This window comes from Pteronotus mesoamericanus, unplaced genomic scaffold (genome assembly GCF_021234165.1).
Source record: "Pteronotus mesoamericanus isolate MK-2021 breed Mesoamerican mustached bat unplaced genomic scaffold, CSHL_Meso_final contig_657, whole genome shotgun sequence".
NCBI lineage: Eukaryota > Metazoa > Chordata > Mammalia > Chiroptera > Mormoopidae > Pteronotus > Pteronotus mesoamericanus.
This window is the reverse complement of record NW_026555229.1, coordinates 930,959-993,150: the sequence shown is the minus strand read 5'-3', so window position 1 is coordinate 993,150 and position 62,192 is coordinate 930,959. Positions and strand designations below refer to the sequence as shown.

At 43.8% G+C, this 62,192-nt stretch overlaps 2 protein-coding genes across 2 annotated transcripts in view; one reads left to right on the top strand and one right to left on the bottom strand.

The window, feature by feature from the left end:
• OPALIN (oligodendrocytic myelin paranodal and inner loop protein) overlaps positions 1-12,275 on the top strand; it is a 12,554-nt gene extending 279 nt beyond the window's left edge. The window contains exons 2-6 of the mRNA XM_054581703.1: positions 2,268-2,303; positions 6,541-6,576; positions 7,765-7,884; positions 9,241-9,297; positions 10,821-12,275. Of these exons, the coding sequence (XP_054437678.1) occupies positions 2,268-2,303; positions 6,541-6,576; positions 7,765-7,884; positions 9,241-9,297; positions 10,821-10,994 (423 nt within the window). The 3' untranslated portion in view covers positions 10,995-12,275. The remainder of the gene's footprint in view (positions 1-2,267; positions 2,304-6,540; positions 6,577-7,764; positions 7,885-9,240; positions 9,298-10,820) is intronic.
• Positions 12,276-15,432: 3,157 nt separating this feature from the next.
• On the bottom strand, positions 15,433-43,685 carry DNTT (DNA nucleotidylexotransferase). The gene is made up of 11 exons (XM_054581702.1): positions 43,483-43,685; positions 33,708-33,882; positions 32,860-32,985; positions 31,431-31,601; positions 30,280-30,351; positions 29,171-29,294; positions 23,634-23,766; positions 22,088-22,196; positions 17,759-18,004; positions 17,397-17,480; positions 15,433-15,519 (listed from the first exon to the last, which is right to left on the bottom strand). The coding sequence occupies exons 1-11, from the start codon at positions 43,683-43,685 to the stop codon at positions 15,433-15,435; spliced, it is 1,530 nt and encodes a 509-aa protein (XP_054437677.1).
• Positions 43,686-62,192: the final 18,507 nt, after the last annotated feature.

Here is a 62,192-nt window from a genome sequence, read left to right as displayed (position 1 = left end):
ACTAATTTTTGGTAAAATTCTCACCATTTGCCAATCTCATCTTTTATTTTAATATTTTGGCCTTGTTTGTAACACCCCCCCCCCCACACACACACAGCAAGGGTACAAAGGAGATGTTTCAGCTACATTCATTTCCCAGTTGAAGCAATGGGTCCGATCCATGCCTTTATCCTTTATTGTTCAGTCTGCCTTCTGCTACCTGCTCAGCAACATAGATATTCATCTGTTGCATCAGAAACTTTCCACCTTTTTTTTTTAATTGACTTGCAATACATATTTGGTTGTGACTCAATCAAATGAGGTTTGCTAAGGGGGAAAAGAGGAGAGGCTTCTGAGATTATTTATAAAAGAGATTATGAAAAGGAGTGGAGTTCAGGCTTTGGAGTTTGGAGGATATATAATCTAACCCAGCCTCTACCACTTAGCAGCTTGAATGCACGCCCTTCGCAGGTGTCTGACATGTAGCACATCCTCCATAGCAGTGAGTAATTGTCCCTCTTCCCCTGGAAAACAGCAAACTTACAACGAGTGCTACTCAGCTGCTGAGATCCTAAAGTGCCTTCAGAACCATCGTGTAGATATTATGTTATGCTTAGACTAACACTAAGTGTATTTGAGCTATAAGTATATTGTACCAAATTCCAGCACTTTGAATATTGTTAATCCATGTATGGGATTCCATCCAGAAAAGAACTTCCCACGTGGCTTTCTTGTGCCTTGCTCGGTGCAGGCCCGGCCCTGAAGAATATGGGCCCCCGTGACCCCTCGCACACCTAGAGTGGTCTACAGCTTGGACGGAGCTGCCCAGGTGTTATGTCCTTTGGACTTATCCTGTGAGGTGGGCAGGGCCAGTTAATCATCTCTCCGTTTTGAGGATGGAGTACCTGAACTTGGGAGAACAGATCTGTTGTGTGGAAACGGAGACCAGAGAGTTTGAGTCACTTTTCCAAGGCCACACAGCCACTAAGCAGCTGAGTCTAGACACAGATCCAGATGAGGTGACTCCAAACCCAGAGCTGCCTCACCCCACCCAGCTGCTTCTCTAAAGAACATATTCTTCTCCACCCAAATGTACGTGATGTTTTTCTCTCCGTGAGAGCACTGTAGTGTGTTTTTACAAAACATGAATGCCTCTCTGAAACTGGCCAAAACCTTCGTCATCCAAATATTGATGAAGAGCACATGCAATGGCTTGCTTGTTGCTGCTCCTCCCGTCTGCTGGGCCCCCAAAGGAAGCTTTGTCTTGGGCCTGCTGACGTCAGTGCCCGGCACTCACGGATGAGATAAGGCCCTGGGCAGCTGTGCTCAGTGCCGCGGCCAGCGTCCTTGCGGCATCTGTCGGCAGGGTTGGCGTTAGCAGCAATGGCAGTGTTTTGGTCCCTTGAGCAAGAAGACCCTGAAATCGATGGTGGCCCAGATGTCCCTCTTGCTCTAATGTCCTAGAATAATATCTATCTTGGTTTCGGGAAAGAGTAGCCTGGGAAGACTGGTATAGGTGAGCCCAAACTATGGGGACAGAAGGTGAAGACGAGAGGAGGAAGGGGCCAGCGGAGGCCCTTAGCAGGGCCTGACCCAGAGAGTGGGCACTGGGCAGGCTAACAGTTTGGTACCCTGTTGAGCCCATGAACTTTAAATATGGACTCCACGTTAGGGGGAGAGAGGGGAGGGTGGAGAAGGGTGAGCTTCTCTCTGTCGTCCTGACCAGCTCAGCTGCAGTCCGGAGACTATGCTTTGAACTCAGCAAAACTTGTCTTTCCCTCATTCTCTCACCTGGGGAAGGGGGTTTAAGGAGCAGGTGTTCTTGTTGGAACATGTCCCTGCGTGGGGGTCTTACTTCCTAACCCAAGCAGCAAGGACCAAGTGTTTCTAAATTCACACATTTCCCTCCCTGAGAAGAATTCTAGGCGGGGAGAAAACTAATTGTCAGCGCTTTGCTGAATGCCTAGCAATGCTTGTATTGCCCCTGTGGGTTGGGGTTCCTCAGGCAGCAGCCCTGCGGCCTGGCCCCTTAGTCTAGCCCTGGCCGAGGACCTGGGAGGCAAGGGGAAACAAGGCTGCCCCGATGCTGAGGGCGGAACCCGTGGCCTCAGGCTCGTCTGCTCATCTGCCCTCTTTTTGGGCCAAGGTTGGGAAGGCACATGGGCTGACTGAGAATAAGGGATCAGCAAGTGCTCTTAGAATCGGCCAGGGTCCGTGGCGTTGGGTGGAAAGGTCGAGAGCCTGGCTCACCATTCCCGGGAGCTTTAGAGTTTTGTTCTCCTTTGCAGAGTTTTCCACTGAACTTCACGTTGCCAGCCAACACGGTAAGTACAGCAGCCCCTGTTTGTTCCCCAAACACCAGTGCAGCGCCGACCGGGGCCCCCAGAGCCTGCCACAGGAACTCCAGGCACGGCGAGGAGTCCAGTTCTTCAAAGGCACTCGGGAGGAGCTGGGGGCTGCCGCGGGAAATGTTTTCAACACTGGAAATTATAAATACACAGTTTGAAAAGGAAAACAGCAAAGAAGAAAGAACCCTCACCTGTGATCCCATCAGCAGAATATGGCACTCCTTCCAGCCCTACTTGACTCTCGGGAAATGTTGACTTCTGTTGTCTTCATACTACTGTGTTCTTACTCTACATATAATTTTATATAAATGTTTTCCATCAGCCTTTATAACCATAACAGAGGGTGGCCACATAATATTTCTTCAAGAAAACTATTTCCTGAATTACTTAATCACAATTAAAAGTAGTTTTCTACTAAACATAGGTGTAGATAATTCCCCATCTGCACTTAAGATGACTTCTTTCATAGATAGTCTAGAAGGGGAATTTGGGGATCAACAAGTCTGAACATTTTATTGCTCTTGATCATGACATTGAGCTGCAAGTCAAAATAACAATTTCAGTGGGTGGTGGCGCACAGCTTCCACCCAGAGCTGATCTTCCGCTTCTGTTCTCATGCCATGTGGAGATAACCCGGCCAGGGCTGTCTTCCAAGCAGTAGTCCTGTTGTGACCGAGTGAGGCGTTTCTCTGGCCCAGTCATTAGTGGGTTTGGCTGTGCCAAATGTTTCTGGTAAGTCACATGGTTATTGGAAGAGAATAAACTGAATCTACCTGGTAAAAGGACACCGGAGCCAGGGCTCAGTCTCCTATAACATGAGGGCACCGGTCTGGACAGTCCCAGGAAGGCAGAGCCTTGTTGCTCACTGTGGGCCTCCTGGTGCCCCGCGCGGGCTGCTCTGGGGGTCTGTCCCCCACACCCCCGCCCCAGCACCTGCCGCACTCTCCGGCGGGGCCCTGCCTTCTGAGCCTCCCTGAGTTGCTCAGCTCCCTGCTTCAGCCTCTGCTTGTTGTTTGCTGTCAAAACCTTTTAATAGAGTCACCGCTGGACCTTTCCCCCTTGCTGCTTAAACTCAGCAGGTCTGTAGAAACCCCGGGATCTGTCTTACCCTGGAGTGGCCCACCCTAGGAAGGTAACTCAGGGAAGCAAGAAGCCATTGCGCAGGGTGGGAGAGGTGAGAGGTGAGAGGTGAGAGGGAGGTCCTTATGACACTTGTTGTCACCTTTTGGAGAGCCTTCTTGGTTAACAACCCATTTCTCTGAGAAGTGTTCCCTCCTCCCTTTGAACCTGTGTAAGGTGAGCAACCATCCTGGTTCACCTGGGTCCATCTGGTTTTAACACTGAATGTCCTATGACCTAGGCAACCTCTCTGGAAAACCAGGACAGTTGGTCACCCTGCCTGGCAGTTATGTCCGCCATGTGACCCTTCCTTTTTGGTGCAGCTGAGTGCCAGCGCCCTGGGAAGGGGGGAGAGGTAGATACCTGGCTCAGAAGAGCCTTTGCAGGGAGTTGGGAACAGGGCCACCTAGGCAAGTTGGTCCCGGTTGGGCCACACTGAACTGTCAAGTACAGAAAGTGAGTTGGGGCGCTGCAGCCGTGGTTGAGAGCTTGGACTGGGGCCAGACGACTCGGCGTCTGCCTCTCAGCGCTGTGTGACCTCACACAACTTACTTCATTTCTCTGTGTCTCACTCTTCTCCCCTGTAAAGCGGGGATCACCGTAGTCCTGCCTCACTGGCTGTCGTGAGGCACAAATGAGCAGATGCGGGAGCGGCAGGCGAACAGCCTGCCGCATAGTGAGTACTCCATAGGCCTCAGCTGGTGTGATTGGCAGGTGTTCGCCGGGGCAGGAAGGTTCATCTGCAGAGAGAAGAAGGAAGCAAACAGGGAAGAGCACGGGGAAAGGCCACATGCCCAGAGAGTGGAGAGGGCCACATGTCCAGGGGGAGGGACGGCGTTGGTCCTGACAAATTCCCAGTCCCTCAATCCCTGGAGAAGCCAGAATCCCACTGTTTTGGGGTTCCATGAAGTGCCCCTGACTCCTGAGAGTTAACTCCCTTGGAGGGACCAAAGCCAGCCCAAATGAATATCTGTAACCTGAAGATAGAATACCTACCGGAAATGGTATTTGACTCTTACCACAACCCAGAGAAATGGAATGCTTTGGGCAAATGCGGCATGAAGGTAATTTGGGGGTGAGTGGGAGCCTGTGTTTAGGTAAAGCTCTAAGCATGGAAGTACCAAACATCAATGCCTCCTTTATCACGTTCCTCTTTGGGTGGGAACTGTCTGGACCAGAGACCTAGGCATGGAACTCAAACACCCACGTTCAGGTTAGATTTACGGTTACCTGTGGTACCTTGGACAAAATCCCATAACTTCTCTGAGATCTAGTTCATTTTTTGTGAAATAGAGACAAAAATTGTCAAAGCCCCAACCTCAGGAACTCCAATGTATTCCTGAGGTTTGTGAGAATATTAAATAACAGGTCTGACCAGAGCTTTGCCGGTTTTAAAGAAATGATAAAACCTTACACTTCGGTGCCCATCACAACTCTAGAGGTAGGTCCTAACAGTCCTATTTCACAGAGGGAGAAAGGAGATCCCTTAGCCTGTGACCGGAGACATTGCCATTCCACTCCAGGCAGGGAGCTCAGGACCCACGCTCTTAACCCCACAGAGCACCACTTAGCATGCGGTACATGGGTCACGTTAATGTAGAGCTTGGTTCCCTGAGACTTGCTGATCCAGGTAAGACTATTACCTGAAATAACTCATAACAAAGTGAGATCCAGCGCCTCTCCTTGAATAGAGGTGTGAACTGACAACCTGCAAGGTATTCATTCAACGTGGAATTACCCCAGGAACATGGACCGTTCACACATTCAGATCCCCCCCAAGCCATTTGCTCCGTTGCATGTTTGAAAACAATAAGCCACCCTTAAAGAGCCTGTCTTCTACCAGACTTTATCATTTTACCTCTAGCAATGGGGACAGGTAAACCCAAAGTGGAAGGATATGGGGACTTGGGACAAGAGAAAGTCTTATTTTGAGTTGTAAAAGGGTGTTATGGCAAATCCATGTGAGTAAATAACAAAGAACTTACCTGAATTTCTGAATTCTCTCTCCTTGTAAAAGAATTCCATTTCTTCTACCTGGGAAGCAATCAAGTAAGGTTCTGTTTGGCAGCCATGGTATTACCAGAGAAACCCTGGTTCTTCTTGCCGATGCAGTAAAGAAGTACAGACCAACGAGCCTATTGGCGTGCATGTGAAGTTTATTAGTACTAAGTCCTAATGGGAAAGCAAAAGCAAGGGTGGCAAAAGCAGGGTCGCCAGAAGCCAGGTGGCCAGCACCTAGGTGACCAGGGACCCCCTGGCCAGAGGCCAAATGGCCAGGGTGCCACCACCGCTCCATGTGGCAAAAAGAGCCAAGAGAAGAGTGAGTCCTTTGTTCTGGCAACCTATATAGTTGGCGGGATGGGGGTGAGGGAGTTACATATTGATTGATGGGTGAAGGTGGTGCCAGCTTTCTGGGGGGCGGGTGTGACGCAGGTATTGTGTGGAGGTCTGTTAGCACGAATCCTTATCTGGCTCTAGACTCTGTTTGTTCATTCTGCATCTGGAAAAGGGGCCGGCAGTTAACCAAAGCTGTTTCATGGGCTTTTTCTCTGGACACTACATGCCCCTCTCCTCCCAGGTCTTGGAATGAATACACATCTCCAGGTTTCCTCTTTCCCAGCTAGCAGAGATGATACACGCAGACTTTCAGGGCTCCCCCTCCCTGCGCTACCATCGTTTGCTCATGTTGTTCGGAATGCCTGGCGGTCTTATCGAACCAGGCTCAGAACAACTGGGTCAATGGGTGAGACATGTCTTCCTTTGCTTTTGGCCTTCTGTATTAAGTTCTTTGTTAGATTGCAATGGTGAGAGCCCTGCCTTTAGTTCCCCCTCTGGCTGCTCACTCCTAGCTGCTACCTAAGTGCTAAAAGGTGTTGCCTGGTAACCAGGACGCTAGCCACTGGCCAGGAACAGCAGCGCAGCCTCAGAGCTCTTCCTATGCTATCTCCTGCAACAGTGTCATTTACTGTTTTTAATAGAATGTTTAGCAAAGGGTGAACTTTAGGCATTAGAGCTTCACCTTCGACAGACTGTCTTATATAGCATTCGTTCTGCAGATTTGTTTTCTTAAGCTATATGTTCTTTTCCCACACAGACTTCCTCTCCAGCTGTTACAGGTGGGAAAGAAGGAGTAAGTATGCCACCTAAATTTTGGAGGCTTGGTTTGGTCATTTATAAAACAGGGATATAATGCTCTCCCCATCTTGTGAATTTGTTTTGAGAAGTAGATAAATTTGATATGTGAACTATTACCAAGCACAGAATCTGGCTCGACTGTTATAATCAACTCAGCTCAGAAATGAGGGAGAGTGCGCAAATCACAGATGGATTTCACAATGCGTTGAGCAAAAGAAGTTAGGCACACAGGTTCTGGAATAACATTTGGTTCACAATAACACTGGTGAGATGCTGTAGAAACTTAACTCCTGTTTGTATTAATCAGTCCCTGATAAAATTGGTTTCATTGTACTTTGTTTCACCACCTTCCAAGAACCCATCCAGGATGTTACATGAGGACTTACTGTACATACTTTCTCTGTGCATCTAGATGATGTTGAAAAAAGACAAATCTAACCTATGGTGATAGATTTCGAAATAGTCTTATACATGGGCTGACTGGAAGGAAGCGTGAAGGGGCTTCTGGGGCATTGGTAATATTGTTTTTTTAGTCTGAATGTTGGTTACATGGGTGGGTTCATCATGTGAAAAGTCATCAAGCTATATATTTATGATTTATATACTTTCCTGTATTTATGTTATATATAAGAATCCTGTATTTATATAGATTCTGCAGATTATCTTTGATATTTCCAGATAATCTACAAATCTGAAAACTTATGCAGCTATTTCCACTTATATCAAAACAAAGTGGGAATTTGAAAATTAATTGGTTAATGAATTTAGTGTAAATAAATTTAAAACATTCATGTCAAATGGTGTGGGGTATAAGAAAAGCTTTCACTTTTTGCCAAACTGATAGGTAAAAATGGTATCTAATTGTTGCTTTGAGTTGTATCTCAGCTTTTTCCCATGTTGAGAAATCTGTATTTCTGTTCCTAGGAATGTCTTGTCTGTATTTGTTGCCCATTTTTCTACTGGATTATAACCCTTTTCTAATTGATGTAAATTATGTAAATTAAGTCCTATGAAAATGACTCATTTGTCATGCAGACTGCAAACATTTTTCACAATATTTCACTTCCCTTTGGATTTTGTATAACATGTAGGGTCCCTGAGGTTTTGGGGGTGGTTTCTTTTTCATCAACTGGCCTTTTCCTTGACTCCCGAGAAGCTGACCCTGCTTCTCTCTCCGTGCCAGGACTGCGGGCCTTCGCTCGGACTGGCCGCGGGCATCCCGTCGCTGGTGGCCTCGGCCCTGCTAGTGGCGCTCCTGTTTATGGTGATTCAGCGACGTAGAAGCAGCAGCAAATCCACCGAGGTGACGAGCAGCTTCCCGGGGCTGGGCATGTTGGCAGGAATAGGTATTTCAGTGAATGGCTTTTGGGCAAAGTGTGTCAGGACTTGTGTCTGTTTTCTGAGGACAAGATGGTGGATGTCCCTGCACCTCAATTTCTCAGAGTCTTGCCATTACGCCCCAGGCGGAGCTGGTTTGTCAGGCGGCCACAAGGATATTTGGAGTGGCAGAGAGTAGCAGTGAAGAGGGACGTTAGTGGCCATGGCAAACACATGTCTATATGGTGGATGTGTTTGCTCAGGCTGAGAAACAGAAGGGCACAAGCTTCGCAGAGAGGGCGGAGGTGATCTTGGGAAAGGCAGGAGACACACAGGTGCTGAGGTAGGTATATGTCCAGAGTATGTGGCTCTGCTTCTCTTTGCCCTTTTCCATATCTGAACACACATCAGTCACAAGGAATCTGCCAACCCCACCCCTTCCAAATGCCAGATGGCTCTGGGAACCACGTCAGGGTTCAAAGTCTGCCCAGACCCACATCCCACGAGGTTCCGGGAGTGTGCTGCACTCTGTCACGTGGGCTCTGGGTTCTGCTGCCGTCCTCTGCTTATGAACTTTCCTGGTGTGCTTACAGCAGTAAGCATCCCAGGAGGTAGCAAACCCGAGGCTCCAACCCTGGCCCTGCCACTTTATCCTTTACATGATCCTGGATAAGTGACTTAACCCTTTCTGTGCCTTGATTAGGTCAACTTAATAGGAGTCACAAAAGCTATCTTTCCTATTTTAGGAGGGAGGCAAATGTGCAAGGATGAAACGAGATCATGGATGTAAAGATGTGTTGACAAGCTGTAAACTTTTACCATTAAGAAGTATGTGGTTGCTGGTGGTATTTTTATTTAGGCAGTAGTTTCTCAACCTTCAGTGCATTTTAAAATCATCCAGGAGGTTACAAAAATACCAGTCACCAAAACCAATTAAATCAGTATCATTGGATAATAGAGTTGTGGCATTGGTCTTTAAAAAACACAACTTTTTATTGTAAATAATTTTAAACATATACTGAAATACAGAGACTAATATAATAAACCTAACTATCAATTTATAGCCAATTGCATTTCATCTCTGCTCCCACCCCCTTCTTCACCCTACCCACCCTGGATTATTTTGAAGTAATTCACAATGGTATTACTTATTCATGTTTTGGGAGGAGAGACTTATTATTTGTTTGCTTATTTTGCTTTGTTTTCGAAGTTCTCTGGTGATCGCACTGTGATTGTAAACCTAAGTGTAAGCACCACTGGTTGTAGTCATTGTCATGGGCCAATTCTAGGACCCTCTCTCCCTCCCTCCCTCCCTCCCTTTATTTCTTTCTTTCCAACTTAGGAAAGTGAGAGGCCATATGAAATTTCAGAAATTGATGACAATCCCAAGATAGCTGAGGTAAGAACTCTTGGTTTTAATCACTATATATCATCATACAGTGAATAAACCTAGTAAAACAAGGGTGTTAAAGTTGTTTTCGTCATAAGAGAAGTACAGTGTGGGCGCACGGGGGAAAGAGAGGACTGAGGGAAGCTCAGACACAGGCGGGTTCTCAGTATTTTTATTGGCTGGACTGGAATTCAAGGTTGATTTAATATTAAAAAATCAATTTAATAGAATTTCTTTTACTGACAAACTAAAAGAGAAAAATCATGTGACCATCTCAATAGGAAAAAAAAGACTTCAAAAAAATGTAACAGCCATTTTGTGGTGTAGGAACTTTCTTAAATTGAATGGAGATATCTTTTTTAAAATTTACATCAAACATTGTACCTAAGGGTAAATTGTTAATGAATTCTCTTTAATAGAAAAAAACCAAGGGCGCTCTCTAGTACCACCTAGTCAATATTTAACTTTAGGTCCTAGTCAATGCAGTAGGGTAAGAAAAAGAAGCAGGAAGTGTAGGACTGAAAAGAGGAAAACAAAAGTTTCATTATTTTCAGATGATATGATTTTCTACAGATGAATTGTTAGCATTATCCAGTGATTTTAATAAGTTTACTGGATATAGAAATCAGTATACAAAAGTAATTTTCACTTCTAAAAATCAATAACAATCAAAGTGATTTTTAAAAATACCATTTTGTAGGGGCAATAAAAAAATATATATACTATATATTATATTATATTATATATATAATGTTGAGGAGTAAATCTAACAAAAACATGTAATCCCTTTATGGAGAAAAATAAAACTTTAGTAAAAGATATTAAATAAGACCTAAATAATGGGAATATTCATATATACCATGCTCTCTGGTAGGAAAACTCAATAGCATAAAGATGTTGAACAACCTAAAATTGGTCTACATAATAAATGTAATTTCAATATAAATCCCAACAGATTTGTTTTCATGGAACTTAATAAGGTACTTCTAAAATCTATTTGGGGGAAGGCAGAAAAAAAGATTTAAAAAGTAACAATGAACAGATGGAATAGAAAACAAGTAGCAAGATGGTAAATTTAAATCCAATCATGTCAATATCCCATTAAATGTAGTTGGTATAAATACCTCAATTAAAAGGCAGAGATCTTCAGACTGGCTATAAAGTCCAGATACAACTATACATTGCCTACTAAAACTCACTTTAAATATAAAGACACTAGCAGATTAAAAATAAAAGGATAAAAAAAACCAGATACCATGCTACACTAAGCAAAAGAATGTTGCGTGGCCAGAAAACCTCCCAAGGCAGCGAGCTCCGGCAACTGCAGACCTGTACTTACTTGTGTTTTGTCTCGCAAGAATCACTGTCCTTCCTGGCATGATTTCCAGTGTCTTAAAAACTACTGTTTTAGATGGTTTGTCTGAAGTTTGGTTGCTGTAGGTGGGAAGGTAAATCTGGCTGTTGTTCCTTCAACTTGACCAGAAGCAGAAGTCTTTGCTACATTTTTTAAAAAACCTGTTTGTCTCCTCAAGAATCCTAGGAGAGCACCGCCACATGAGAATACAACGGGAGCAGAAGAAGCTCACATATACGTGAGGACTGTAGCAGGAAGTGAGGAGCCCATGCGTGACACTTACCGTCCTGCGGTAGAAACGGAGAGAAGGAGGGGACTGTGGTGGCTCATACCCCGACTGAGCCTGGAATGATGTGGCTCAAAGGCAGCACTGGAGCTGGAACAGAGCTGGAAGCCCAGGGATTTGTGCTTGGACTGAGGAGAGATGCTAAACTGCTTCTTAAGCAATCCAGATTTCATTGACAGATCTGGAAAACTTTTGGATGATTTGTCTCTTTAGGGGACAGATCTGACAAGGTTCCTTCCAATTCTCAGATCTCGTGGTTTAATAAGCAATGAAGCACCAAGGGAGGTCTCTGGGCATCCAGAAGGAGCCCTTGGGTCCTGTTCCTGATCCCAGTGGGAATTTGCACGCGCGCGTATGTGTGTATGTGTGTGTGTGTGTCTGATTTTGGGAAAGAGGCTTGAGATCTGAGTGTCTTGCCTTTTCATCTTTTTTCACATCCCATTTCTCAAAATGCCATCAGACCAGCTTCCATGGGAGGGTTGGCCGAGGCCAGCATGGTGTATAAGTGAAGTTTAAGCGGGATGTATGAGGGGAAGCAGTCCTTTATTCCTGAATATCTCAAGGTAGAAATCATGTGGAGCCACACATGCCCTGACCACGCACATGCCCTGACCTCAAGGGGCAGCACATGGCTGGACCATCCATTGCTCCCACTCGAGTGTGTGGTCAGACATTATTCAAGGAAGACAATTTGGCAATGGGTTCTATGTGTGTGTTCAGGGTGAACAGTGTGGAGGGAAGGCAGAAGATGTTTCAAACGATTATTGGAAATGAGGCTATATCTACATCGTGGAAGTAGAGAGAAAAGCCAAAGTCCATGGACTTTTGTGGGGAAAAACTCATTGTCAAGAAGAGAGACCCAGAGGACTCTGAGCACATGAACACCGTACCGAAGGGGTGGGCCGAGCAGCAATGTGGCTGCCATCTGAGGGAAGCCGGTGGACAGGGACAGCTGGCAGGGGCCAGGCCTTCACCGCCGCCTCTCTGGGGAGGCTCCCAGGAACCCTGGCTGCCCCCACAGGGCCACTGCTCGGGGGTGGGCTGGGTCTCCTGAGGGGAAAACTTGGGCCCGGGATACCTCCGAGCCCTTCCACCAGCTCCACGAACCATCTCGATGTGCTGTGGGAACACTCCGACCTCGCACAGGGCCCCCAGCTGCTCAGAAGCACACCCCTCTCTTTTGAATAACCAAGTCCAGGTTCTACAAACCCAGTCACGGCCACATGCCTCTCCATGCCTCACAAAGCCCTTGTGAAATTCAGTTTTACTCTAAGTCTCCTGGGTCCAGTCACCTTGACAGGCAGATTCGGTCATTTTGTCTATAAAATGAGGGGTGACTTCCCTTTTGGATCATTTATTTTAATTCCACTTACAATCCATTGCTTAAGATCTGTACTTCAAATTGCTTCTACCAAACTAGCAAGGCTCATTATTTCTAATTTTTTTTTTTCTGCTACAATGCACAAAAAGTTATTTTGGAATAAAATGAAATGTAAAACGGTTGTTTTTATGGACCTATAACACGTGCGTGGTTTTTCTTTGCCTGTATTAAAGTACACGGTGTCGGCCCTGAGGTTGGAATTAAGGCTACCCCAGGGGTATTGCTGGTGCTGGCACTCCCTCTGCTGGGCTGACGATGGCCGTTTGGCCCCTCCCAGGGGGCAGTCTGTGCTCTGAGGAAGGTGCCAGATCAGAAGTCGGAAGCCCTGGCTCTCCAACCCACTGCTCGCTGGGGGATGACCTGAGGCCAGTTGCACAATGTGTTTTGATCTCATTTTTTTCACTTATCATCTGGTTGGGGACTGGCTCGGAAGGTTACACCTCCCCAACTCGAACATTCTACATTTATTTTTTCCAAAGCCCACAAAGTAAGCCTTCCCCTTCTGCTGCCCTGCTCAGATTTCTGCATCCACCGAGGCCTTTCTCAGAGTTCTTGTCTTTGCAGGTGGAGAGAGAGACTTACTTCCCTTGCATTCTGCCAATTAACGATAGCTTTATGTAGCTTTTCTTCTGGCATTCATCACTGTAATGTCATGCCAACTGAAGATTAAAAAAATGATCAATGAATAACTTTTGAAGCACGGACTCTCCATACAGCCTCTGCACTGCCACCCTTCTAGTGAGGTTTCTCGATCAATGCGTGTGTTAGTTTAACAAATACGCACGGCTTCCCTCATATGTCAGACGATCTGCCAGGTCTTGTTATGATAGGAGGCACATATTAAGAAAGCTGGAGGCCACTGGGTTTTCTGGAAATGTCTCTCCACCCAAAAGAACATGGAATCTCCTATCCACTCAAGGAAACACTATCAGGAAAGCTTCCATCGAGTGCTTTCCTTCTGGGCTCAAAGACACGAAACAGGCTCGCCCTTGGGTGTGGGTGCTGCTATTCTCATTTCACAGGTCGGGAAACTCAGGCTCTACACAGGCGCTGTTATTGGTCCTGGAGAGCGAGAAGCAAATTACTCTGAGGGATGATTTAAGTTTGTAGGAAATGAAGGGTTAAGAATAATGAGTTTAATCGATAATTGGGGAGGGTTTCTGTACTTTTAGGGGGTCCTTTGGTATACATGCTGGAGGGGAGAGTTTGAAATACCTACAGTAACGTGAATTGATTGATAAAAATGCAATCATCACATGCTCTCTCTCATATGTGGAATTTAATGAACAGAATAAACTGATAAACAAAATATAACCAGAGGCATGGATACATGGAACAGACTGAGAGCTATCAGAGGGGAAGGGGCCTGGAAGAGATTAGACAAAGAACATATATGTGTATATGCAGAGCCCATGGACACAGACAACAATGTGGTAAAGGCTGGGAGGTGGCTTGTTGGAGGGGGAAAAAAGGGGAAATGGGGGACATCTGTCATATGTCAACAATAAAAAAAATTTTTTAAAGTGTACTCAAAACAGATAAAAATGACTCCCACTATGGCTCCCATCTGTCCCGAGGAGAAAAAGGTCAGGAAGTACCTAAAGTCCCCATAAAGTAGCCCTTGGCTTCCAAGAAACTCTGGACCTACGGTACTGGGCCTTTGCCTTCTGTTGCCCTCAGCCTGGTGCCTAGAGAGTTTAAGCCGGTGCAGCTGGTGCTGGCCAGGTCCAGGCAGCCTCGAGTCTGGGAGCCCACGAGCCAGGACACTGGTCCTAATCTTCACTATGTCCTGTTACGGCTTCAGGAAATAGGTACTTACCAGTGGAGGAAGCCTAGAAGTAAAGTATTGGCAGTATACTTAAATGTCCCTTCTCCCCAGGTCATTATTAACTTATTCCTTGATCCTTCCCAATCCAAAGGATCCCAGATGCAAGCACTTTACAGTATTATCTCACTTAATCCTCCAACAGATGTAAGTGGAGGAACTATTAACATCTTGATTTTAGAAAAGAGGCTATGGAAGAAGCTTGGAGAGGTTAGGTAAGTTGTCCAAGGTCACACAAACATGTGTGCATATCCTCTGCTGAATCAGCAAAAGCTCTTGTATTAACTGCGATGTTGGACAGGCCAGTGCCTCTCTTCAGATCTGGGTTTTTCTCTGTAGAACGAGGGGCAGGGACTACAAGATCTCCAGGGCCCTGGTCAATATTCTTGGGCTTCTTTCTTGATCTGCCAGGTACTAGCCTCCAAGGCTGCTTCTGTTCGCCACCAGAGGGCGCTCTGCCCCAACCAATGAGGCACCAAGGATGCCTGCATTCCACTAGTCATCGTCCTAATTGATAAAATTTTGTTCTAGCAAAAAACAAACAAAACAAAACAAAACAAAACAAAAACTGTGTGGATCCAAATCCTCCCATTATTTCAAACCTACTGGGGTCCCTCCATGAAGACTGGCCTCGCGGCCCACAGGGCGTTCTCCTGTTTCTAAGCCTGTAATGTCCATCTCCCCCGCCAGGTGGCAGCCCTCTTACGTCGTGTTGATCGGCCCTTTTTCGCGGGCATTGTCATTCCAGACCTCTCTCGGAGAGAGGTTGATATAATGAAGGAAAGACCTGGACTTAGGGCAACAAGCCCTGATCTCCTTGTTCCATGATTTCTACCTGGGAATGTCTGATCTAATGAAACACGTTTCTCCCTCGAGATAAATCTTAAATTCTTTATTCTTTCATTTTGTATTTGTGTTTAAAAATGTTTTGTATTTGAAAAAAGAAGACTCCACCACCTGGTGTCATCCTATCTTTATTGGAAGTGTCCAGTATTTCAACTACACTGTGGGCACAGCAGGCTTGATGAACTTCTCTGGAGAGGAACCACCAATTACAACTCTGTTTCTATGGCAAAATGCACAGGGAATTCCAAGCAACAGGTGCACAAATGGCCTATCAGCATAACTCGTTACCAGGCAGTGCCTTATCAGGTGTCCAAAGCTATTTACTTCTAGAAGCAATGTGCATTTCAGTGAGACTTACAGACTCCCCAACTCTCCTGAGGCATCTTCCACTACAATATGAAGCATATTTATTTAACCTGAAATTTGTAAAACAGAAATGTTGACAAATTTTTCTAAGCATTTCTTTCACATGGATCAATGTAATCCAATCCCAGGTGGGCAAATATTTCTTCTTCACTTTCTGCTTCAAGAAATATCCTCTGAAATCATAACAAGGAACATGTGCATTCAGATATTTTGGTTAAGCATCTCAGGGCTAACATAGTGAACGTTTTACTTGTTAAAACTGGTCAAAATGAATTATTGACAAAACATAATTCCCTGCTTCTGAGCATTAAAAATCCTCTTAGTTGACTTCTGTAATTTTTATATTTTCCCACCCAAAAGTATGGCACTTAATAAATTAAGGTAAAATCGTGATAGCCTCGCATACTCAGCTAAAGGCACTTAGTATTTTTCCCATGGATCTGTAGTTCTTAACCACAGTTGTTCATTAGAAACACCTGAAGAAGTCTTTAAAAAACATATTGGAGCTTGAGCTATACTCCAGTCTAATGAAATCAGAATCTCAGGAGAGTTCTTGTCATGAATCTGTTTGGAAGCTCCAGTAAATTCTAATGTGAAGCCAAAACTCATTACTGCTCCAGGTAATGAAGAGTAGCAAGATCTGGATACTTGTATGTGTTCGGTTCTCTTCCTGGCCTTCCACACCTGCCCTCGCTCCTACCAGGCTCCCGCCCCACAACCTCTTTAGGACCAAACACCACTTCTCCTCCATCGCATAGTGTTGGGTGCATAGGAGACACTCGATAATGTTGAACGTCAATTTGTAAGTATTCCTAAACGGGGTTATATGAATCTGCCTCCACTCACATGTTCCACTTCCTGCCAGCATCTACGGCCCTCTCTTCTGACAAAGGCACCTTGATTTTTCTTTGGGAACCCCAGCCCCCGACTCTCAGTCCATGAGGGTCAGGTGGGGCTGATCTCACCTCCGAAAATGGGCACACAGTCCAAGCCTGACCAACCAGAGCCACAGTAATGGGTTCAGGATGGGCACATGGCCCAGGTCTGGCCCGTGAGCATCAACTAGGGCTCTTGCTGGAACTACCAGGAAAGAGGCTCTTCTTTGTTGGGGTAGCCACGCTGGACAGATGGGGCTCATGGGAAAACCCTGACCAAGAATGAATCTGACCCAGAGGGAAACCTGCCTGAGCACCTGGATGTAGTCACACCTGAAGTCAATATTGCCTGGATGCTGCAGTATATGAGCCAAATTTCTCTTTTGTGCCTGTGCCATTTTGGATTGGGCGTCTGACACTTGTAACTGAGACAGCTTTAATTAAATACACCTTATTTAGACTATAAGCTCCTGGAGGGCAAAGCCTATTACTTTTAGTTATTTTATGACTTCTGTCCCCCCAGAGCTTAGTTTAGTATCCTTGATCACTAAGAATGGTAGATCTTGGCACTTGTCAATTTAGCAGTTGAATATTTAACTCTTCATAATCGACAGAGTAATTTACTGTTTTGCTGACGCATGAACTTGAACTGTGACCACCGCAAAGCTAGCGGGCCAAGTGAACGACATGCTGGTGAGTGAGCCTCACTGACGGCTCAGCCACAGCAAAGGGCAGCTCGGGTGCTCCCCGCCTTGCAGGGACCCTCATTACTGACCTAAGAGGTCACTCACAGTGCTGCTGCCTACTGCGTTCAAGGAGTACTTGAGCGGCGATTGTGACTTGGGGGACGCCTTGGTTTTCTTTGGAGCTACTCATTGCAAACACCAAGGATATACTAAGCTCAATTAATGTTCACTGCCCAGCTGGTTCTGGGGACCCTACGAGCTCATCATCTTTGAGCCCAGTGCCCCTGAGCTCAGTGCATTCTGGGCCAGGTCGGGGGCTGTGTTCTCATTAGGATCTTTCCAGCTGCCCTTGGCTGTGATCTGTGGGCACAGAACAATCCAGGCAAAGGAAACCAAAACTGGACGCTAACATCAGCTCAGGAAAAGTGCTGGGGGGACCAGCCTTGGGGATGAGGGTCAGAGTAGCCCATGCCAGGGAGACATCCCTACCTTGGTCTTGTCATACAAAGCGTGGTTGTCTAGCATCATCTTCCGCTCGTGCGTGGCATAGCGCCGGAGGTCTCTCTCAAACTGCTGGAGAAGAGATCAATGCAACAGGTTACTATCAAGTCGTCAATGTGGAGAATTTACTGTACATGTCTAACCTGTTTCCAGGTAAGGCTGATGCTGCTGGGCAAGGGACCACACTTTGAGAATAACTGTTCTAAATTAATCTTCTCTTGACCATATGCAGTTGGAATGCCCGAGTGAGCAGTTTCTAGGCACTGCCCCCTCCTATCACAGGGCTTCCCCCCTCCACTGCCATTGTCAGTCCTCTGGGCCACTGTCTCACGGATCCAGGTAGGTCTTACCCGGGAGCCAGTCCAGCCCAGCAGAGCGAAGGCTCGGCGCTCATAGGGGCACATGACCAGGTCCACACGGATGGCCTTCCAGGTCTTTCCTTCCTGCTGGCTGTACTTGCCACCGTCTACTCTCTGATGGTGCAATTTCAAAATCAGAAAGCATTTTTGGAAATGATCTAAAGCATCCACCTTCCTGCTAGGCAACTTGAACTTTTCAAACGTCGACTCCACAAGGTCATAGTATAAAAGTAATCCCTAAAAACAAACAAAGACATCAGGAAGAGTCCCCGATGGACAAGGTCCACGATTTTACACCAGCCTCTTAATGAATGGTCTAAATGAAAGCTTTTCCAATTTGAGCAGAACGTGGGTGTGTTTTGTCCTTGCATTGTGAGCTGCCTGGCCACACCCCGAGAGGAACTAAAGCGTGGGTGCCTTACCCTCCCTCTGCTGCAGAGGAAGTCGGCAATTAGGGAGGCCCAGCCAAGGCCACTTCATGGCGGAGCTGCCAGGGAATCTACTCCCAACTTCTGATCGTCATTCTCCAGTTTAGCTGCTCCATGGAATTCCTTGTGGCACAGGGCAGATTGGGGTGGGGAGAGGGGCTGAATCTTGCAATTAACTGCTGAATCTGAGTGGCAACTAAAAGAACAAATAACCTCAAAATAATCCAGTCATAGTTATTGGGGGGCGTGATTTACCAGGCATTCTTTAGTTCCGATGTTCTCAAATTCCATCATCAGGAGCATTTGGAAGGTTTGTTACAGTTGTTTGCAGGGCCCTGTCTCCAGAGTGGTTCAGCGGGGGGAAGGGGGGCAGAATGTGCACCTCTAACAAGTTCCCAGGGGATGCTGATGCTGCTGGTCCAAGGACCACACTTGGAGCATCATTGACTCAGTTGATTCATTATTATTAGAAATTCACATTTCTTCTGCAAAACCCCCAAGAGACATTGTTTCAATTTGACCGAATGCTTTGAGGAGTGGACACTTTCCCTTTTGCTGATCTCAAAAAAGGGAACACTTCAGGAATTCTTCGCCTTTGCTCTTCAGTGCCTCCCAAGGAAAAGTATTAAGAAGAGAACCACCATTTGAAGGTGGGGGGTGGGGTGGGGCAGCACTGATATCAGGAAGAGCCTTGGGGGAAGCGACAAATCTTGCCATTGATACATCTAATAACCAGCTTGGGGAAAGACAGTTCCTTTTTTTTATGAAACTTATGAAAGTTAGTGTGGTATAGCAGCATTTTTTGTAAGTTTAAATTATGTACATTAGAAAAGTATACATAATTTAATATTAAAATATTAAAAAGTCTCACTTTGGAGCCAAATTTGCAATAACAACCCCACCCCCATTTTTTTTTAAATCCACAAAGCTGGCTTCCTCATACTTGCCAACTGTCCGCACCATCACCACGTGGCAGTTACACGTGGCCTTGAATGGATGATGGGTGCTCCTTGGAAGGGCTTTGCTTTGAGTTTTGCATGGCGTTTGGGACGCATCCCTTGAATGACACGGTCCTGTCTGCACACCCAGGCAGTTCCATCTGCACGGGGCACAGTTGTCAACACCCACACGACCCTGATGTCGCCTCCCACTCTCTGTCCCGAGCTTCTCTACTTCCTGCAGTAATTCCTTCCATGTCCTCCCCATCCCCCATTTTCTTTAGGTAACTTCTCTCCTGTTTTGAAAACTCCCTTGATGGTTTGGGCTCCGGCTGGCCCATCAAAACCCACAGGTGGAATGGATTTCACATCAGCCCATTCCTTTTCTTTCCTGGAAGCTGAGGGACTCCGGACAAGAAGGGAGGCATTTCCCTGCCTCTCACTCCCCTCAGCCAGGGGACAGAGCAGCCTGCTCTCCAGGTAGATGACAGGGCAGGAGAGGTGTGCTCGGCTCTCAGCTCCCCCCTCACAGAGATGGAGGCTCTGTTGCCGAGCATTCGGCCCCAGCCTCCCGCACCGAGCAGGGAGGATGGCGAGGCTCCAGCTTGGGGCCGATTTGATGGTTAGAGTCTATCTGCTCTGTGGTTTCAGTTCCCCCCAACCCCTTCTCATGAGATTCAGCGCCCCCTATGCCAAGTCTAGTCAGTTTCTTAAAATGAATACATCCCTTACTATAGTGATTGTTAACACTGTCGATCTCTCAGCAGATTCACGGCCTCGGGGAGTGGCCACAGGAAACAATTAGGGGCCCTGTGCCAAGGTCCACTCACCGGTGTGAACCCAAACTACCCTCAGCCCTGCCCGTTTTGGGTTGAACTGCTGGTGGCCAGTGAGATTCAGAGTAATGGAGCCTTTGGGATGGAGACGTCCCCCAAAGATTAATATTTCCAAGCTTCTCTTCCTCTTTCTCCCACCCCCTGATTGAGGGGTCTCCTCAAGGATCATGTTTAGATTCACCTGATAGGCAGCTCCAACCAATACCCTTTGGCTGTTCATTATGCCCCGCAGGTCGTATAAAACCCTGGGTGTGTATACAGCAGGTTGTGTGATAGGTGCACCTGTGTGCCTGCGTGGGCTATACTTGTTATGATCTGGAAAGCGCCATTCAGGGTAAGAGCGGCAGGATGAGGAGAGAGGATGAGGTGGAGGTTAAACGTGAAGAGCTGGTGCGCTGGTTTCACAGCCGAGGTGTGGGGGGCAGGCGTGGGGCTGCTGGGGTGCAGACAGAGCTGAGACACCCACTGCCCCACGACGCCCCCCTCCCCCGAGGTCCTGTTTGTCAACGAGAGAGGCTGAGGGGCTGTGCCTGCTCTCTCCCGGGTCCCCTCCCCGGGCACAGGGCCTGGCCATCTGGCAGAGTTCACCAGCGGCCTGTGCAGGAGAGCTCGAGATGACAGCCGCCATTTATTAGCCATTTATCAGGCACTGTGCCAAGTGCTGTATCTAATTCTCTCAGTTAATGCTCCCCATGAATGCCACGAGAGAGGTTCGTGACCCCTCTTCTATGGACGAGGAAAGAGAAGCTTGGAAAGAGTAAGTAAAGCGTCCCAGGTCACACAGTCAGTAAATGGCTCAATGCCATGTGCTCAGTGTCAGTCTCTGCGGGTGCCTGCCTGTCTCTTTGCTCAGTGGCCAGCAGTGTGACTGCCTTGAAACTGAGAAAAGACCAAGGAGAGGGGATGCTTCTTGTCACCATGTCCCCTCCCCATCCCAGTCTCGGGCTGGGATAGTGTCAGAGCGCGGGGAGGGTGGTACCTATAAACCAAGGTCAAACCACGGCCTTTCAGGGGTGCTGGGGTGGGGGGCCAGGCAGCCCCCTCTGCACCAGGCCTCGGCCAGCAGGGTCCATGACTTGTGCTCTGTATCCGTGAAAACCTTTCATCTCTCCTGCTGAGCAGAGCAGGCCGGCCCGCCCAGGTGCCGCCAGCTCTTCCTCCTCCTGCCTTCCCCTGGCTTGGTCTATTCCATTCGCTCTCAGGGCCCCTGGCCACCTGGGTCCACTCTCCTCAGAGTGGGGGAGAAGGTTACGGACGGACTCACAGGTGAGGTGGGACCTGGTTCCCACGCTGGGTCTTCACTTGCAGTGATCCCGGCTTCGGGGTTGGTTGTTCCTAACTCTCCTTTTCACTTTATCTGAGGGCTTCTCTCTCTGGCATAGCAGGGACCTTGCTCCACCCCCAGCAGAGGCCAGACCACTCAGGAAGGATGGAGCTGTGCCCCGGCCCCCTCCAGGTCCCTGGCCAGGGCTCTGTCTCTTTGGCAAGCGGAGCTCTCACTGGAGCCTGGCGGGAGTCAGGGCCTTGCAGGTGGCTCTGGCTGCAGGGCCATCCTGTGCTCCCTCCAGTGGGCTACAGGCAGTCTGTGGCAAGCCCGGCCCCTCAGGGGTGGGAGCTCCTGAGCTGAGGCTTCTGCTGGGCCAGCTCACCCTCGTTAGTTTCCTTCTTCCCATCTCAGCACAAAGTCAAGGTGGTCATTGACCAGAACGGAGTTCAAGGTGCCAGCGACACCTCTTAGACAGACTTTATCCCGGTCTTTGCAGCCCTGTCTAGTCCCTATGCTTGTTCTGCCTCTGCTCACACCTCCCAGGTCTTCACTGAGCATGCTCTTCATTTGTTCGGGGGTTGACTGACTCTGCATGTCCAACACAGAGACATAGCCGCCTTGGCTCCTTTGGTAATAGGACAAGGGTGTATAAACAAGATACATGTTCATAGCATGGACTCTAGGACCCAGTGTGGGTATGTCTCATGGCATGTCGTGTGGCATTGTGTTGGCTGTTGCAAATAATTGAGAAGCGATTAGTCACTATGTGATTGTGAGATAGTGTGCAACACTCAGTGGCATCAATGCAACGCTCAAGTGCCCAAACATCCAGTTTTGGTTTTTCTTCTTACCTTCCTTTCCCATAAGTTTACCACTTTAGGTAAAAGTTGCTGCTGTTCGTCTTCTGTGGATCCTGGGCTGGTAATTAAAAAATCGACATCATGCCCAATCTTCTTACCCCTGATTAAAAGACAGTACAAAATGGAAATTAATTAGATTTTTAGCTCTCAATTTTTAATAGCCACCTTTGTTTTTATGCCTATGCTTAAGGTTTGCAACACAAAGTGCTCCTGACATTTTTTAAAAATAAAATATCCTTTCTTTTTTCAGGGCTAAAAGGTTTAATTTTTAACACAAAATTATTATATGTTGACTGTTAGAACATTTAAAGACTTTATACAAAAATATAAAGTATGAACTATAAAAATAGTCCTTACCTTTTTCTCAATTACCCATCTCAGGCTTGGATTAAGTATGTATTGTTAAAACTTTGGTGTGCCTTTTCCCAGATCATCTCAGATTCACTTATAAACATGGCATTATTTTTTATTAAAATGTATCGTGAAAAAAGGACCTTTTTTAAAAAATCTTATTTGCTATTTTATACTTCCTTCACAGAACACTTCTTAGCTCACCATAATTCCTCAAGAAATGTTTATTGAATTATAAATGAATCCACATATGTATGTGTAAAACAAAATATCCTTGGTTGCACAACTCCATACCTTGCAAAGTAAATTTAGGACACACACACAAAAATAAAACTATGTATATTTGATCATGTGTATGTGGATAAAAAATGGCAAAGAAGATTATTTCTTCTGCACACTCTGACATGCACCCCACCCCCAATTCACAGAGACAAGCATGGCAACAAGCAAACCAAGAACTATATTCACATAATATAAGATAGGGCTCTTGGAATTATGACTTGACGAAGGGCCTTTTCTTGGACTGATCTTGTCTTTCCACTTCTTCTCTCACCTCAAACCCAGCTGGCCAGAGCAGCCAACAGCACCCGGTAAGAAAGCCCAAAGGGGAGTAAGGGGAAGGTGTGAGGAGGAAAGAATCTCTTCCTGAAGATGGAGGCTTCAGGATCCAACAACTGCACACGTCTCTGTGGAGAGTGCGTTCGTTCATTCATTCATTCATTGACTCAACCAATATTTCTGAGGGTCCACTTGGCATCAGGTACCAGGCACTGGTTCTCACTGAGCACTAAGCTCTAAAAGCTTAGTGGGGAAAGGATGCATACACACAAATTACTTCGCAGTTGTCCAAGCACAGAAGAGGGGTGCCTACCCCATACCTGGGAAGGAGGGAGTCAAGGAGGGCTTTCTGGAGGAGAAGGCATCTGAATGGACTCTTAAAGGATGAGAAGAAAGCAGCCAGGTGATGATTTGAAGAAAGGCAGTGCAAGTGGCAACAGACAGCCCTGTGTGTGCAGAGAATGACGAGCCCTTGGGGTCACTGGAATAAAACATGGGGTGTAGGAAACAAGGCTGCAGAGAGAGGCCAAAGATCTTGTGTGCCATGCTCAGAAGCCTGAATTTCAGGACACAGGGAGCCACTCAAGGTGATAGAGCAGGGGAGGCAAAAGCAACCCTCATTTTTTACCTCCGGAACCCTCCTGTCATGGTGACAAAGGCATCGGGAAGAAATGCCCAGACGGCCTCTTTAACCAGCACGCTGACAGCCTCTGCTTCCGCCTTGGTGACACAGCTGACAAGGTCTTCATAATAGAGGAATCCTGGGAGGCCAGGGGACAGTCAATGGAGAGAGTGACGTGTCTCATGTGAAACAACCAGTCCTCAGCCCCCACATATGGCTAACGTGGCTACAGACAACGGCGCCAGCCTGTTCTGCACAGACCAGTTGCTTCTGCTCTCTTGGTTGTGAATTTTTTCTGGTAACAACGGCTTTTTGCTTTTTGACTGAGAGGCTCACAATTTCCTGACTAAGAAAGAGACAGTATTGCGTATCCCTGCAGAAACCAAGCATTTCAAATCTGACTTCCTATTGAAGAACCGGTCTTCTTGATCAATCAGCTGCACCCTATTGTTTAAAGAAGACAATGCATGAAGATTTGGGATGGGTAGGCTCAGGGTTGGAAGGTGACAGGCGAATTAGAAAGTTAAAGTCAAGAATAGGAAGAGGGTAAATCTGCATCTGAGGTATAAAATGTCTTTGGTGGTGCGGCTCGTTGTTTCCTTGGCTGACCATGATGAATAAATGAAAGCTCAGACATGATTGTTGTGATGAAGAGTTTTATAATGACGATTATTCCTGCAGACCCATGGAGGGCAGTGTGGAGCGAAGGAGTAACAGAAATGGAAACCTTATCTCCAAGATTTGGGACGAAGTAAGTATTGGAGGAGAGGGAAGCAGAAGTGCAGGGGAGATCCTGAGGACAACTAATTACGCTTCAATACAAGGCATGGCCATCTCATCTAGGACCCCCAAGATGGAGTCATTCAAACGCTGCTTGGATCTTTCTAATAGTGGGAGGCCGTGCTATCTCCAGAGGCAACCCATCGCCTAACTGTAAAGTCTGTTTAGACAGTTTTTTCCCCAATTACACTGAGATATAATTGACAAATAAAAACTGCATATATTTAAGATTTCCAATGTGGTGTTTTGATATACATATATTGTGAAATGATTGCCAGAATCAAGCTAATTAGCATACAATGGAATATTATACAGCTTTTTAAAGAAGGACATTTTGTCATTTGCAACAACATGGATGAGGAGAGTATGCTAAATGAAATAAATCACACAGAAAGACCAATATTGCATGATCTCACTTGTATGGGGAACTGAAAAAGTCTAACTCTTAGAAGTAGTGTAGGGGCTGGGGGTTGGAGGAAACAGAGAGAAGTTCATCACATGTCAGTGACCCATGGACATGGACAATGGTGTAGGCATAGACTGTGGGAGTCATGGGTGGGTTGGACGGAAGAGGGCAAAGTGATAAAAATTGGAACAGCTGTCATAAAATAAACAAGAATTTAAAAAGATAGAAATCAAGTAGGTTGAGGTATGGGGAAACAATTCTATTCTTGTTCTAACTGGTCTGGGAACCTAAACTTTTGAATTTTCCAGCCCTGCATCAATGCCTGGGTATGCATCAAGGTTTCAGATAACCCTCTGATACCCCCTGAAGGACTAAGGAAAGGATGTTCATGCATCCAGACCACCAGTCATCTAGATTTCCATTTCGGAGCAGGCTAACATTGCGGGACTGACCCTTCTCGAGAATGTACTTTTCACTTCCAAAAACCCCCTCAGGTTTTCTTTCTTCTTTGGAAAACTATGGACATTGACTTGTTGTGTTTTCCATTTGCAAACCCTAAGACCCTTTATCATTTATTTCTAAAAAGAGGGGGAGAGAGAGAGAGAGAATATATTCATCATGGGGTACAAAGTTTCAGATATGCAGGTTGATGAGTTCTGGAGGTCTACCAGATAGCATGGCAACTATAGTGAACAATGCTGTGTGGTATACTTAAAATTTGCTAACATAGTAGGTCTTAATTCTTCTCAACCCCCTTCAAAAATGGGGGGGCATCGGAAGTTCTTGCTTCTGTTGAGATTAAGTCTACTTCCTTGCAGTTTCACCCATCACTGGACCTCAGGAAAGGTACGGGACAAATCTATTGGTCCTTGTTCTTACCTCCAGGATCGTGGGTGGGTGGAGGCAGGGAATTCATTTGGTTTAAACATCATGGTCACAAAACTCTCAAATCCAAATATCACATGTTATCTCTAAACGAGGACAGTTGCATAAATGTGACAGCAGGACAAAGAGAAGGTGATGTTCACACTGATACCTCTATTATTGTGACCAACACCAAACTACATGCTTGTGGAATACTGTTGTTTTTGATATCAGTCCAAAAACTTCCTCTCATTAAAAAAAAATTTAAGCCACATTTTTTATTGCAATATGCACATTTTTGTCCATTGGGAGTTTGATCTAAAAAACTATTCTTCAGGGAAGTTGCTGTTCAATGGGTCCAAAGTTTGTTACGTAAGACAAATACGTTCTAGAGATCTGCTCTATATCATTGTGTCTGCAGTTAACAACACTCTATTGTGCATTTAAAAATTTGTTAAGGAATGTGATGTGGATCACAGACCTAACTGCAAAAGTCTATGATCCACATCACGTCCATTAGGGCTTCTGAAGGAAAACAGGAAATTTCTTCATGATGCTTAGGGTCAACAAGTATCTCTGAAACAGAGTGAAAAAAATCCCACTAACTATAATGAAAAGATCAATAATTTGGATTTTATTAAATATAGGAACTTAACACCCATCAGAGGACATTGTTGAGCAAGTGAAGAAGCATTCTGCAGAATGTGAAAAGATATTTGCATTTCGTATATCTGACCAAGAACTTACATCCAGAACATTAGCTAACTCCTACAAATCAACAAGACTAAACAACCTGCTTTTAAAAGGTAAAAAGGCTTCAACAGGCACCTCTTGGAAGAGCAATTGGCCTAAAAGCACTTGAAAAGGTCATCAGGGAAATGCAAACTAAATGCAAACTAAAACTACAATAAAATGGCACTACTCACCACCAAGACAGACAAAACAGAAAAGGTTGACAATAGCAAGTGTAGGTGAGGATATAGAACAATTGAAAATCTCAGACAGTGCTAGTGGGAGTGTAAAGTGGTTCAACCACTTTGGAAAACTATCGGGCAGTATCTACTAGAGCTAAATCAATAGCTATCTATGCTCTGACTTAGCAATTTCGCTCCTAGGTCTATGCACAAGAGGAATTAGGACATATATCCACAGGTACAAAATGTTCATAGAACACTTTTTTTTCATAATAACTGAAAACTGGAAATAACTCATATGTGCACAAACAGGAAATGGATAAATAAGTTTTGATACTAAGGGAAAAAGATCACTTAAGAGGGTAGATCTCATGTTAAGTGCCCTTACCACAATAAAAAAAAATCAATTAAAAAAACTGAATACAGAATTTATTAATATAAAAAAATAAAAAAGCAGTGTTCCATTAGCCTTTGTATCAATACAAAATTTTTCATCATGGCTGATATTCAAACTGCAACTCACTTGGTAACCATAAAACTAGGCTTATTCAGGATGTTCATAAACCAAAAGTCATGATTAACAACAGTATAAGGACACTTGTGGATATTAGGAATGAAATTGGAGAGACTATGAGTATTAATAATTTGTTGATGCCCAGGAAGGCAACTTTAGTAGCTTTCTTGCTTTCCTTTTTGATATGGTTGGGGAGGTTAACTTATTACAAGAAACAATACACTGAGTAATGTTATATGTGTGCCATTATATTTCAGACATTGACTGTTCAAGGCCGATGTGGCATGTGAATCCTCAAGCCTTAGGGAAATAAAACCAAGTGCAATTATAAAACTGAATCAGGTTTTCCATTGGATCTATGGGGCATACCTTCAACATGTTTAATGAGTTCATTTAGCTTACCTTTGCAGTGTTCTAAACTATTCCCATTGACAATTCCATTCATTGTTATGCTGCTAAAGGAATACATATAGGCAGGGGTTTTCAGCTATAAGCATGAAAGTCATTCCTAGAGTTTTACATAAAGCAAGAGTATTAAACAGTCTGACAGCTATCACTAACTGATTAAGTGAATAATAGCTGCTTCATTCATTGGGCTGGAAGAGCCTGGTAGGGAGAAAAAATTCCAGCTTGCAAAGCTGCTGAATAGTAATTTGGATCCTGAGAGCCTTTGGTGTCATCTGATAAGGGTTTTTATCTAAGTCAAACACTACACTGACACCCCAAAATTTCTATGTTAAGAGTCCTTACTATCATTCCAAGACACCTATTACTTCTGTTTAATATTTATGTAAATTTCTTTTTAATGTCATCTCTAAAGCTGGTTGATGTACATCAGTCTTATTAAATGTGTACTTTCAGGAGCCCAGAATATAAATACTTGGTCTTTTTTTCCCCTTAGACTCTTTTATTTCCTATGTGGCATCTTACAAAGCGTATTAGCAATCTCTCAGAGGTTAGCAACTCGATGAGAGAAGAGTAGGGGTTGTCTATATCAGCATTGATGTGAACCACCAAGATATGATTTGTTTCCTCTCCTGTTGCTTGTTTCTTTTCATCACCGAAACAGAGGATGGCTGTTTTCTTTTTATTTCTAGTCTTTTCTTGTAGAAGATCCCCTTACTTTCATATTTAAAATGTTGATCCCTTCATCATCCTTTGTAACTCAGGATCCATAGGGCTCACAATTGGATGTGATGCCCTTTTAAATCCCAATTAAACTGCATTCCTATTGTGTGTTAAAAGTAAACATTTAAGACATGTACGATATAGTTTTTACTGCGTATTAGCATTTCTTCATTTAAAAAGAGTTCACCAGGACCCTTCCTGAATTGAAGTGACCCAGCCATTTTCAACCTCCGGGAGGCCTCACCAGGCTCTCAGGATGCCTCAGTCAACACAGTCTTCTCTTCTCAGGTTAACGAGGCCAGCTGGGCTGATCAGCCTGTGTCTGGATTTCCACTATTTCCCTTCTATATCCTGGTGTTCTACAGTTTCTAAAACAGATCCATATCTGTGCCAGGCAACAACTCTAGTTTCTTCAAATGTTCTTGACTTACCAATCCTCCATGTCAACCTTCTACTCTTGACTCCACACTCACACCCCTTACCCAACCAGAACCCAAAGGGTAGAAGGGTCAGTTCAGTAAGAAGCAGATCAACAGCGCAACCTGGTTTGACATCTGGACGTAAAGGAATGACAACATCCTCTACAAAGAGCATATTTGCTCTGTGCCAGCCACAACGCTAAGCACTTTGCCCGCGTTATTTGATTTATTTCCCACTTACGTACCAATGTTACCTTGCTTTTATAGATGAAATGACTTAGGTTCAAAGATTTTAACAGACTTACTCAAGATCACATGGGTGGAGAATGCTGAAGCCAGGATTTGGATCCAGGGCTGTCTGATTCCAAAAGCATTTGCTTTTAACCAGAGCATGAAAAGAGCCCAAACAAGCAACTCAGCTCACAGACATTAGAGTTGAAATTCAACTGACTTAAAGCTCTGTGAGGACCTGCCTGCCCCATGGGAACAGTCAGAGATTTTTAGAAGACACAATTTACCTGCTTTCTGCATTCGTGTGAACTTCAGGGTTTTGTCTGACCTTATTTTACTCAGGGTTCTGAAACCCATCCTGAACCATTTCTCAGATGTCTTCAATCCCACTCCAAATACAGAAGTAAAAAGCTGAAATGGAAGTAAAGGCACGCTTTCAGTCCTAAAATAACCATGACAATGAAGTGATACTTTTCAAGGTCAAAGGATTAAGAAAAAGTGTAAACAAATCTCTGACCCTTGTTTCTCCTGAATGTAACAGGTGGGTGGGTGATAGTAATTTTTTAGAGACATATTTGTTTCAGGAGAGTCTTTTCTTGATAAATGAAACAGACATGAGGAGGCAGGTTCTGGCATCTGCACAGGACATCTCTGTAATTTGATCATGGAATGGCCCGCACTTTCAACATTGACAGCAGCTACCCCTATTGGACACTTCTCTTGGCCAAAGGTCCCTTACACACATGCATGCTTTGCATATTTATCTTCACCATCTAAAGAGGGGTTTGCATATAGGTTGTATGAATTCTCCACCATCATACAGCTGGTAAGTGGCAGAGCCCAGACTCCAACCTCATCTGTCTGCACTTCGTGTGAGATCCTGGAAGGTAAGGTAACTTGTATTTCATCATAGTAAGGCAATAAGCTCCAGCACCCATACTTATTCAGGCATCTGCTCCCTAGATCACTGCTATGGAATGAATTACTCCCCACCCCTACCCAATTAATATGCTGAAGTCCTACCCCCTATTGTGATGATATTTGAAGATGGGGCCTTTGGTAGGTAATTAGCTTTAGATGAAATCCTGAGGATGGAGCTATAATGATGGGATTAGAAGAGACACCAGAGAGCTGTTCTCTCTCTCTGTCATATGAGGACACATTGAGAAGGACTCCACCTGCAAGCCAGGAAGAGAGCCCTCCCCAGAACCCAACCATGCTGGCACCCTGATCTCAGAATCCCAGTCTCCAGAGCTGTGAGAAAAGAAATATATGTTACTTGAGTGGCCCATGGCATCCTGTGAGGGCAGTCCAAACTGACTAATACTGCCACCTAGAATAAGTAATGAGATTAACTGAAAAACCATTTTCAATAAATATATGTAAAATCTCTTACTTTGAAGGACTGATATCGTTCATCATTTAACACAGCTTTAACTTCAGAACTTTCTCCATCTTCAATAATTTCCTACAGAGACAGAAGTTGGAAAATATTTTAAATTAGTGAGGTTGGACAGTCATAGTCCAAGATACATTCATAGATGTAATAGCTTGGCTTTTCATAAAATGGACATCCATTGTGTGGACGATGTTTCTCTAGCTTATCTGGAGAAAACAAGACATTTCCCCATAATTTTGAAAATCCCAGATCATTATATTTCCAAGGATTACTTTGTAATCCTCAGGAACAAAGGTGCCGAATGATTTGGGTCCAAATCTACAGAACCAGAACACCAAACCAGAATCTTTATTGACCAAAGTGTGTCTAAATATTTGTGATAATTTTCTCAATGAATATGAACCTGCTGGAACAAAAAAGACTTTTAATCTGAGTGAATTAATTTTGGACTCATTGAAAAGCCAATCCAAATTTCAAGGCCTTGTGATGTCTGGCTCAGAGTTATGCTATCTGGCTAACTCTCTACATAGGGTTAGGATTGTTTTTCTTGATTAAGTGATCTTGTACTTGACTATGCTGAAACATACTCCTGGTTGACCAACTTGCTTTGCTGGGGAATCCTTCAACATCAGTAAATAAATAAACACCCACCCTTGGCTCTCTACTTGAAACATATATGCAGAAATACAGAATCAGCTCCACTGCCTCTTACACCCACCACCATTCTGGAGGGTGACATTCCCGGATGGAACTGGGGCCCTTCACCCATCCTGTGTCTGAAGCCAGACCACCCCCTGCTGTTGAGATTATAGGTCACCTGAGTCCTTCACTGTGATTAATAATAATGCAGGAGAGTTCTTTTTCCACTTAGCTAGTCCGCTGTAACTCCAGCTGTCATAATATTGGATATGGATTACATTCATTTATCATCTCTCTATCTTATCTATCTATATCTATTTATCAATTCATCCATCATCCATCATCTTTCTATTTCTATCTAATCTATCAAGAGAAAGTAAAATAAGTCATGAATACATCTACATAATTGACAGAAAAACCTATTCTCTCTCTCTCTCTTTCACTCTCTATCCCTACATGCCCACCTACCTTCCTATTAGGAGGCATGACAAATCACATGTCACCCTTACCTCTATGATATTCTTCACCTTGTCTCCCAAGCAGGGAAGTCCTTCTAGGTCCTTCATACTGATGATTGTGAATGGCAGAGATTTAAGTACCGAAGCTGCTCTCATAAATACCACACAGGAGCCTTCATTTTCTCTAAACTCATAGTTTTCAGCCAGTACATCAAAGGCATCCTGAAGAATAAAACCCAGTGAGTAAAACACAGTCTATTTCCTGGCCCCTGAGCTAGTGGTCCTTTGCAAGTGTCTCTTGCTCTCCTTTAAGTATTGGCACGCTGCTTCACCTTTTCCTTGAAGGTCAGGATTGGGTCTCCAGTACCTTTGCATCCCTCCCTTGCTAGGCAAGTGCAGTTGAATTGAAAAGACAGGCCACAGAGTGCTTTGTAAGGAAACTTTGAGATCACTGCCATTAGATATGCATAAATGACTTAACTAAAGTGTGATCTCATGCTCACTGCATGCTATTGTATGTCATCACTCAGCATTGCCGATCCTTTCCTCTTTGCTTGCTGACCCTCCCACCAGCCTGGGGCCAGGATTCTGCCTTGATCACTGGGTATCCCCATCTCTTAGCTTGTACATAAAACAATAACAACAATGACAGCAACAAAAACCCACACAGTCAGCACTTAACAGGCTTGTTGAGTGACGGGTGTAATCAGGTGGCACAGACCCAAGGCGGGGGTTATTTAAGGTAGGGCATGTTTGCACTTCTAGCTGAGGAGGAAGTAGCTGCAGCTGTGTGGCATTGTGCTCATGTTGCCCACTAGCTGCAAATTCCTGGTCTTCTTGCACATGTGGGGCTAGAAAGCTGGAGATGAGAAGGTTGTATTCAGTATACATAGCATGTTTTATCCACTTGATGACTGACTCTGCACTGGGGGATAAGCAGTGGTGGGCTTGTTAGACTCATTTGAAATGCAGCTGCCCAACTTCAGGGCTGGGTGGAACTTTAGAGGTAATCTAGCTAATTTCTAATTGAGCAGAAGAGAAACCGAAGCCCCGAGAGAGGAAGTGACTTCCCCAAAAGAGAAGCGAGGTCTGTTGTCTCTCAGTCTTTTGGTTTCCCAGCAAAAACTGTTTCTGCATTATTGCTATTTCTATGTAATTTGCTCTTGCTATGTTTTGGACTAATTGCAGTATTTGATTTTTCAGAATATTTGCCTTTGACAAGTGTTCTGCCCAATAATGACAACTCTCAATAAATAGTAACCTACCATCCCTAAAGAATATAATCCAAATATATGGTCCATTTCCACGAGAGAAACAGACCCAGTCTTGACAGAAAGAAAAAACAGAGATCAGGCTTTGGGGGTGGGTGGGTGAGTGTGGGGAAAACTCTCCTAGCTTTTCAGAAAAATTCCTAATTTGTAGATCCATAGAAAGGAGTTGCAAGCCCTTCATTCGCTCTGGTCTTATGAAGCCCCATTACCGTGAATCTGTGGTTACAGTTGTTTAAAGTGGTTCTTCTCTGACACGCATACGGAGAGATCTTTACATCAAGTGGTGGGGTCTCCCGGGGCTCTGGGTTGGGGCTATCTGAAAAGCCTTTGCTCACCTAAACAAATACAGAAGCATCCATTTTTAATAACCATCAGTGGTAATAATAATAGATACATTTGAAGAAAAATTGGGGGCAGCTTGGTGACCATTATCTTTGGAAAGAGGATAAAATTACAGGAGAGTCCAGTTTCATGTTATATGAATCTCTAATATTTGAATCTGCTATAATTAACATGTGTTATTTTTGCAATCAGAAAAAATCCTCCACAGAAAGGACCATTGATTAAATACCATTTTCCTTTCCCATGAATTTAGGTAGTTACGGTCTGAACCTTCTTCCTGAGGGTTCTAGCACATTGGTGAAGGGTTTTGAATTAAGATCTTAACTGCCTGAATTTTTTTTAATGAATGGTTATAGTAGGAAAAAAAATAGGAACCCTCTACTTCTCTGGTTGCCAGAAATATGAAGGTGTCAATATTTTGAAGTATTTGTGTATAGACCTCATCATAAGATAGCTACTGTTTCTTAAGTGCTCACTATGCATTGGTCAGACTTTGTGTTAAGTGCCTTTCTATATTATTTTAACCCTCAAAACCATCCTATAACGTAGGCACTATTGTTATCTCATATTATAGAGAAGGAAACTGAAGCTCAGAAAAGCTGACTTGCCCAAGGTCATGCAAGGAGTGGGCAGAGAACCCAGGTCTGTTGATTCTGTAGCCGATGTCCGTAACCATCAAGCAAAGAGTAATGGAAATCACAACCATGCCACTTACGACAAGCTGGTGTTTTCCTGTCATCTCCACTGGTTTCCCTGCTCTCATACATTCTATGAGCCAGGAGACATCGACGAGTTCTAGGTGTGGGCTGGCTTTTACATTCTGTACCTGAAGCCACTCCAGGACCTCTGAACCAGAGTTGTTTTCTGCCACAATGTGGGTGACGGAATCACTGCAGAATGCAAGACAAAATTACCAGCTGATGGGGCTTTCAGAATCAGAAGCTCTCCTCTTTCCCCAAGGTGTTCAGAGCATCCCATATGATGGAGCAAGACACATACTACACCTGACCACAGGCAGGGAGAAGTTAGGCCACTGTACAGAGGAATTCTCTCTATTTCAATTAGTGGAGCAACTGCGGTCTATGTTACGTGGCAGGTGCAAGAAAAATTAAGAAAACATTAGCAAGATTGTGGTGTCAATGAAAAGTCAAGGTCCAGAGAATGTGGAAGATGAAATTGTTTCTGACGTAGCACCTCGCACTCTGCTTATGTCTTTGGCGTGCCATTTCATTTTTATTTGTAGAGGGTTTTAATCCAGTGCCTTTCAGATTCGCTGTGAGCCACGTGAGAAATAGATTTTATATTATGACCCAAAATAGAAATAGATATACAAGTGGATATGCTTGTAACTTTCCACTACATTGATCACATAGCCCATTAATAGGTGGTGACCAGCCTGTAGGAAATATTGCTTGACATGTTTTTCTGCCATGTAAGATGGGCCAGGATATTTTCCCTAATAACTACTGAGCACATACCATGTTTCCGCACTGTCCAAGAACTTTACACACATCATCTCATTTAATATTCATGTATAGCTCCTCAAGTAAATGGTATGTCATCCATACCCAAAATGAGAAAACTGAAGAACAGAGAGGTTACGTGACATCCTGAAGGTCACACAACTAGTAAACAGTATTTATCCTTTTTGATGATCTTTCCTGGGCCATGTATGTTATTTCCAGTATTTTTTAAAAAGATTTTATTTATTTATTTATTTTTTAGAGCGGGGAAGGGAGAGAGAAAGAGAGGGAGAGACACATCAACGTGAGAGAGAAACATCGATCAGTTGCCTCTCCTATGCACCCTGAGTGGCGACCTAACCCGCAACCCAATTGTCTGCTCTGACAGGGAATAGAACCAGTGCGACCTTTCGGCTGACAGTTGGAATCTGAGGCCGGCACTGGCAGAGAGGTGGGGGCTGGTGTCAGAGCTGAGACCATCTGGATGGCAACGTGCCACAGGCCCCACCACAGGTAAGCTGTGGTAAAACAACACTTTATGAACGTTGAGGGGAGATGGCTTTCCTATTTTAGGCCCACATAATTCCAACATTTATTTATAATAAACTTCTTGAAAGGTTGTTCGTGTGAAGACTTTAAGATGACAACAAAAGGATTAATAGAGCTACATATCCAGTTTTTGTTTCTGCCCTTTATTATTATAATAAATACTATATTACATTAAATAACATTTGATGTAACATAATAATATTTAATATAATACCTATTATTATTATAATTGTTAGGGTTTCATCTAAACCTCAGAGGGGAGGGAGAGCCACTGCCTCTAGTGTATTCTGCTAACAATTTCTTAGTGCTGTGTTGTGGCAGCTCTTTGTCTATTTGCTGGTTTTCTCCCTGCTGTAAGTACTCCAATACTGAAAATGTTAATAATATCGGAAAATTACTATGTGCCGGATGCTATTGTAAGCCCATTCCATACATTACCTATTTTATTGTCAACACCTCTATGAGACAGGTATTATCACACCCATCTAAACATGAGAAAAGAGGTCTTTGGAGATGTAAAAATCCACCCGACTAGTGACCAGAGGAGCAGGGCTTTGATCCTAGTTCTATTTGAATCCAAAGCTTGTATGCTGGACAAAGTTGAGCTGCCCTTCTGTGACTTTGTGCCTACTCCATGGCTGTGGAGACAGCCGCTCCTTCCTGCAGAAGGAACAACACCTGGATGAGTATCATAATTATTAAAAACCCCGTTTCCCTCCAAAGATCAGCAATAGAGATACCATAATACTTATTAATAATGCCATTAGCCCACTGTCTCTGCTTCTACCACAATGAATTTATGTTTTGGTATTTTATGTCCAATATCGTCTGAGCTACAATAAGACTGCAAGACATGTATAATCGTCCCAGAAACTCTGAAAGAACAGTTGCCATAGCTACACACCAAGATGGAGAAGCCACAGGGAGGCAGCCAGGCTCGCTGAGCCCAGGGCTTCACCTAAACCGGGGAGGGAGGCCGGTTTGCTGCGAAGGAGCCCTGGGGCTCGTCTTCCAAATTCAGGCCCCTCAACATCTGCTCTCGCCATGCCTGCTCCACTGCCACTACCTCCTCACCTGGCGTATCTCTGAACACAGCCCTGCCTCTAACAGAGACACCCGGTGTGCCTGGGAAAGTCAGGGAAAGGGTAAGACACACGGGCATATGCAAAGAAAAAGGCTAAAGAGAAATACAACAGGCTGTTAGAAAAAACAATAACAGTTACACACATATATGCACCCACATGTGTACAGTTGTCACTTGGTATCCACAGGGAGTAGGTGCCAGGACCCCATAGACACCAGTCCTCAGGTGCTCTAGTGCCTTATATAAAATGGCATATTTACATATAACCTACGTACATCCTCCCATATATTAATCTTTAGGTTACTTGTAGCACCTAATACAAGGTAAATGCTATGTAAATAATTGTTATACTGTATTGTTTAGGAATCAACTTTCTGGAATTTTAAAGTTATTTTCCATTTCTGATGGGTTGAATCTGTGGATAGGGAGCCAGCAGATACAGCTGTATATTCTTAGGAGGTGAGCAATATAAATTTAGATGAGAAAACCAAAGCTCGCGGAGGTTACATGAAGCCAGGATTCAAAGCCAGGTGTGCATGACTCAAGCAATCTCTTAACGTTCTTCTAGACTGTGGTTAGACCCCTGAGTGAGGTTTTGTTTGTTTTGGTATTTTTTTGTGTTTTCTGTCATGAACGATCTATCATCATATTTCTACTTAGGAGAAATAACATACATGAGTGTCATTTTTAAGGTCAAAAAGAAAAAAAACACCAAAAACCTGGGGCTGGGGCTGAGGTAGCATCTGCCTTGCCCTCAGAGGCCTGGGCTCTTTCTTTCCCTCATTCCTCTCCTTCTTTTTAATTCTCACCCAATGACATGTTTCCATTGATTTTTGGGGAGAGAGGAGGGAGAGGGAGAGAGAGAAACATTGACGTGAGAGAGGATAGGTTGCCTCCCAGGGACACCCCAACTGGGGATCGTACACGCAACCAGGAATCTAACTAGTGACCTTTCAGAGCACGGGACTATGCTCCAACCAGCTGAGTCATGTGGCCAGGGCCTAGGCTTTCTTCTTATAATAAAAGGTAGACAGGCTTACACAGTCAACCCCAACCTTCAAAGACCCCAAGGCACTGCTGAGATGGCTGTTCCTGAAGTATCAGTGGATTTGATTTCTTAAATACACCTACTTTCTTAGCCTTGACTAATTAATATCTTGGACTAGGTTTGGGATGTCTTGAACCAATTAAAGCAATTCTGAAATAGAACTTGTCCCTTAACTTCCCACAGAACAAACATGCAGGGTCTTCTCCTGAATCCAGCGCTGAACTGAAATGCACTCCTTGTCCTCATTGGTGTCCCCAAGGGCAGGGACAATGATCTAATCTGCATGGTTACAATCTGGATTATAATCATACCTGGTGCCCTGGAGCACACTGCCAGATTCATAGTAATGGCCAATAGGAAGACCATTGGTAGAATGAATAAATGCACTGAGGCTGGGTTCAAATGCAGACTCCTGGGCCCTGGTACCAGGGATTCAGATTCAGTAAATCTTACTGAGACCCCAGGAACATGCATTTTGACAAATTCCCTTGGTGATTCTGACATAGTCAGTCCTAGTTATCTATTTGTACATCCAATAGCCCCAAAATGTAATGGCTTAAAAAAAAGTAATAATTTTACTATATCTGCAAGTGTGTGGGTCAGGAATTCAGGCAGCTTGGCTGGTGATCCCTCTGTTGGTGTGGTCCAGAGGGAGGTGCTGATGTTCCAGATGGCCCTGCACGTCTGAGACCTGGGTGAAGATGGCTGGGAGGCGGGGTTTCAGTGCGTCTATCAACCTGAACACCTTTGCGTGGCCTGTCTCAGATGGGACTCAGACTCCTTACATGAGGTTCTGAGATCCAGGGACCCGCAGAAGCCACAGGGCCTTTTATGACCCAGCCTCAAAAGTCACATAGTGTTACTCTGTTGGTTGAAGCAGTCACACGCCTTCTGAGATGCAATGAAAGGGAAAATAGACCCAGCTGCTTCTCCGTGGGAGCACCCATATTTTAAAACCCACTCACAGCCCTAGAAGGCAACTTTGAGCAACACTGCTGTAAAGCAAGATCTTTCTTTAACTGCCCCACACTGGATGCTGGGCTTAATTACAGCAATATTTCCCAACGTGGCATTCATTTCTCTGCAAGTACATCAGATACTTTTATCAGGCACACAATCAAACATTTAAAAAGCATATGTGTTTATTTATATCCACATTTTTATCTTATGCCTATCAAATATGGTTTTAATGGGTTTCATAGCTTTTATATTATTCCTTAAGATAAATTATTTTTAAGAACTCAGTTTAGGAACAATTAAAAGAAATACATTAAGTATATAACACATGCAGTAAAAGACATAAGAACCCTAAATGTGGCACTCAGATGTCTGGAAAGCTCTGAGGTATAGAATTAACTCATCAATCTTAGTTCTGAATTATTTTCTCTGATACCTGGGTCCTGTCATTTTTTTCCTGGCTAGTGCCGCCTCTCAGTGTTATTAGAAAAACTCCCCATGAAGAAAGAGGCAGCATCCTTTTTGCTTGGAGACAGGTTGACCCCAGTTCAACTTCTCCAGTTTTCATGGGTGCTCGCCTACTTTTATCTTTGCCTTGAAAATGGTTTTCTTTCCCTGGAAAGGTCATTGCTGATTCTTCCCATGTGATGTAAGGCTTATTTTGTAAGCAATGACTTTAAATACTAATCTACAGCTAAGCTGAGCAGTTTACAGTTTAAAAACCCTCCCTGCCAATTTCCCTTAGCAACCGATCCATTTAAGAATCCCTAAAACAGAAAAAAATTGAAGCAGTAAAGACAGGTTTCTATTTCCTGCCCTAATAGACTTAAGATTGGGAAGGTTTGCCTTCATTTTTTTGGCCTATCTTAAATGGTATTATGAGCATTTCCATTAATTTAAATTCCATAAATTTTGAAACACAAAGTATTTGGACCAGAGCAAGGCTAAAATTTACAGTGCATGCTCTTGAATATATAAAAATAAAGTCTTCATCATGTTGCTGGTTACAAAAGTAATACTGGTGCATTATAGAAAAATATTTTAATTACAAAAATTAAAAATTACAAGTTCCCCTGGCTGGTGCCACACTCACCAGATAAATCATTCCGTGGAGCAAATATTTCCTGAAGCCCTACTGTGTGTAAGACAACTGGCAGAGGCCTGGGGGTGCGGCGCTCACCAGCCCTGATGGTGCCCTGGCCTGCGGGAGCTGGGGAGGGGCGGCTGGGTGAGCTGAGGAGCAAAGCCAGGTGCGAGGCCATGGATCACACTGTGCTTCGGGGAGGACGTTCTGTCCCCTAAGTGGGTGTCTGGGGCTCTTAGGTCTTAGAGAGAGGTATGGGGAGAAAACGGTTCAAGGTCAGGGGGGAAAAGTGAGAAAAAAAATAGAGAGAGGAACCAGTGAAAATGTGTTTGGACATTGGACCTGGAAGGGGCCCAGAGGTGGACTAGTTCAACATCACATGTTCTAGAGCTGGTGGTATCTTTTTCATCTGGTGTTCAGTTTATTTTGCAAACAATAACTTTTAATATTTTGATTTCAGACACCATGAATTTGAAGCGATGGGACATTGCCAAAGATAAACAAAGCTGGACACTAGTTAAAGCTGTAAGGATAGATTTTATTTAGTAATAACTATTATAATAGGGAAGAGGGTCCAGCATGATTAGAGTTCAATTTCAAGGAAACACAAGGCAGGAGACCTTTTAAAGGCTGGGCTGTGTTCTGGGAATATATCCTAAGAATCCCAAAACACCAATTCAAGAGAATGCATGCACCCCTATTTCATAGCAGCGTTATTTACAATAGCCACGATCTGGAGACAGCCCAAGTGCTCATCAGTAGAGGAGTGGATGCAATAGAATACTACACAGTAGTAAAAATGGAATGCTTACCCTTTGTAACAGCATGGATGGACCTGGAAACTATTATGCGAAGTGAAATAAACCAGTCAGAGAAAGACAAATATCATATGATCTCATTTATAAGTGGAATCTAATGAACAAAATAAACTAATGAGCAAAGTAGAATCAGAGGCATAGAAATATGGAACTGACTGACAGCTGTCAGAGGGGAGGGGGCATGTGGGGACTAGTGAAAAGAAGGTGAAAGTATTAGCCAAAGAACAAATACGTGTGCCCCATGGACATGGACAGTGGCGTGGGACTGCCTGAGGGAGTGGGGCGGGCTGGGAAGAAGGGGGCAAAGGGAAAAGTTGGGACAACTGTAATAGCGTAAATAAGAAAATATATCTTTTTCTAATGTGTTAAAGGAAAGGCATTAGGGGCATTAAGGGGAGTTGGCCCACGTGACCAGACCCCTTGGATTTGCTAATTGGTGCTTGTTCAGAGGAGAAACAAATTTCTTGAGTCCTTCTGACAGGAGGTGGAGGTGCTAGTTAGAGCCCTTCCCTTCCCACAGAGAACAGGACAGAGTTCTTTCCCTGGATGTTTGCCTTTCAAAGAGCTGACTCTCTGGTCGTTGAGAAGACAGTTTGGGCTGGTTGGAAGACTTACATCTCAAAGAGGCAGAGAAGGGCTTTATACTTGCAAGGATTTCACAGCAACTGCTCTAAGAAGGGGTTCAGGGGTCCATAGCCCTGGGGAACCACCCTTCCCAGCCACAACACTTTCTGCTTCCCCAGGTAAGGATACGGGGCACACATGCTGGAGGGTAAAGTGGCTCCAGACAGGTCAGTGCGCCCAGGTACATCATTTCTAAACTGTGTGACCAGGCCCAGGTAAAGCAAGAATCAGACTTTTCCTCAAATTTAATCCTCCTGGAAGCCAAAGAATGTGCTAGGAACTATGAAGATCACTGTCTATTTTCAGAACATACCCCACTCCTCCACCCCCCTTAGCTCCTCTTTCTCTGAATCCTATTTGCTAGACAGGACAGTTATAGCTAGGTTTTACTATTGAGAAGCATCCCTTGTTTTAAAAAAATCAGCTTTCATTTTCATTTCTAAAATATATGCATAATGTAAAATATTTGGAAAACACAGAGAATAGAAGCAGCTATAATTGCTTTCTACTGCTCCCCCCAGAAAACAATAACCACTTACAACATTTTGATGGGTTTCCTTCCTGTCTTTGTTCTATTTGTTTATATTATTGACCTAGTTTATTTGTATTATGGAGACAGTACCCTCTCCTTGGGGGTTTGCTGTAAAGGTCAGTGGATCCAGTTAATTAACGAGAAAACATTCACATTTTACATTTGCATAACTTTTAATTTATCAAAGCACATTGGCATCTATCATCACATTTGGTGATCACAGCAGACAGATCAAACCATTTATCTGGAAACCAAGGTCAGCGAGGAGTGGGGGGTGGGTCTTGTCCCACATGATACGTCTGGGAAGGGTCAGAGCCAGAATTTGAGGTCTCCAGATTTCTTGTCTAGAGATTTCCCCTTACAATGATTTCTATTGTCCTTTCCAATTAAAGTCTATACGTTTAAGTACAAAAATTCCGTTTGAGAGCTAGGACTCCTACTTCCTGTGGTTTATTTCCATGCCAGAGAACACATTTGTATTTAATGTGTCTGCTGAGCTGCCAGCCTGGGAACTTTGCCGCCGTCACGTGCACAGCAGCAGCTTGCTCCCCACGCACCAGGTTCCTCTGTCACTTGAGCAGCTGGGGTTGGTCCCTGGCCGCAGGCATCTGGGGCACAGAGCTGCCCCTGGGGCTCTCTTGCCAAAGGAAGAAACTTGCCTGCCATCACCTCTCCCAGTTCCTGCTTCAGCCCCCAAGTGCACACTGGTAGCTGTGTCTGTAGCTAAACTAGGCAGCCCTTGCTGGCAGTATGGACTGTTCTACAGAGAGTTTTCTGTGTAAGTGGTTCCTTGGCCTTCTGACTCCCACCTTCCTGCCTGGCCCTTTCCAAACTTCTTCACCGCAAAAAAAAAAAAAAAAAAAAAAAAAAGCAGTTCTGTTTGCTAAGGCTTTTAATTTCTGTTTCTTTCCATTTTTTTTTTTAAATTTCTGATTTTTGGCCTCTTCATCTATGTCATCTTGCCCCTCTTAATGTTAACATTTTATGTAAGTCTATAAAATTAGGCAGACTTAACAATTAGATGAAATCTAATGGAATTTTGGGTTTAACATCACAAATGAGATAGGGGTTAAAGAGAAGAGGCAGAGGGGGCAAAGGAGACCATATAAAGAGACATCAGATGGGAGAGAGGTCACAGGAGACTCAGGAATTTCTGAATGTGGCACTTTGGTATAAAAAATAAAATGTTTCTGTGACTTTGCCTTTTCATATGAATTATGGCTCTTGTGAAAATGGTCATGTCTGATTATTGACTTTTGACATATGTCTCTCAAGCAATTTGAAGCTGGCATTTTTTCAGCAGGGAAAGCTTGTCAGCTTTATTTTTAAATATAAAGACGATTTTTTAAATACAAATTTAATTTCACATAGAATTCTTACAGTTTTTCCTGAAGAAAACAAATGCCATGGGACCTGTTGCTTGACCACCGCGGCCAGCCAGGTGCCCTGACCACCATCCTTCATTCGCCGCAAGCCCCCTGCCTGCTCAGTTTGGAACTATTTATGTCAAGCTTGCAATGCCATTTGTTTCTGCATTTTGTTTTGTTTTCTCTTCTCTCTATTTGAGACCAATGAAGAGCGGCCATAACAGTTAGTAAAAGCCACAGGCTAATTGCTGGGGTGTGGGTGGGTGTTGAGTGAACCAGCCGAGGCAGCCCCAGTGGGCGCTGCACTTGCCTTCTTGTCTGGGTTTCCCCGAGGGACCTTATCACTCTCAGCCTGGTAGCTGCCACCCTGGGACAGAATAGTCCTTGAATCGTTAACTAGCATCCTTCTCTCTACAATCTCCACTCAGACTAATTTTTGGAAAAAGCAAGAGCAAGGCCACATTGGGTGCCTACAGTGAGCCAGCTACCGTCACTCATCCTAGCCTGTCACAGACACTGGTCGCCTCAGCACAGCCAGATGTTTAGCTTAAGAGCCAAGCAACTGAAGCATTCTTTCTTCTTCCAAGTAGCTGAAAAATTTTTGATAGAACTCAGTGGTATTTTGTTCAAGTTGGTCAAGAATGAAATCGAGTGGTTTCAGCATTGAATTTGCCAACTAGGTCTCTGTTTATCATCCTTAGATACCTCACCTCATAAAAGTGAATGAAAGGCAAACTTTTTTTTTTACCTCATCTTTGAATGCTAACTAGTTTCTGTATAATTGTATTCAGTCCCCACTTGCTTCTTTCCCATAGAAATTGGCTCAGATTTGTTCCTCGATTTCAAACCTGTTCTCCCAGTGGGAACACGGCGTCTTCTCTACGTGGGAGAAAACACAGGCTCCTCAGGTTTCAGGGAAGCTGTTCACAAAACCAATTCACAAATGGAACCAGCGGTGTCCTACCTGAGCTCTTCCTCAACCCTGAATCCTTTCCTTCGAGCCAGCTCCATGAGGAAGGCTCTCCGGGTGGTTCCCATTTTCTTCTCCAAAATGAAGAGGATCAAATCTCGGAACTTGATGTCATGAAGAGGGGGAGCCATCGAGGCTCCTGTCTGCCTGGGCCTCTTCTTCCGAGGGCCCGAGTGGACCATTCGCAGCGAATCCATGGGAAGAAGGCTGCTTCTGCTTCTGGCTGTGCCAAAGAGTGGTGTCTCCAGAAGCGAGGGGGAGACTGCTCCTCCTTCATGAAGACTCTGATGTCATCTCACCACCAGCTTCTCTGAAGCAAGGCAAGCTTCCCAGGCCCTGCCTGGAGATGTTCTTCCTGCTGCAGAGGGATGGGGAATTTTTACCTCTGCTCAGTTCATTTGTCTAATAGGGAGATCATAATGGAAACAGTAAATTAATTTTTGTTTTTCTATGCATAATCTCATCAGATCATTAGAATAATCATGTAAGAAAGGTAGGGAAGCATCATTTTCCTATTTTATTTATTTGTTTGTTCATTTATTTTTTTGTTGAGGTCCCTCTTGTCTTTTGTTTTATCCCTTTAAGTCTTCCAGCTTGCTTGCATTCTCTTCCTCTCATAGGCAATCATTGCAATACTTTGGATTTCTGTAATTTACATGGGTGTGATAATATATTGTGTGTGATTGTTTTGATTTCACATAAATGACATTGTTATACTTCTCATCCTGCTGATCACTTATTTCTTTCAAAACTATGTTTTCAGATCCATCCACATTGCTCTGTATTCTAATTGGTTGCTTCTAATTGCTCCATACTACTTCATGGTGGGCATTTTTGCTATGTGAGTGCATTTTATAAGTGTAAGAAACCAAGAGTCAGACAATTTACTCAAAATCACAGAATAATGGGTGGAACAAGATCTTGAATTCATGTCTTCAGACTCCACATGCTATCTACCTCTGTTTTTTCGGTGGATTGACAGGTTGTTGCATAACTCAGAAATTGATCTTTTGGGATGAAATAGAATGATCTTTTGATGAGAATTACTGAGACATTTTCATAACATTGTGTGCAAATAAAATTAATCACATTCACGATACACTCGATCAATCTCATTTGCTGAACATCTCCTTTGTGACTAAGGCAAGTACCTACAAGCCATAGTGGACCGAATCCTCACAACACTGCTGTCTGGTAGGTACTAACATTCCCATTTGACTAAACAACCTGCTTAAGGCCACAGAGCTAGTAAATTGTCTCAAGTAGGACTTGAATTCAGATTGGTCTAATTTTAAAACTTGTGCTCTGAACCATGAAGAAAACTTCTTCTATGTGGGTCTTCCCCAATTAAAAAAATCTGAGTTCTGTCCATCCACTCTGCCATGTTTGAGATTTTGCTACCTTGGAAAATACCTGTGCTCCTCACAACAACATCAGGGAAAGGCTGATGTGACAGCTGCGCTAGGGTACTTGCAAAGCTGTGTTGTCAAGAGAGATCAAAACTCTTCAAGTGGAGCTTGTAGAGTGACAGAGCTTAACACTCTGCAAGTAAGGACTTTTTTAATTAATCAGAGCCATCGAAAAATATAGAGGCTCCATTGTATATTACAGGTCATGAAAAGTGTTCAAATACAGTCTGAACGACTCTTTACTGAATGTTACAGAGAGATTCAAATAGTTTTTAATGCCGCTCTATGATTCCAGTGTGCTATGATTGCTTGCTCGAGATCAAAATATGGGGCTGAGTCCACTCTGGCGTTCACTGTCAGGCCTTTGGTTTCTAAAATGCTGAAAACTTCACGTGCGAGCAGTCTTAACTACCAAGAGGCCCTGAAGCATGAAACAAACAAAAATTTCTGGCAAGGGTCCGAGATTGTTGAGTTGGTCCTCATGGTATGGCCATAGGAAGAACCAGAGTGTCACCTAATTGGTGAAGGGGATGGAGGTGCAGTACAGAGATAAGACTAAGATCTTGGGCCCTGACATCTGGCTGCCGGTACCAATCTCACCTCCATTGCCTGCTGAGCTGAGTACTAGGCACGTAGAAAACACTTTAAATTAATATCACTTGGTAGTAATTAGGTATCTCGTTTTTTATAGAATTCCCAGTTTGCTCTGAAGTCAGATCTCTATGTATTATAAAACTGTAAATCATCAAAATATTTTACTAACCAATGTCTTAATTTGCTCTGGATCACTGATATTAAAAATACTACCTAAAAATATTTAGAATGTGATGATGCCTGTCTGGTTATTAGGCTATTGTCATTCAGCTCCAAATCGACCTTTCTATGAGGTTGGGCCTGGGACTGTGCAAATCTCATTCCTTGTCAGCCGGCTCCATGTTAGGCTCTGCCAGCAGGGGGCGCTGGAGGGAGGCTGCAAGGCTGGAGAAAGGAGGACTTGATCCTGTTGGTTTGCTTGCGGATACTGTCAGGGTCTTCTCAGTAAGGGTGCCTTACTCTGGTGGCAACAGCTAGTTCCACACTCTAGCATTTTTTTAATCTTGTTAAGTTAATTAATTATTTAGTTATTTTTGCATAACTAAATCCAGGCATAGCCTTATCATGCCCCTCAGAGGCACCAACACCAGCTAGGAACACCTCAGAGGTCTGAGTCGCAGGTCTGCAGGGACTTTGGTATGAAGTCCTCCAGTGCCAGCAGCAACAGGCAGCACCCCCTCCTCAGAGGCCTGTGCTCCGGCTCCAGCGGGACCCCCTGCTTCAGTCCTGCAGGTTCCTGTAGTCCCTACTCTGTTCCTTCGCTTCCGCAGCTGTCGAGGTGGGGCACGCTTTCTGCAGTTAGTCTCTCTGAGTTATCTTGCTGTACTCGTTTTATCCTGCAGCCTGCCGATGCCTGTCACACCAACCCTCACATTAAATTCTCTTCATTGAGACACTAACCAGAGCCTGACTGATGTGCCATCCCATTAAAGTGAGGTGTGGCAGATGGAGACTCACCTACACTATTCTCTCGAAGAGGAAATTGGTAACAGTGTGAAAAAGTCTTAAGGTGTCCAAGTCCCTTGGCCAAGGGTTCTCTTTCTTTCTTTCTTTTTTAGACACAGAGACGCATAAAGATGAATGCACTAAGAGCTTTATCACAACATTGTGCAGCAGATGACTTAAAGCAACATGAATGCCCAGTAACAGGAGGGTGAAAAGATATAATAGAATCCAGTGCAGCCGCTAAAATCAGGTCAAATAAGAATACTGAAAACATGGTATATGTTCATAAAACAATAACAGTAAAATCAGTTTACAAAATATCAGTAATTGCTGTATGATACCGATTTTGACAGAGAAGGCTATAAAATATGGCAAGGCTAATATTATAATAATGGATATCTCTGGTTGTGGGGTTTATGAATAATATGTATTTTTGTCTTTGTGCTCTCCTGTATTTTACACGTTTTCTATAATAACCATTCATTATGTTTGTAACCACAAAAACAAATTACTTAAAAAATAACCTTGAGTTTATACCACATGGCCTGTGTGAAAAGCTATGATTCAGAGGCAGCAAGGTTGCTCTGAGTAAGCTAAATAGCACTTGAAGATGTTTTCTTATAATTACAGCACGGGGCCGAGGGACAAACACTGTTGTATTTTATGTAAAAGTCATATCTTGCTGCCAGGCAAGACTCCAGGAGTGCAGGACTCCTGGGCGGAGGAATGGGAGGGGCTGTGTGTTCTGCCTGACCTACATAACTCGCCTATGCTGGCTCTCGGGAAGGTGTTTGAAGCTGTTAAGTCCTTTCTGCTGCCTCTGAGAGTCCTTTCTCTTGAGCATCATGTGCCGCCTGCGAGGATGACAGTTACAAGAGCGGAAGCCACTGTTACGACTTCAAGAAGGGGGTGTGAAACCCCTCAGCCTCACCTCAAAACTGGTTAGCCTCACCTTAAAAATGATTAAAACAGATCTAAGTATACCCAGGTCTCACCGTTGTTTCAGCAATTACTATATCATGCTCATGAAAGTGCCTTGAAAATCACTAAACACTATGCAAAGGTCAATTTTTCTTCTTTTCATTGGCGTTGCTGCTAACGGCAGGAATAAATTCATTTCTTCTTCCTGAACCATCATTTTCTGGAGCTATTTGCACCAAATGTCAAGCACTCCCTTGGGTCAGACTTATTGGTCAATGACCCCTAACTCTTGGTTGCTTAACACAACAGAAGTTCATTTTTCTCTCATGCTCCTTATCATAGAGAATTCTGCTCAGGACTCAGGCTGATGGAGGCTTCACATTTTTGTACCTGAACCACCTGGACTAAGAGGCCGTCTTAGTCACTGTGGCAGGGAAGAGAGCCCTGGAGGATCTTGCCCCAGCAATTAAAAGCTTTGTCTCAGAAATGATACATATCACTGCTGGTCATAGCCCATTGGCTAGAACTAGTCACATGGTCCTACCTGACTGCCTCAGGATTTGGAAATGCAGACTTGAGACTTGGGGGAGCATTCCTGTTCCTGCCACGCCCAGGGTGAAGCGAAGGGCCAGCTGATGGTTGTGGAGACTCCCCGTCAAGGGGGTGTTACTGCATCTGCACTAAGCCTGCGGCAGGGGCTGGGGAGGAGCAGAGCCTGCTCTTCCTGCAGGAGAAGCTCCAAGAGAAGGACCACAGCACACAGCAGCCAGTCTATTCTGGGGCCTTCCAGGAATTCCAAGTTGTTGCTGCGGTCCTGGAGACAAGAAGATCTGAATCCCCTGAAATACGGATTATTTCTCCTTTCAAGCATCACATCCAGGGAAAACATCCTTTATAAAGTGTCAAAAGGCTATTCTAAGTTTGGGTCAGGTGCCTTCCCAGTTCCCAACATCTTCTGCTCCTCTTGCCTGTAAGAGCACCTGTCATTCTGTATTGCAATATTCTATATTCTAATCCCTTGTGTGTACCTTGCATGGGACTGTAAGTCCTGTTGGGGTAGGAATCTTGTAGGTCACATTCACATCTGAATCCCCAGCACCTAACACAGTACCTTCCGCAGTATGTACCGGTAAATGTAGAATAAACTAGAAATCAAACATACGTTGATATTACTGTTGTTATTATTATTAAACTTTTATGCTGTATGGGTAACCATGATAGGAATCTTCTGCCACGGCTGCCCTTCTTCACCCTGTAAGTGTCCAACTAGATGTGTCTTCAGTATGAGCAATACAGTTGTTAAGGAGCCAGACTACCTGAATTCAACACTCAGACATTTACGAGCTGTGTGGCCTTGGGCAAGTTACCTGACTTCTCTGTGCCTCAATACCATCACATGTTCAAGGGGTTTATAAGATTTCAATCTTTAAGGTGGATATGAGAACTAAATAAGCACTGAAAAGGATACTGGCATGCAACAAGTGCTCAGATGTATTCATTGCTATTATAGTAGCTCGGTCTTCTTATCTCCTTTTTCTTTCTGGTCCCTCCCTTTTGTCCCCATACACTTGAGAGGTTTCTGCCAGAGTACTTCCCACTGCCCTTTGGCTTTCTCTAGACTCTTCCAAAAGCAGTTTGGTCCCACTCAAGAACAGACTCAGGGCCTCAGTGAGACTGCAGGGATGCCTGCGATGATTCCCAACCGGGGGCCCCAGAACGCCAGCCTCACCAAGTGGCCCACACTAAACAGAAAGTTCTGTAGTCGAAGTTTAGGCAAGCCAGACAACTATATACAATTTGCATTAGAACACTAAAGAAGCCTGTTTCATTTTGTCTATAGCCTACTGTATTCCTGGCTTGACTTTTTTATTTGTGGGTTTTCTAGAACACATAGCTTGGACACAACAAATGCGGATGACCACGTGCGTACTAAGCCTGGGAGCCTGGAGTGAGTTAGGGCTGGTAGCCTCACCAGGTGTGCGATCTTGCGGGAAAGAAGGCCTGCCGGTTCCCCTGGCTTGGTGGAGAAGTGAGCCTTTTCCCACCAACAAACATAATTTTTATCCCTAGAGTCCTGTTGTTGTTCTGTTTAGGTGCAGTACAAGAAGTCCGTTTGAGGGGCAAAGCTTCTGCTTCCGGCAGTTTTCTTTTATTGTGTATCATCTACTCATCTCAAACTGTGGATTTGGGAACTTTGCCATCCCCAAACGTGTGGGCAGAGTTCTGGTTTAGTTTGGGTTTTTTTTTTTTTTTGGTTTTTTTTTTTTTTTTTAACACCAAACACCAGCTTCCTCTGCTGCCTGAACAGCTGTGTTTGGTTCTGGGCAGCAAGTACCTTCTGGAGCTTAGAACGGCCTCCTTGGGAAAACTGGTAGAAGTGTTTTGTTTTTTTTTCTTTCTTTTTTTTTAATCATAGGGTAGTTGTTTTATTCTAGTTTTAATTTTTCTAAATTACAGTTGACATGCAATATTATATTAGTTTCAGGTGGATAGCAAAGTGGGCATTTATATGAATATAACTTAAGAAGTGATCCCCCCAATAAGTCTAGTACCCACCCACCAGGCACCGTACATAATTATTACAATATGATTGACTATATTCCTCATGCTGTACTTTGCATTCTCATGATTATTTTGTAACTCCCAGTTTGTTTTTTTTAATCCCTTCACTGTTCTCACCCAGCCTCCTCAACCGCCCCCCTTCCCTCTGGTTCATTTATTTTGCTTTTTAGATTCAAGTGAAATCGTATGATATTTGTCTTCCTCTGTCTAACTTATTTCACTTAGCATAATACCTTCTAGGTCCGTCCATGTTGTCACTAATGGTAAGATTTCATTTTATGGCCTAGTAACATTCCATTGTAGATATGTCTAAAATCTTGGAGAATTTACTTTTTGCCATTGAGAAGCAAGCTGTAGCTATAATAAACACAAGAAAATTTTAGTGATAGCTTGCGATTTTACCTTCACCTCCAAGGTGAGGAATGATGGCAAGAACAAGGGAATTGATGGAAGCAGCAGATTACATGTGACTTCCAGTCTCTATTCAAAAATATTTATTAAAACTCTAGCTGCGCACAAAATGGTAGGTGAAAGCATGAGTATCAGGCACGGAGGTGAGAAAGTACAGATATTTACTCTGACGAAGAGTTTGAATAGGGGATTTGGAACTTATTTGCAAAGAATTGGGAGCTGATGCAGGTGTTTGAGCAAAGGCAAAATGTGCTAAAATGGTGCCATAGGAAAATTAATCAGGCAGCAATGACTGAGAGGAATCAGAGAAGGGAGAGAGAGAAGGGAAGAAATTAGGAGACAGTTGTAATAACCTAGGCATGAGGTCTTGCAAGACCGGACTGGGACAACCACAAAGAATCTGAACAGAGCCAGGAGCAGAGTGACAGGTCAGCGATGACCCCTGGATACCTGGGCGGGCCGCCCTCCCGTGCTGCAGTTCCCAGGTGATTTTTAAATCTTTTATCTCCAGCCCATTCCTCTCCCTTGAGTGCCAGACCCAGTTACGTTCCCCCTAGGGATCTTATTCAACATGCCAAAAACAGAACTCGTCCACGTTTCCCAAAAAACTGCTCCTGCACCTCTCTCCCATCCTTTTCATTCTTACTTGATGGCCTTTCTGCGATGATCAGGAACTCTCTGCCCCTCTGGATTATGAACTAGAATAAGCACAGGGGTCAGATAGGCGGCAGGGAGCATGAGGATGTCGACTAACCAGTTTGCAAAGTTCTGAAACATTTAACCTTTGGTTTTTGTTAGCTGGCATGAGCTGGATCCAACACACCACTGCAGGCTGTGTCCCTGGATTAGCCTCAGGATTAGTTAACTGGAGAATTTGGCTAGATTCTTTATTCCTGCCTTCGGGACACATATGATTTCATTGAAAAGCTGATGACATGATCCTATGATGATGGTGGAATAACAGTAATGGTCATCTGTAAAGATGTTAGGCTTTAGGAAGTACTTCAACATTGCCCTCCACACTCACCCTTCAGAGCACCCTGGAGGATATTTAACTCGCTCCTTTACACTCTCCTGCTGGAGGAATTCAGAGGAGATAGGGGAGGGGTGAGGCAGGAATGGGGCTCACAGGGGAGGGGGCCTGTCCAGGGTCAGGAGGGAGGGGCCAGGGCTCTGAGAACACTCCTGGGCAGCCTTAGTCGGCCCTGGGAAGCCACAGAGAGCTTCTGAGCAGGACAGAGGCCAGAGAAAGTCAGTCTAGCTGTGACGTGTAAACTAGTCCAGAAGGGGACCCCTCGGAGATTCGGAGATGTGGCAATTCAGACTCCAGCTGGGAGACTACTGCTATTGGCCAGGAAAGAACTGAAAGAAGCTTAAACTGTGGATTCATTCCTTCATCCATTCATCTATTCATAAATATTTACTGTGTGACACATAAATATTTACGTTCCAGGCACTATTCTACACAGTGAGACTGCAGAGTGAATAAAACACACAACCCCTGCCCTCATGGAATTGACATTCCATTAGAAGGAAATAGACAATAATTACAACTAATAAATAAACTTGACTAGGTCAGATAATAAGTGCTGTGGGAAGAAATAAATAAGGTGGGGTTGAGGAGGTAATTTGAACTAAAGTGTCAGAAGGCCTCACTGAGGCCGGGACATTTGAGCAAAGACCTGGAAGAAGCTAATTTCAATGAGAATAGAGGTTGGGGTAAATGTTACAGATCAAGGAGGCAAATCATAAAGAAATAACTTCCAGAAGATAGAATCTCACAACTATTTAGGCAACGAATTACAAAACAATAGGGTCATCACAAAAATTGTAAGGTATACAGAATTAAGCCAAACCTTTCCCAGTTTGAAAAGAGTTGGTTGAATTTTTCAGTTATTCTTTACTAGATTTTGTGGGGGAAATTTTATGTCATAGTCCTATTTCTAACTTGAGGGGTTTGAAGTGGTCTTAGGTCAGAGTGAAATGAATAGCAAACAGCCTGATGATAATAAAACAGGGTGGGCAAAAGGAGGTTTACAGTTGTGAGTACACAAAACGGAGTTTATTCTTGTATTATTGATTATTTATTGCATAATTTTCTTGTATCACAACCGTAAACCTACTCTGGCCCACGCTGTATGCTTCACGTTCCCGATTGCCCCTAGTCCCTTAGGAATGGGCCTTTGTCACCCTCCCGCTGTAAACACTCACAGCCGAGGTCACTGAAATTCCCTCTAGTGGATCCCTGATCCCTGACAGTAGATGCTGTGCTGCCTAGACCCCCCTCCAGATGGGAGGCACTCATTTCCTCCGCTGCCGAAGGGTTGTGAGCTGATGTCTCACTGCCAAAGGGAGGCCCCCGGCCTCAGGTCTGGCCTCTTCCTGGTGAGTGTGAGGGTTATGAAGACTTTTCTTCCAGGGTGACAACTCGGAAGGGCTCCTCTAGCTCCAGAGCATCCCATGGGATTGGCTGAGGCCTGTGACTTCACTGGGGATCAACTGTTCCTCCACCAAGTCTACTGCCTTCACTCCCCTCACCCCAGATGTTAATCCCAAAGCATCCCCGGTAGATTTCCAGCACACAAATCCCCATTCAGGGCCTGTTTCCTGGGAAGTCGCCCTTAGAACACACATTTTGATTGTCTTCTTCCCCTGACTACCTTTCTTAATGTAGACAAGTATGGCTTGTCTTCCCACCTAGGTTACAACCTTCTTGAAGGCAAGGAGACCATCCTTGACCTCTGTGTGCTCCAGAGAGACTGGAATGGGTCCTTGTACGCAGATGACAGCCCCTCGTTACAGGTGTAAACACTCCTCCATCCAGAGAGACCTGTGAGAATTCTGTTCATAACACACCCCTGGTACGTAGAAAAGGAATGCTCAGGCCTGCAAGTGTCCTCCAAAGCTGGTTTTACTGGGGATGCAGCCAGAACCCTCTCTGATTCCTTGCCAGGAAATGAAAGTCTTTTATCACCACCTGGGAGGAAAAGGGGGTTCAACCTCCCAGGCCCATTAGAAATAATCACACATTGGTGAATGTCATATGAAACTCAGATTTTGATGCAACAGCTTTGAGAACTTTATCTTGACTGTGTGTTTTTCAAAGAAAAGAATTTTGGGAGGGGGGATCAGGGACTCCCTTTCAGCATAGTGATCTTTTCCCATAAAGGATTGTGAGCTATTGTTTATTTTCTAAAAATAACAGAAAACTTCATATTTGATGTTTTATAATTTTAGAGACAACCATTTAGCTTCCAGCTGTTTGGTTTGATTATATTTACCCAAATGTTTTAACTTATATGAACTGCATGCTACTGTGGTACAAAAGAGCCTGGCTCCTTTCAAAAGTTTCCTGAGGTAGCAGGTTACGAAGTCACAGAGGAAATAGGCCTACGTACTACTAGGAAGTCTGAGCCATATTAGAAAAAGCAGAAGAGGGTCCAGAAGAAAGAACTCCTGCTGAAGGAAAACGTTGGCTTCAGAGAGCAAAACCAGCTTGGGAGGGGATTGTAGCGGGGGAGAGGGGACAATCCCAGAAAAATCTAAGAGGAGGCTGGCAGTTCTGAGGGGAAAATTCAGTAAATTCTAGATGTTGAGTCTCCTGGAGCATGGTAAGTGTCTTAGTTGGTATGGGCTGCTATGACAAAAATTTCATAAATTGAGTGGCTTAAGCAATAGAGACTTATTTCTCACAGTTCTAGAGGCTGGGAAGTCCAACACCAAAGTGCCAGCCAATTTGGTTCCTGGTGAAGGCTCTCTTAACAGGTTTGTAAATGGCTGCCCTCTTGCTGTATTCTCACATGAAAGAGAGAGAGATCATCCCTCTTATCTGTTGTCTTATAAAAGCACTAATCTCCACCTTCATCACCTAATGGCCTCCCAAAGACCTTACCTCCAGCTATCGTCACACTGGGGAACAGTGCTTCAATGTGTGAATTTGTAGGAACACAAACATTTAGTCCCTAACAGTGGGTAAAAAACAAGAGCAGAAAATGAAATCACTGTTTGCTTGTTATATGCATACATTGTTACATAAATATTTGTTCTCTGCTTAGAACTTTGGTTCACAAACCTGGCTACACAACAGCACTACTTGAGCTTTTAAAATATCACAGACCAGGCTCCATCTCAGGCTAATAGAATCCAAATCTCAGAGACTGGGAGGGAGGCAGGTCGTCTCTGTTTTTTCCAAGTTCTCAGTTATCCTCCTTTGCTGCTGAGGTTGACAAACTGCTGGTTTATATTTGTTGTAGGTGGCTGCCATTGCTAACTATGCTTTGTCTTCTTTTACATACAGCTAAAAGGATATGGAGACATAGGCTCCTTCCATATTCCCTTTTGGTATTTGGATTTGCTAAATGAAATCACTACTTTTCATTGACAGAGCATTTTCCTCAATATTCTAAACAACTCCAAGCTGCACAACTAAGCACCTACCAGGTGCCACCAAGCAGGGCCTCATGAGAAGGCATCAACTGTCTTTTAAGCATAAGCTCTACTTTATTGTCACCCTGTGAGACAGTGTTCCCCAGTGCCACAAGGACAGCTGGCTACATACATCTTCCATTTATCCAGGTGCTATCTTGAGGAGGTTATATTTCCTGAAATTTTCCAAGAAGACACTAAGTTACTTAATGGGACAGTAGAAAATATTGGATTGGACTGAAATTGACAAATGAGACTAAACTTTAAAATTTCCCCCCACATCCCAGCAAGAAAAAAAAATCAGCTTTTCTATAGACAAAATAAAAAAGCTCACATTTTTTTCTGTACACAAAAGGTTAAGTAAGTAGCCTTGCACACTGACACATGAGCTTATAAACCCACTTGCTTGAGCTTATGTATATACAGGGGTGGGCAAAAGGAGGTTAAATTACCAGCCATTGTTACCTAACAGATAAATCACAAGTAAGTTTACAAAATAATAACAATAAAAATAAGACAAATAAATAATACAGTAATTAATAAATAATAACACAAGAATAAACTTTGTGTGTTGCATATTCACAACTGTAAACCTACTTTTGCTCACCCCTGATAAATATCCACACACTGTAGACCAAGGCAGGGTGGGCAAGACCTGAGAAGCACAGGTCGGCAGTGGGCAGCACACCTGGCGTGCTCTGGGATTCTGGTGGCAAAGAAGGAGTGCCAGCTCCTTGGGGCAAATCCTGACACGGTCAGGGTGCCGTTCCCAAGCCAGAGTGCCTGGATCGTTCAGTGAGCTGGCCGGACAGTCCTGCGCTTCATTTCCAGGAACTCACTCTGTTGTCCGGTGCGTGCATGAAGTTCTCATTCACCACATGGTGTCAGCATTTTCTATCTTAAAAGGTCTCTCGGTTGTAAAGCAAAGTTCCTATTGGAGAAAGCCTTTGATCCTGAAAAATTACTTTATTTAATTGATTTTAATATTCTTCTCCTTAGCCTTTACTCCTTCACTTTCTGCTGTGTGCTTTTCCCCCTCCTAGTGTAGAAAAAAGGCAGCATCCTCTGTATCCTCAGAGGCCAGCATAGGAACATACCATCCATTCATTCAACCAACAGATTTTGAAGGTCAGTAATGTGCCACACCGGTCCCTCCTCCCACAGAGCTTTTGGGGTTCCTGGTGTCAGCATGAACAGGGCAGAGGCAGCCATGGGAGGCAGCAGCTCTGTGCAAAAAGAGGCTGTCTCTGGCTTTGTCCCTTAGCAAAGCCGTATGACCTTGGGAAGAATACTTGACTTCTCTGAGCCAGTCTCCTCATATATAATAAACACTATTCTTTCAGTTTACCAAGAAAATTTAAGGTGTTATTTAAGGAGGCTACTTGGTGAGTATTTGCTTAACGCACAGATAGAGGCTACTCTGGCTTTCTGGTCCTTCAGCCCTGGGGCTGAGCAATAAATAACATGGAGTTTGGAGCCAAGCCTATGTTCCATCGTTTACACCTGATAACAAGGGGATTGGCGTAAATCTTCCATATATGCTTTTAAATCTTTATGGCTATTTCACATCTGCAAATTGCTCTCCATTGAGGATGTACTAATTTACACTCGGATTATACACCAGAGAGGTGGAAATGGACCTATTTCCTCATACGTAGCAGGCAGTATGTTACAAACTATGGGGTCTTTGCCAGGCTGAGTTAGGAAAAAGGTATCTTGGTGGAGTTTTCACTTGCATTTCCATGAATATGAGTGAGTTTGTGCATCTTCTTCATCTATTTAGTAGCTATGTCTGTTTCTACAAACCATCCGTTTATAGTGTTTGCCTAGTTTTCTATTGGATGTATTGTATTTTTCTTGTCGATTTGTGGAATTTGTTTACATATTACAAAATTAGCCCTTTTTCTGCATCTGGGTTGCAAATACTTGGCCCAAATTTTCCTCTGACTTTTGATTTAGTAAGTGGTGGTGTTTCTTTGAACATGGATTTTTTTATGTAGTCGATATATTAATTTTATCTTTTGTGACTTCTATGTTTTGTGTCACACTTAGAAAGCCTTTTTCCACTCTAAGATTCTAAAACAGGGGGGAAAATTCCCATTTTCTCTTTTAGTTTTTAAAATGGTTTTACTTTAAATCTTTAATCTGCTTGGAATTGATTTCTGTGTGCCAAGTGAGGTATTGGATGAAAGTTTTTTTCCCCCCAAGTAGCTTCCTCGTTGTCATAGGTCTTTTTTATTAAGCCCATATTTTCTCCACTGATTTGAAACCTACTGCAGTTTTGAAAGAGGGTCAGTGACTTCTAAATTTGGAGCAGAAGGATGTCAAGCTGCAGAACTTGTCATTTGGAAAAAAATATATATGTGCATTGACCTAAAAACAGTTCACTAATTAACTGTGTGGGAGAGTGGAAAGAACATGAGCTCCCAAGTCCGAAAACCTAACTTCACTTCTCCTGTTGAGTAATCGTGGGAAAGTTACTTCACTGCTCTGCGCCTCAGTTTTCTCCTCTGTAAAATGGGTCTAATAATAGCATCTACATTATACTGTATTGTGAAGTTCAAGTATTAACACATAGGAAAGCTTTATAAACTATAAAAGTCTATAGGCACATAAATTATTTTAACTTTTACAAGTTGATACAGCCTTGCCAGTGAACTTAGGCAACACAGTCCTAGATTTTTAAATGTATCAACTTCCTTACAATCCTTCCAACTTCTTTGGAGATGGTTAGCTTCTTTCTCCTCGTTGGTGAGTATTCTGGGTTTGCTGATTTTTGTTTATTTGTTTTTTTGATAGCATCTGAATGGGAAGAGGTGGCGATAGGAGTAGGGTGGAAGGTTAGGAAGTCAAAATCACCCATTTGGTTTTGAGGAAAAGGGAGGTGAATCAGCATTTGGGAAGGGAAAAAATTTGGTGAAGAGGGAGAAAACAGGGAAAACCAGAAGGAGCACGGATGAGTTTAATTGCAATCTTGTAAAAATAATCATTTTGCCCAAAATCTTGAAATTTGCTGTTTTATAATTTGACTTACAGTAAGCCTTGTGGGCAGCACAGAATAAAGGCTAAGGGTAGTACAGTGGCTGAATCCGTCCCTCTTCTTTTTAGCAGCCCCGGTTTTCTCGTCTCTGAAGCAGCAAGAAACGATACATATATGCATTCCTCATGCTCATGTGAGACTAGGCAGGGGGTTGGAGTGGGCAATCAAGAAAAAAAATCGCATGACGGTGGCTTGTGTTTGCCCGTGGGAAATGCAGTAGAATCTGCAGCCAGTCCTGGGGGAGACAGGTGCAGCCGGAATCCCAGCAACCGCCCTCCCCGTCCCGCAGACAAAGGCCCCTCCCCACTCTGAAGCTGGCAGGAGCCGGGACAGAGGAAGATGCTGCTGATGCCCTGCCATGGTTGCAAGAAGGGACATGGGATGATGGCTCCATTATCACAAGGGGAAGATAAAGTGCCCAGGAGGACAAGGGATGAGGACATTGGATAGGGACTTGGTGGAAGTCCACGAGACCTGCAGAAGAAGGAGAGGAGACAGTAAAACCACCATTCAAGTTGCAGCTAGGGGACACTCAGTGAAGAAAAATGTGACTGTGATTTAATTTGTTGGAACCAGAGAAACCTGTTCTCCATAATTCTGTCGGGTGTAAATCTGGCCTTATCAGCCGTTCTGTCAATCCACTACACGGTGCCTAAGGCTGATCGTGGTTCCCAAGACACCGAGCTCGTCCATATACATTTTTACAAATGCTTACAGCCCCAGGGTAAAAGTGACTTCAAAATTCCTCCTCTGTTTAGCACATTCTAAGTTATTAAGTTCTAAAAGCTTGACAATAGGTTACCCTCAACACCCTGTTCATCGGTTGGCCCAGGTGCTGTTATGAATTACAATATTTTCTCCAGAGTCAGTTATTGTAAATAAATGAAACCTCAGGAAGTGCATTGGAAACCACCACAGGATGTTTGTACTTTTTTGTGAGGTCACATTATCAAATTTTCAGCATGAATTTCTGATTAATTCTATACCAGCCTAGAGAATTGTGCATATGTCTATTATGTGCGCTGTCATTTAAAAATCTAGCTACAGGGCTGGCTCCATGGTCATGTGACCTGTATAGTCACGTAGGACCCCACTCAGAAGAGCCCCGCACTTGGCTTAATGCTCTGCTATCACCATCTTGAAATTCTTCATAATTTTTGAACAAGGGTCTTCACATTGTCATTTTGCATTGGATTCCATAGAATATGTAGCCAGTGCTGCTCACAAAACACTGGGCTTGGTTCAAAAGGGCAAACAAGTTTTTTAAAAATGTTTTATTTGATAATTATCAGTGTTTTTTTTTTTTAAAATGCCTACCATTCAGGCACATAGAAAATATGCACCAATGTTTATAGGGAAAAATGTATATACTTTAGCATAAAGTATATACAAAAGGTCTGAATCTTGAATAAACAGCAGTAATGGTTTTGTAAGGAAACAAATTATAGTTGAATTAGGTTTTGTTTTGTTTTGCTTTTTTTGGTTCAAGAGCATTGATTATAACCACGTCATCCCCTATAGTTAAAGGAAGTGAGAGAGAATTAAGACTAAATAGAGAAGGTCAGTCGAGGGTGTAGAAAAGAAGGAGAGGAATAGAGGGTGGGAGAGTGAAATTAATTATTGAGCCCAATAGTCTTCTTTTGATGCAAAGAAACCAGTTCGCAGGGTCATCCCTTCCGATGTGCGCATTATCTGATGATACTGACTTATTAGGAGACAGATTGTGGGCTCTCTCCACTGCGTGGTTTTAAAATTTTTCTGTGTTTGAACTTGCTTTGTGATAGACTAGAAATATCTTGGCAGTCTCTTTGGGAAACTGGGCTCAAAGTAACAAGTTGTTCAGGTGGTTTTGATCCTTATCTCTCCTTTTATTTGGAGGCATTTTACTATTTTGCCTTACCCTGTAATAATAAAGTTAAAAAAATGTTAACCTCTTCTTTTCTTATATTGTGCAAATATATATCTTTTCCCCCTATTTTCAGCATGGCTATTTTCTTTTTTGTTCCCAGCCATTTCTTTCACTGTTTTTCTCTTAAACACATATGTGTTCACCAAAGAAATGATTCTGTTGCTTTAAGAGGGAAAAAATGTTACACTTGGTCAATCTGAAAATGGAACACCTGGCACCTATATTTAGAAATTTTAAACACACACGCGTGCGCACACACACACCAGCCTTTAGCACTGAAGTGTGCAAAACATTACAGGAAGTTCATTGCTTAAAAGCAGTTGAGGCCAATCATTTATTTGTAACTTGATTGTTTGGAACTTGAAAGCTCTTTTTCCCACAGAAGCAAGCTATAAGTGGTGTTTTGGTCTCCAGGCTCAAAAGACTGTTGCAGAAACGTCTGCTCTGGTGTTGGGGGGTAAAAAAAATTCTGTGGCTATACAGTAACTAAGCCAAAGAGAAAAGCTAACGGAGTAAGAATTTGCTTTGAATACTTATGCTTAAAAGGAATAGATTTCCTCAGAGAAGGTTGTAGAAGCAACTGGAGATTCCCAAGGTGCGGGGGGTCATTTTAAAGAGTGACCTCAGACTCTTTAAAAACCTACGTGTTCTTTGTCCCCCACGCAAGGGTAAACCACACTGTGCTTTGGTGTGACGCCTGTGCATGAGTTCTATTATTGGCTCAGAATGAAAAGGAGAGCAAGAGAGGAAGGGAATTTTCCTGAGCTGTCCAGAGTTTTGGGGAAAAGAGAGGAAGGGTAAATAAAGCGGGACGACATTGTGGTATCACAGCTTACATTGTTCCCTTGAAATAGAAAGTCCCCTTTGAGCTCCTCTTGCCACAAAGGCTACTTCCTATTTGTATATAAAGCTTCAGCTCACAAGTCCTCTTCTCTGGGAAGCTGCCCCCATTTTTCTACCCGCCTGCCCCCCCCCCCACTAGCTATCTGCACAGCTTAGCTATCTCTATGGAAGTACAGTTTACATTGTTTCATAATTATTTATATGTCTCCTCTACTTGACTGGGACTTTCACAGGAAAAAATAATTTAAGTTAATTTTTAAAAATTTCTCAGGAACCTACCCAACACAGGAATGCGTTTCACTTGTCTAAGTTGGAAGCAAGCTGTGAACAGTAAAAAGCAGGAGTAGGGGGAGAGAGTGGGGACATCATTCCACCCAGGGGGAAGATTGGAGACTGTAGGGAAGAGGTCTCAGGTCAGAGCCCACCCATCTCTCTCTACCTACCAGAGGCTTCGTTGGTCCAGAACCACTTGCCTCTTATTCAAGATGAATGAAGAAGGAATCTTGGCTGGGTTGGGAGAGACCGAGACTAAGCATAAGTTACTGCTCTACAAGCCATGGTGGTTATATTTCTCCAGTGGCCATTCTCCCTTATTGCGGTGACAGCCCTGATTTTCAAGTGGGGATCCACCCAAAATACATGGGCTTGGGTGGCCCTCTGGCCCAGCTCCAGGATGGAGGGTAGGGCATCTCTTTCTCCTTGGCCTTGGTGTTTGGTCCAAGGATGGAGAGGCAACAAAAACATCTAATCAGGGTTGATCTCACTACTTTTGAAAGTGCTGTCACCATCCTCTTGTACTTGAACCTGAGGCTGGAGGATCCAGAGTGGTGACGTGTTGGTGAATGTTTAATAATTGGCTCTCAAAAAAAAAAATGCCATAATTTATAGTACTTTCCAGTTCTTGCGGTGTAAATACTCCCTCCACGGCTGATCTCAAGCTCAAACATAATGTCATGAAACGCGGAGCCGGGAAGAGGCGGGCAGTAGCACACTATCTTGGAGATAGATACAATAGGTGCGAATAAACTCAAAAGCATAGTTAATAGCAAAGAAAATAACCAGGAAGAGATGAGTTTTGAGTATGTATTGCCTTCATTTCAAGTTTAATTTCTATAATTGTAGGCTGAAATATTTTTTCAAGTGATTATGTTAACAACAGGCTCTTGAAATTCCTAAAAATGTAACAGTTGTCTCTCGTGAGCTGGTTTGAGCCAGATCCAGGCGCCCCCTGAGCCAGAGCCATCTGGCCACCTTGAGAGGAAGAATGAGCTCAGAAGCCCAGAGAGGGTGAAAATCAGTCCTGACGTAGTGTTTGAGCCCTGAATTCTGCAGGCAGTTCAGCCCAGAACAGTTAAATAAATCATTTTCTTTCTTACTTAATCCAGTCTCAGTTGGGTTTTCTGCTAATTGCAACTACAAGAGTTCTAAGTGAAACATTTTATTTATATACTTGCATTTATAAGTCAAATGAGACTGACTGAGAATAGGTAGTAGGTGGAATGGTCATCCTCCAAAATACATATGCCTAAGTACTAACCTTTAGAACCTGTGAACCTTTCCTAAAAAAGTCTTTGCAGGTGGCATGAAGGATCTTGAGATGAGATCATCCTGAGTTAATTGGGCGGGCCCTAACTCCAATGACAAG

What these genes read in the sequence shown, in the direction of transcription:
- DNTT (XM_054581702.1), bottom strand. Translation starts at nt 43,685, where the DNA reads ATGGATTCGCTGCGAATGGTCCACTCGGGCCCTCGGAAGAAGAGGCCC. An exon ending in AACGATATCAGTCCTTCAAA is followed by an intron (nt 29,295 to 30,279) that starts GTAAGAGATTTT and finishes CTTCCATTTCAG; the next exon opens with CTTTTTACTTCTGTATTTGG. An exon ending in CACACGAATGCAGAAAGCAG is followed by an intron (nt 23,767 to 29,170) that starts GTAAATTGTGTC and finishes CTGGCCTCCCAG; the next exon opens with GATTCCTCTATTATGAAGAC.